Source organism: Phascolarctos cinereus, unplaced genomic scaffold (assembly GCF_003287225.1).
Source record: "Phascolarctos cinereus isolate Bilbo 61053 unplaced genomic scaffold, phaCin_HiC Scaffold_9;HRSCAF=440, whole genome shotgun sequence".
Lineage (NCBI taxonomy): Eukaryota > Metazoa > Chordata > Mammalia > Diprotodontia > Phascolarctidae > Phascolarctos > Phascolarctos cinereus.
In genome coordinates, this window is record NW_027556402.1 from 202,630,569 (window position 1) to 202,702,224 (window position 71,656).

Genomic DNA, 71,656 nt, shown 5'->3' on the forward strand with positions numbered 1-71,656 from the left:
AGAGGGGACTTTAGCAGAAGTCAGGTGGATGCCCTCTGATCCACCTAACTCCTAATTCTGATTCTACAGCCCATTCCCCAAAGGGATTCTCTGGTCTAGGACAGAGCCCTCCAGATGTGATGCATCTCAGTCTGAGGGTGACACATCTGAGGGGCAAAGATGCCCCGAGTATGGAAGGCCCCAAATCCTACTCTAGAGTCGTCTGATATTTCTCCTATGGCTGTTCTTCCATCCCTGCTCTGTATCCCTAAAGATAAACTGTTTGCTGAGGAGAATGTCCTAAGAAAGAAGGCATGGTGTGGCAAAAGACCTGGATTTAAAGTCAGAAGACCTGAGTTTGAATTCCAGTTCTGCTATTTATTAACCGGGTGACCTTGGGTAAGTCCCACCACTTCCTGGATTTGAGTTCCTCTGTAAAATTTCTAAATGATCCCTCCAAGCTCTAAAAAATTATTTGACACAGATTATGCACAGTAGGTCCACACCGCCCCCTGGTGGTCTGACTTGGTGCAAACACCCCTCTCATTCCCCTCTTCCTGACTTCCTGACATCAGAAAGGGGAAAATGTGTTATTTTCTAAGTGAACAAGTGGGGAAACTGAGACCCAGACTTGGGACGACCGCAGAAGGAAAATTGGGAAAAAAACTCCAGAATCTTAGCTTCTCCTCCCACAACTATGGCCGATGGTAAAAAGGGGAAACAGAGCCAAATCCATGTAAACGTCTGTGTTACAAACACCAGTGTCTCCTTAAAGCCTCTCCCACCCTACACCACACCCAAGCTCTTCAGTCCCAGTCATCTCCACCTGTCTGGCCACTGGGCTGGCTCTGGGCCATTTCTGAGGTAGGCTGGTGACAAGTACAGTTCTGTCCCTCAGACCCAGGACCAAGAGACTGCGACCCGCCTGGGATCCCACAAGCAGAAGGCTGGGCAAGGCAGGGGTGGCAGGGAGCCCAAGTGTTCTGAGCCCATTCCTCTTCTTATTTGAGGCATCTTCGACCCAGGCCAAGGCGTGGGTCTGGAGGGTGGTCTCAGGTGGAGAAACTGAGGCACGAAATGAGGTGTTGATTGCTCCTATGCAAAGGTCCCCCACACCAGGGGAGGGCAGGCTCTTTTGCCCTTGCCCTCAGAACAGCAGTTCCTGGGAGGACCTGGTCTGGTCATTTCTTAAAAGTTAGGGAACCTTTCCCCGGGCTAGGCCTGGAGAACAGACAAGAATACGGTGTGAATTTCGCTACCCCGATTCCTCTGAACTCATCTCCAGCATCGGCCCCAACCCCTTCTCTTGGCCTCGCCTCATCCCGTTTCTTCCATCAAACCCTCCCCTTTCGGGCCCACCTCCTTCTCCTAACCCCTGCCTCGCCCACCCCCCAACTTCTCCATCAAGTTTCCTCTAAACCCCACCTGCCCAACAGCCGGTCTAGAAGCTGGAGGACTTATAGAGGCAGAGGTCTGAGACAGCTGGGCAGCTCTCTACTCTCGGGGTGGGCCGGCCCTGGTCTGGAGGGGGCGTGGCAAAACAGTCCTACGGGTGAGGCTGGAAGAAGGACCTCCCTAGCCTGGAACAGCGCCAGAAGAGAATGAGCACTCACCTAGGGGACCGAGCGGGACTGGGCGGCACCATGACTAGGAGGCTGGGACCTCGCGGAGGCTGTTTGACTAGGACAGGGTTCCCAGGCAGAGGCCGGCTCGGGGGATCCTTCTTCAGCGGGGTCTAGGAGCAAGAGCATTAGAAGTGAGTAATGTGCATCGTCTCCTTCCTATCCCCTCCTCTGTAAAGCGATTGTACCCCTCACACTCGGCTCACCTTAGGGCCCCGGGCCGGGCTGACAGGAAGGGGTCTCTTGGGGGGCAACAGGCGGCGGGTTCCATCTTCTCGGTCCCCTCGATCCCCTGGGTCCCTTCGGGGGAAGCCAGGCCGCGGGGAGTGACTCAGGGGAGGAGGTGGGCGTGCAGGTCGGGAGTCTCGGGTTTTGGAAGGGCTGGGGCGCAGGGGCCGAACCACGTTGACTGGCTGGGAGGGGCCGGGTTTCGGGGAGAGAGGCTCCCTCACTCCCTGCGAAGACACCTTGGTTCAGAGGAGAATCCCATCTATACATCTTATGTCAGAGAGGTTCACGAGTCCCTCAACCACCTTTGCCCACCAAGGTCCCCCCCCCCGCCCCGGGCTCTTCCATTTCCTTTGACCTCCCCTCTCCCCAGATACTTCCTCCTACACCCAAAACTTTCCCCTCATCCTCCTCCCCTTACTCACCCCTGGGGCAGGGCGATTAGGCTGACGTTGGGGAAGATTCTGCAAAGTTAAGCCCGATTGGGCCCCACTCCTGGAACTTCTAGTGACCCTTGTGCGGTACCTGGAAAAAGGGAAGGACATAGGGTGAGTGGTATGTGGATTTGGGAATTCGAGAGTGCCACTTCCTATCTCCATGTCTTTACGTCAAAACCTCTGCCTCAGAATGCACTGATTCCTTCCAGACTCACTTCCTACAGGAAGGCAATCTTGATTCCTGCCAGTTGCTAGAACTCTTCCCCCAAAGAAATTACTTTATGTCTACTTTGAATATGTTTGGAATTTAATTTTATGTATACCTGGTGTTTCCCCCCAATCAAATGGAAGTTCCCTGAGGGCAGGTGCTAAATTTTGTGTTTCTATCCTGGCACCTAAAACATTGCCTGGCACACAGCAAGAATTTAATAAAATGCTTCTTGTCAAGTATTCTCTTTAGGTATGGTTTGGACTGGATGGCATCCTAAGGACCCTTGCAATTCTGAGATTCTGTGTGATAGGCTTAGGGAAGACTGGGGCTCTCGGTCAGACAGAGAATGTGCCCAGACCTAAAGACTCTGCCAGCCCCAAACAACTGAGCTCAAACTCTGTAAAATCCCCCTACTGGCCCTGCAACTTGTTAATGGGACAACCTTGGACAAGTCAACTTCCCATGTCTAGGCTTCACTTTGTCCATCTGGAAAATAATGGACTTGATCTTCCAAGTCCCTTCTCCTTCGAAATGCCATCATCCTATAATCCTGTGACTTTATTTGTTAACTTTTACCAAAGTTTCTTAGTAAATATGTATGTTTATGTGTGTAGAGCTACATATACATATCTGCACAAACTTTGAGCCCTTCCATGCCTGGGCACAGAAGATGGGAATGATGCATCCCTAGAGTTGATGAGCTGAGGGAGGGGGCTCAGGAAGAGTAGCAGCTGAGAAAGTAAGAGTGTGTGTGTGTGTGTGTGTGTGTGTGTGTGTGCGTGTGTGTGTTGTGTCTGTGTCTGTGTCTGTGTCTGTGTCTGTGTCTGTGGCTGCTGAGGCCAATTGTAGGATTACATCATTTCCTTCATATCCCATTTCCTACTCCTTTCTGTTATGAGGCATTAGAGCAGGGGTACATAGTAGGTGCTTAGCTTAGAGAAAACAGCTGTCAACAAATGTTTCATTGTCACCTGGATGACTTGTTCTATTTGGCGCTACAGGGTAGAAGTAAGAGCAAATGAGATAATATATGCAAAGTGTAAACCTCAAAGTGCTGTATGCATTTTATCTGTTGTTGTTAGCAGTGGATAAGAGTTGGAGAGAGGTCAAAGTAGGTTTGATATAAAGCAAAACTTCACAATCACAAAAGTTGTCCCAAAGTGGCTGATGGGCTGATCTAGGAGGTTGATGGCTCCCTCTCATTGGGAGTGTTCAAGCAGAGGCTAGATAATGTGAAGGGAATTATGATTTTCATATTAATGATATGATATGTGTAATGAATATAATAATAATTTCAATTTCTCAGGAGACTCTGGCTTGGGAGTCAGACTGACAATGCAGCTTGAAAAGATCAGTCGAACCCTTGATAATGCTCTCACAATTGCTACATTCCCATGCCTGCATATGTTACGTGAAGTAAATCAAAGATTGTAGAACCTGTTCCTGTCACAGAACTCTGGTCCTGCACCCCACTAAGTAAAAGCCCCCAAAGACTTGAAACAATACTGGTCCCATAGGACTCCAACTTGTATTGTAGACTCATGGGCTTGTCGTGGGAAACCACTCAGTCCCTGGAAATGATTGTTTGTAATCTACTTTTCCTCCTTCTCCACTCATGATGTGTGTGTGTGTGTGTGTGTGTGTAAGCTCTGTCTTTACCCAAGCATAGAGAGCATTCCTCACTCTGAGACTAATTAATTAAACCACTACTTGATTTCTGGCACTCCTGTCCTGTGCAGCTCCAGGTATTCACAGATTAGAGACTGGTCCTGTCCAGACTACATAGAAAATCCTATTAACAATAACCATTTATAGCGTATTGTAGATAAAATTACTTTCTGAGTACAGGCTAGGCCAAATGGTCACTGAGGTCACTTCCAGCTCTGAAATGATATAATTTTGCTTAACAAATGTTGGTGAGATGTATCTGAAGAGAGAGTTAATATAATTGAGTGGAAAGAGTGCTTGATTTGGAGTTGCAAGACTTGGCTTTCAGTCCTAACAGAGGACGCTCTTTAGACACAGGAACTCTGCCACATACTTTGGGCCAGTTACTTGACGTCTGTGGAATGAAAGGTGGCTGAGTTTCCTTCAAGTTCTAAATCTTGTAATCCTACGATCTGACAGTGGAAAAGAGGAGGAAATCTTGGATTTGGACCCAGGAGGCTTGCATTCTTGGTTCTGCCCCTGATGCCTCCTGTAGCCCTGGGCATGGCCCTCCCCATTTTCCAGATCTGATGTTACCTGAGGGCCTTTCCAGCTCATGTGTCCCAATCGTTATGTGACAGGAGGACAGAAGGCACATGAATGAGGGCTTTGGAGACAGGCTCACCGGTAGCTCTCTTGTCCTTTCCTCAGCCCTTGAAGGCCCTGGTGCAGCATGGAGTTTGGGAAACGGTAGTAGTAGAGAGCCAGTCCAGCACTGGGAAGCAGCAATAGCATGAATACAAGAAGCAGGGCCAGCAGAGTGGCATCGTGGTCTGGGGAGGGGAAGACAGGTGGTCAGTCCAAGGATAAGGATCCCCCTCTCTCCTCCCTCCTTGACCCCTGCCTGCACAACCCCTGCTTGACACTCACTGTCGTACTGCACAGGACCACTATCCACGCTGCCCCCAAGCCCTGGCTTCTCACAGGTTGGGGGGGCCCAGCCTGGGTCACAGTGGCAGTTCCTATTGCTGTTACAGACCTAGGGGGATAAGAGGAGAAGAGAAAGAATAAGGGCTTGGAATAAAATGACACCCTCCACCCAGGGTCTCTCAGTTCCCAAGACCCACACCCAGGGGTCACTCACCCCATGGCCATGGCATGTGTCTAGGCACCTCTGGAGGTCAGGGAAGGAGGCATTCTGGCATCTTCGATCATGACACACCTAGTGATGGTGGATGGGAATGATGGAAGCAGATGGTGTAGATGGGCCCAGGGCCCTGGGCAAGTCAGGGCAGGCTAAGGGGAAAGGAGTCCCAGGGTATCTGCTGGGGAGGAGGTTGGTCATCTTAAGAGTCCCAAAGACCTTCAGAAAGCCCCCCACTCGTGACCCTATGCTTCTAGGGAGTCCCTCCCAGCACCGTCCCTGGAGCTGGTGAGGCTGGCTCACCATGCCGTCTCCACACTTAGTACCAGGCAGCACAAGCCCAGGGTCTGGCAGGTCGGCAGAGGAATCAGTTCGGGGTACACGGTACATGAAAGCTCCTCGGCACGTCACCTCTCTGCCACCCAGGCGGATGGTGGTCTCCATGGAAACAGTGTGTGGCCCCCGGGGCTTATCTGCCCCACTCTGGCACTGAAGCTTCCCGCACTTGGCATCCCTGCAGGGGTGAGGGTGGGGGGGAGGTGTCAAGAGATCAGCCAGCCCAGAAGCCTTTCCAAGCACTGACCCAGATTTAGTAGATGATGAGATTTCTAGCACTTTCAAGTCTCTAACATATTTTTTCTTTTTAGATATCACTTCCTTGGGTCCTTACTACATCCCTGAGGGTTAGAGTCAACAAATGTTATCATCCTCATTTGACAGATGAAGAAACCGAGACTCAGAGAAGTTAAGTCACATGGCTATGGTCACATAGTGTCAGAGATAGGAGTCAGCTCAGAACTTCCTGAAACTAACTCTAGCACGCTATCTAAGATCCTTCCCCGCATCACTGGCCCTGACCCTTGTCCCCACTAACTCCCTGTCCCAGGTGTTCTTTGTACCATCTAATTCTTAATCCTCTCATTTCCCTAACGCTGTTCTGTTTCTTCCCCAGACTGTTCATCCCATTCATTCCTAGTCTCTTTGACATTTCATTCCCCTGACCCCCCCACTCCCCTGACACCTTGTCCTGAAGATCCTGGCCTGTCCTTTCTTCACCTCCCTCTGTCCCTACTCTCACCTCCGATCACATGGGACATAGTGACCTTCACTGTCTTGACCACAGTTCCCATAAGGATCCCCAGCTGAGTTCACGTCCTGGAAACAAGCATCAGGGGCTGGGTGGGCACCTGGGGATTGGGAGTAGTGTTAGTGAGGTGGGGAGGAAGGGAGCCAGGATCTAGGAGAAAGGGATGACCTCTGGGGTGGGGAAAGTGGAGTCATCTCCACCAGAAGTCCTTGGACCAACTTTTCCCATCCCTCCTGAAGTATGTGTCCATCTGACTGATGGTGGAAGGAGGTCTGAGGAGAGAGCTGTGCCCAAGGGAGAATTGGGACATAAGTGACTCAGATTTTGGGAAGGGGAAGAGCCCAAGGAGAAAGGGGTGTTGGCCTTGCCAGGCTAGGCTCTCACCAGGCCCCCAGAGCTGTTGGCATTGCCCCTCGTGGGTGGGACACATGCCATCTCGGCAGTAGGCAGTGCCCCCAGCACACGGGGAACCATCTAGGAGGTAGACATTGGCTGGACAATGAGGAGAGGCTCCAGTGCAGAACTCAGGCAGGTCACAGTCCCCAGCTCCTTCTCGGCACAATGTCCCAGCTGGTTTTAACTGTAGTAGGGTGGATGGAGAGATAAAGACAGAGGCACAGACTCACAGGGTACATGCAAAGATAGCAACACAGAGAGAGACAGGTGCAGACAGAGGAAAGCCAAGTACAAAACCAAAGGAAGAGGGAAGCAGAAACAAGCCAGGTCAGCAGAACCCGGGGCTGTCAGCCCTCTGGCTTTTGCCTGCCCTTCTATACCCTCTTTTCCCATGTTCGAGCCCATCCTACTCCTCACCTCTGATACAGCCCCCTCACTTCCCCTCTCCCTCCTCACTCCCCCCCACCTCCTCACCGAGCAATGGGCACAGCAGTCCCCCCTGGGCACACTGGGCTCCCGCCCGAAGTGTGCAGTTGTGGGCGTGACAGCAGGGGTCAGTGCACTCCTGGATCCCAAAAACAGACATAAAGAAGGAGTGAAGATATGGAGGGCCAAGATCAAGGTCCTGGCCTAATTCTGGGAAGTCAACAGACTGGGGACTTCATTAGGCAGGGAAGCTCCTAATTGGGAGAGGAGAATCCCCAGGAAGGACAAATAACCCTGGGAAACCTGGAGCCAACTTCCAGATCTCAAGTATTGGGGGGGGGAGCTGTTGGGGATACTGAAAGATCCATAGGGCACTAGAGATCCCTAGGGAGAAGCTGGGGATCCTACACTGAGGGTCACCAGGCACTGGAGACTTGCTGGGTCCTAGGGAATGAGAGTCCTAGGCTGAGCGTCTTTAGGGGTCTGAGTGGTTTGGGGAACACTGAGGATCACAGATTGGGTATTGGAGGAATCACTGGGAGTCCTGATGGGAGATATGATTGCCCAGAAACCAGGGAGATGTTCAAGTCGGGGGGGGGTCCTGAGAGGTGGACTTGGGGGTCAGGACTTGGGATAGGGGAGTTAGAGCCTAACCTCAGCGTCCCCACAATCGCACTCCTCGCCATCTTCCAAGAAGCCGTTCCCACAACGGCCTCCCAACACCAGCAACCGAGGGTCAGGAGGGTTGAAGAGGCACATTCCCCCTCCCTTTTGGAAGAAATGGAGCAGCTGCTGGCGGCTACAGGCACTGAACACGCGAGGAAACGGATGTCTGCAGAGGGTAGAAGAGTTATACATTGGGACACCCCAACCACACTGTCTCAGCAAAGACCAGCAGGGGGCACTGTGGTCACACAGACCAACTCACAGTCTGGGACGGAGCCCTGGAGGAAACAGACTCAGCCGCACACATCTTCAGACGTGGGCACGCATAGTCTTCAGCCTCGCCGCTGGCATAAAGCTCCTTAAGGTTTACCAAGTGCTGTACGCCCTGGCAGGCTCTCATCACCTCACACCTGGTCTGCTGCAACAGCCTGCTGTTTGATCTCCCTGCCTCAAGTTTCTCCCCCTCTAGTCCATCCTCTCCTGGGCTGTTAAAGTGATCTTCCTAAAGCACAGATCTAACCATGTCCCTCGGGTCACAACGTCCAGCGCCCCCCATCGCCTCTAGGATCGAGTACAAATATTCTCTGTTGGGCTATTTTAAAGCCTTTCACAACCTGCCCCATGCTACCTTTCCAGTCTTCTTACGCTTAACTCCTCTCTCCGTAGCTCATAATCCAGGACGCCGACCCTTGACGATCCTCCCAAGAAGCCAGCTCTAAGCATTTTCACTGGTTTCCTCCAATGCTTGGAACTCTCTCCCTCTTCATTTCCAGTCCTGGCTTCCCCGAATTTCCCCCAAATCCCTCCTTCTGCAAGAAGCCTTTCCCAGTTCTCCTTCATTTTAGTCCCTTTCCTATTCCTAGTTTCTCTTGCATACAACAGATTTGTACATAGTTATTTACATGTCTCCTCTGTTAACACTGTGAGTTCCTTGAGAACAGGGCGTGGCTTTTGCCTTTTTTTTTGTATTCCCAGCTTAGTGAAGTGCCTGGCCTGTAATAGGTGCTTAATAAATGCTTGTCCAGGGGCAGCTAGGTGGCTCAGTGGGTAGAGCACTGGCCCTGGATTCAGGAGGACCTGAGTTCAAATCCGGCTCAGAGACATAACACTTACTAGCTGTGTGACCCTGGGCAAGTCACTTAACCCCATTACCTAGCCAAATAAATAAATAAATGCTTATCCAATGACTGACTGATCCTTGCAACAAGCCAGTGAGAGAGATGTGATATGTTCTATAGACTCACTGAAATAAGCTTGTATTCAGACGCATCAGCATTAGGCAGGGGCCCAGGCAGACACTGGATGGCAGAGCTGGGAAGCTTCTTAGAACCCAGAATGTCAAAGCAGAGAAGGACTCTTGAAACCATATGGTCCAGTTCTTAAACTGGATCCATCAGGAGATTGTGAATTTTTTTTAAACAACTTAATTTCAATATAATTGGTTTCCTTTGTAATCCTATGCTGCTTATTCAATGCACTTAAAAAATATGATTCTGAGAAGGGGCCCATAGGCTTCACCAGACTGTCAAAGAGTCTACTGGACAAAAAATATTGAGAACCTCAGATCCAATCCTCTCCTTTTTTTCTTCTTCAATCCTCTCCTTTTACAGATATGGAAACTGAGGACCAGTGAAGGGAAATGATTTGCTTATCTCCTCTTAGGAAAGTAGTCCACACTAGAACTCAGATCTCTTGACATTCCCTCCCCACCAAGTCCTACCCAGGGTTGTTTCCACCCCACCTCACAGACACCTTCCCCCTAAGCCAGTCTTGCCATGCCCTGTCTCTGACCTTACTCACCCAGTGGCTGCTGCCATCACACAACCCCCCTCCTCAGGCAAGGCCTCTTCACAGCAGCCATCTGCGTCATGGCTCATCCCAAAGCTGTGGCCAATCTCATGGGCCATGGTGGCTGCTGCACCAATGGGCAGCTCTGAGTGGTCCTGGACAAGGTAGAAAGAGTCAGCCTAGACCCTTTCCCCTTTTTTCCCCTCTCCCCTTGATCCATCCATCCCTCACAGACCTACAGATGAAGGAAAGGAGCAGAAATGGGGGAGTGGAGAGGGGGGATAATAATTCTTCTATAGTGAGCAGCGAGCTTATCTCTATAAGAGTTTACATGATTCTCCAGGAAACGAAGTATCCTGGCATAGGGTTAGTGGGGCCACAAAGAGAAGCGGGAAGAGTTCTAAGGTTGATGGGAAGCTGGGAGAGTCAGTGAAGAGCTGGGGGGAGGGGGCTGTCTTGAGGGTTAGGGTCCTAGATCCAAGGGGAGATAGAGGAACCAGGTGAAGTCACACAGCCCCAGACAGTATATGCTTACCGCACTCACTCCCCCAGAGTTATCAGCACTACACATGCCCTCCAAGGGCGCCATGCCAATGGTGGTGCCCTGAAAAGTTCGGCCCCTGCTTACAGTAGACAGGAGAAAAAAGGAGAGAGTTAAAGTGAGTCTCTACCACCTCAGTTCTCAGCCCCACCCCCACCCCCAGGTCCCAGGCCAACAAACTCACGTGAGGAGCTGGGCTGTGTCATGGGGCCTCCGGGCCCGCAGCCCCCGGCGCCACTGCAGGAAGGCCCAGAGCGTGGCATTGGCATCTCCTGTGACTCGGCTCTGGTCTCGCTCTGTCCACACCTCCAGGCCGGTCAGCGCCACCTTGATGTTGAGGGACCTGTAAAACTGGGTGAGGTGGCGGCAAAGGGAAAAGGTTGATGCAGATGGGATGTAAACAAACAGGACGAGTCGCTGGAAAGAAGCCCAGTTCCGCACGCTTTGGGGGGGACCCATTCGGATCTAACTCCCTTCCAGGGCCCAACACCCTCACCCCAAGTTGGTCAACTCTCATAACCATCAGCACCTACGGCCCCCGCCCACCCCCTCCCTCCCCACCCACTCCGACCAAAGAGATGGGCTCAGTCTGGCCATCTTTCTCTTTCCCCTTTTACCTTGTCCACATAGTTGGCTATCTCCAGGAGTCGCTGCTTGGTGCGACCCAGATCCTTCTGCTGCCTCAAGTACTAGCGGAAATGGATAGGGACATTCAAAGTCGGGAAGGGGAAGTTCAGATGCTCTGGAACACCGCCCCGCCTCCTCCAGGCCTGCCCCAGCCTCCCTGTGATTCGGCCCACTCCTCCCAACCCCTCACCAAAGCGTGGTCTGCCACAATGAATAGTTCCAGGTACTTCAGGGTCCTCCTCGAGTCTCGTCTCGCCTAAGGAAAGGGGGGAGGAAGGCAGGGGAAGAACCTCAGTGCAGTGGAGGAGTCTGAGATGAGGAAAGGGCCTGAGATATGAGAGGGACCTAGAAAGAAGATTAGTGGGGGGTGGATGTGGAGTGCCACTTAAACAGGAGACCCCAAGAGACAGTGAGTGGGCCAATATCAGGCAGAGCCCAGTTGTGGGTGGGCGGGACCTGATCAGGAGTCAGGGCCTTCGAGAGTAGAATTTAGAGAGGGTGGGGTGGGAATTTAGCTAGAGGCCCTCACCCTGCGTGCACGATTTCGGCGGAGGATGCGTGCCAGGCCCAAGACCCAGCCAGCCCGTGACCACAGGTCCCATCCTCGCTGGGCAACTGCTCGGTCCGAAAGAGGCGGTGCGGGCCAGGCAGGCCAGACGCTGGAGTCCGTGGAGGCTGCACGTAGTAGCTGCTGTTGGCGCTGAGTACTATCAGCCCGCTGGAGGGGGGCAGGGTTGGCGAGGAAGTGAGAGGGGGCATCATCCAGCTAGGATCTCTTCTCCCCACAGAGGTCCTTCCTTCCACACCGATTCCCCTCCCAGGCACACCCCTTTACCTGATCCCCGAGCAGGAGCTGAGGGCAACCCAGGAGTCCGGGAATCCCTTCACGTGGCCATGGTAGTAGCAGTGATCCTGAGCAGAGGTAGAGGGTTGGGCGTTGGGTATTCACCGTTAGCCTCAGACTCCAGAAAACCTCCCCAACTTCACCCCATCCCAGAAGATCCCGTAACTTCCAGCCCTCTTCCCTCCCACTACCAACCCAGAGACCTGGCCTTACCGTATGGTTGGGACCAAGGTCACTGGCTGCCCATCTGGACCATAGTGAGTTTCCGTGTAACCTTGAGCCAGCAGCCAGCTAAGGAAGTTAGAGTAAGGAGAGGCTTAGCACCACCTTCTCTAGGAAGCCTTCCTTGGTTGACTCCCCTATTTCTTCCTTCCTAGCCTAACCTTCTTAAAAGCACATTCTCCCATTTCCTGGTATATGCTTGTGATAATTAGTTTTATTGAAGAAGTACTAGGTTCTACACCCCACCCCCCTTAATCTGGCTTCAGTGCCACTTCCCTCTAAGGCCCATCAGTACCCAGTGGGCCACTACCCCCAACTAACTCCCAGACTTCCCAATCTCTCCCAGACTCACCGATTTTTCTTTAGGGAGAGGAAAAGTTCCTTGCCTTCAGCCCTCACTGACAACAGGGCCTCATCTGGACTTCTGATCTAGGTGGGGAAAGGTCAGAAGAGGTGAGACTGGGGTAGGAACAGACAGACAGACATACAACCCCCCCCTCCATTGTGTATGTTATATGAGTCTGGTCATTTGCTTGACCAGTCTGAACTTCTTTTCTTATCTTTTCCTACCCAGAGATGAGATATACTTGGTTGGGGTAGGGGGTGGGGTATGGTAAGCTGTATGGAGAGGAGACCCATAACATCCAAGCACATGACCCACAGTATGACCCAAACATTTCTCTGCTCCAAGCTCCCCTTTCCTGATGTCCCATCCATCCAGAGTGGGAAGACTTTAGAGGAAGGTGGCGGTGTGTGATTTCTCTGAAGAGAGGAGAATGAGGGCTATGTATGTGCTGGGGTGGAGGGGTGAGTGTAGATCTGATGAAACAGGCTGTCTGGGAGGTTGGGATCCAAATATTCCAGATGCCTGTTCTTTCCTCCTCACTCTGAGCCTCTCTATCTATTCTATATCCCTTCCTGTAATTCTGCCTCTAACTTTCTCTGTGTATTAGTCTCTGGCTTTCTGGCCCTGTCTTTATCTCCCTCTATCTCTCCCTGGTTCTTCTGTCTCTGCTCTGCTCTTCCCCTTTTCATCCTGTCCCCAAGTCCCATTTCTTGCTGAGTTCCTTAGGCAAGCCATTTCTATTTTCTTTCCCTAGCCCTTCTGGCTCCTCCTGCATCCTTTCCCCACCATTAAGTAAACAAGATTTACTCATGGACCTCTGAAAGGGAAACTCAGCTTTCTTTGTCCCTTCAGTTGGGGTCACTTTGGCCAGTCTCCTGCCTCTCTCCCTCCTCTCTCCTCTGCCTCTCCCATGGATGTCTTTCTCTCAGTTTCTCTCTTCCCCCTTTGAAATGTGGGGGAAAGAAAGAGAGGAGAAGGAAAAGAGGGAGGCAGGGAACGTGTGTGTGTGTGTGTGTGTGTGTGTGAGAGAGAGAGAGAGAGAGAGAGAGAGAGAGAGAGAGAGAGACAGAGAGAGACAGAGAGAGAGAGAACTGTGTTCTCCAGAAAAACATTTCGAAAAGGCATGAGAAGATATATAATGAGTATTGGTAAGTGATACAGGCAATAAAAACAAAAGGATTAAAATGGTGGGGGGGAATTGGTTCTGATTTGTCATTGCTACCATAGGAAATCCCTGCTCCCAATGCTGATGGTCAACTCTTCTGTAACTTGGACCTAGAGAGCTGCCTGGCACCGAGAGGTTGGCTTGCCAAGGGTAACACAGCCAATATGTGTCAGAGGTGAGCCCTGAACGTGGACCTTCCTGACTCTGGGCTATGTCAAATTGCCTCTCTTGTGTCTGAGTCTTATGATTGGGTTCAAAAAGTCAGCTTCCAAACTGGGGATAGGGAAGCCTTAGCCAGACATCAATTCTGTGGAAAAAGATGGGAGGGAGGGAGGGCTTTAGTGAAATGTAAGTTCTATGAGTCAATACTGCTATGCACGCACAGGCGCGCGCGCACATACACACACACACACACACACACACACACACACACACACACACAGAGCTAATGCTGTCCTGGGCAGCATTAAGAGAGGAAGACCATGAAGAAGTCAATGATCTCTGTCCTACTCATAATATATCCACAGTACTTTGTTCAGTCCTGGGCACCATATATTTAGAAAAGTCTGACAAACACGCAGTACCTGAGAAAGGCAGCCATGGTGGTAAAGGTACTGGCCAGGTCAAAGCAAGAACAATTGAAGAGACTCAAGTCACTTAACTTGAAGAAAACTTCAAAGTGGGGGGGAGGGGAGTCAGATTGGGGAAGGTGCAATCTCTATCAACAAGTCTCTGAAAGATGCTTCATGAAGAAGAGGGATGGGCATTTAGACTTGTTCTGCTTGCTCCCCAGGGGGCCGAGCCGGGGGGTAGGGTGGGGGGGGGCAGGAGGTGGAAGCTGCCAAGAACCAGATTGAAGGAAGAATTTAACAATGATAACTGCCCCAGAGTGAAATGGGCTGCACCGGGCACTAGGGAACTCCCCATTACAGAAATCAGGGCTGTAGGATGTCTTGCAGAAAAGCATTGGTTGGTTGAATAAGCACATGTCAGTGATATTCTGGGTGCAATTTTTTCTGACTCTGTGATTCATTGTTCTTCTCTCCTCTGTTACTTTTTTCTCTGTCTGTTTTTTCTCTAACTGTATAAATATATCTTTCTCCTCTTTCCCTTGGCCTCTCTCTCTCTCTGCCTCTTTATGGGCATCTCTCTCCTCTTTCTGTCTCTTCTCTTCTGGCTTTATATCTCTCCATGTTCTTCCTCTGTCCTTCTGGGTCTATATTGCTTTACCTCTGTCTATGTCTCTCACCATCTTTCTGCGTTTTGTCTAGCTCTGATCACCCCCTCGTTTTCAGTTCTTCTTGCTCCTCTTCTCTCCTTTCCTCATGAGTCTAACTTCACTCCCTTCTGCCAAAGCTCCCTGTCCGTGAGCTTGGATTTCAGAGCCTGAGGGTAGAGGAAGGTCTCTTCTCTGGCTAAGCTGGGAGCCAGAACCCCGTCTCCTTCCCCAGGCTGCTCTGCCTGTGTGACACTGGGAGAGGCATTTGAATCCTCTGGTTCTAAGTTTCACCCTGACATCAGGGATTGGAATGTTTATACTCTCCATTTCATGCCATCATACCAGGCGCCCATCCCATACTTCCTAGGCAGGGTGGGAGAGGGTAGAAGGCCTGTCTCTGGTGAGTTCCAGTGCAGACCCTGGACCAGATCCTGGGGCCTCCTTTCTCAGCTTAGGGTGTTGAAGGACATGAGAGGAGAGGACAGTCCCAAGTCCAGCCCCCTTCTCCCCACCCCCTTTCCCAATGCCCAAAGGATGAGATCACCAGCCTGGCTAAGGCTTTTTTGGGAAACATGTACCCTGGAGTGGGGCGGGGAAGAGGAAAGTCCAAAAATGGTGCTACCCCTCATCCCTGCCCACTCTCTCTCTTCTTCTTCTGGCAATTTGCAAGTCTCTGTCCCTTCCTGTTGGTGTATTATGGTCTGTCTGTCCTTATTTCTCACTTTTTTGGTCTCTTGACTCGTTCTGTCCCAGTAGGTCTTTCTGTCTCTTTTCTCAGCCCCTTTTCTCCCCATCTCAGTCATTCCATTGGCTTCATTTCTGCCTCTCCCCTTTCCTAGGTCACACTTTCTTGTCTCCTAAGCCTAGTTCATGCCCAGTCTCTCAGTTCACATTTTTGTTACCCCCTCCTCCTCTGCCTTTTGTTCCATGGCGTCATCATTACCATCTGCACTTTGTCTGGGATGATCCTACCTGCCTCTGTCTGGCCCTTCATGGCCCCATTCTGGGCAGCCCTGGGCAAATTCCTTCTCTAGGACACAGCTCCATATCTATCCTGCTCTCCCCTGGGGGTGGGCACGTTCCTAAGGGGCAGCCTCTCCTCTCCTCTTTGTCTCCTTTCCCTTTCTCTACCCATCCTCTCTCCCAGACTGTCCAATTGCAAATCTCTGTCCCTTCCCTTTCCCTGTTTCTTCCCCTTGACTTTCCACCACTTGGTCTTCTCTCTCTTCCCCTCTCTGACTCCTTCTCCATCTTGGTCCCACTCCTGAATTTAGTGAGGAATTGGTTTTCACAGGGCTAAGTTCCATTAACGATAAGCAGAGTACTTGTATGGCATGGCCTCCCGTTTCATTATCTGCCTGGTACCCAGCCATCCTTGGCTTCCCATCACCTTTTGCTAGGTGTGTGGTTCTGACATGTACTCTAAGGGGCCACTGACAGAGAGAACAGTCGCATTACCCCAGGTAGTGAGACCCCCTCTAGAGGAAACTGAAATTAGAGAGGGGGAAAGGAAAGGAATAAACATCTATATAGTGTCTACTACATGACAGGCACTGTGCTAAGCACTTTATAAATACGATCTCATTTGTCCTCCTGACAGCCCTATGGGGTAGGTACTGTTATCATCCCCACTTTACAGCTGAGGAGCCTGAATACTACCTGCCTTTCCCATCTCAACCCCTACCCAAAGCTGGAAAGAGAGAGCATCACTCTTCTGACATTTAGAGATCACCCAGAGTCACAGAAAATCAAAGTTGAAAGGGGCCTTAGGGACCATCGTAGTCAACCCCGTCATTGAAACTGAGTCCTAGAGAGGAGAAAATACTTATTCAAGATCATGCAGTTAGAAAGGGCTTATCCAAGATCAGCCAGTAGAAGAGCCAGGATCTGAATAATGATGATGATGATGATGATGATAGCTAGTATTTATATGGTGCTCTAAAACTTCCAAAGCACTTTACAAATATTGCAATCCTCACAACAACACCAGGAGGTGAGTACTATTATTATCACCATTTTACAGATGAGGAAATTGAGGCAGATAGAGGTTAAGTGACTTGCCCGGGGTCACACAGCTAGTAAGTGTCTGAGGTCAGATTTGAACTGCAGGTCTAGCACTCTATCCACCAGATCACTGGCTGTCCTAGGGTGCTAAAGATCTAGGTTGCCATATTGGATCGTGGTGGAGGGTGCAGAGAGAGAAATATTTGACTCCCTAGAGACTAAGTTTTCCCCCTTGTAGAGGGATGAGCCCAGGTTAGCACTGTAATCAGGAGAACTGGAGAACTGTATAGGTCCCTAGGAAGGCAGAGGATCATAGGGGGTGGGGTGGGGGTGGGGGAGGAAGTTGTTGACTTGCTAAGAAGCCCAAGTTCCTGCTCCTTTCAAGGAGCCCTTGCACTCTAGGTCTGGTCCCTAAAAAGAGAGGGCAGGAAAGTTGCCTTGACTATTTGTCTCTCCACACTACCCTCTTCTCTCCCCTCTTTGAATTGATAGTCTGGTTCACTTCTTCTCTGGTCAGTAACAGTGGGGAGGAGATGCATCCTCATCATGAGAGGCAGATCTGAGACAAAGAGCGCTCAAGGAGACCCCCATTTGGTTTCCTAATTCTGTGTGTGAGTTGGGGTCAGGTCCCTCTCTGGGCCTCAGCTTCATCCTTTGTAAAATGCAGGGACTGAGCCAGCTGGTTTCTAAGGTCCAGTCTGGCTGTGATAGTCCATGAGGCTGGAGCCTCGGTAAAGAGTAAGAAGGAAGGCAGAAATCTGGTCCCTGTAAGCAGAGTAGGCGTTAATGTTGACAGACAAGCTGAGAAGGGAGGTCCCTGGGGATGGAAGGGCTGTGGGAACTGGCTAGGATGTGTGTAGAGAGATCCTCCTTGCATTGAAAGCAGGGCGGGACGATATTGGGAGCACAGAATAGGGGGTAAGGGGAGGGAGTTTGGGGGGAGCCAGGGTAAAATTCCTGGGAGTTTTGTTTGAGAGACTAAACATTCTCCTGCCCTAGAGGGGTATGTTGGGGTGGGGGGGTGCAGTGCAGCAGCCAGGGTCAGGGCTGGGCCGAGTTCCTGGAAGGGAAAGGAGGGGTGGTGGGTGGAAGAACCTGATCTGGCTGGGGGCTGGGGGGGGAGGCAGAGAAATGACTTCCATGTGTGTGCATCGGTGGCCCAGGATAACGAGATCCACATGTTTCTGGCTTGTTTGAATCCCTGCCCTTCTTGGCTCTAGCTCTCCTCCTGCTCAGCCTATAGAGACCAAGGTGTCGGTGACTCAGTTTCCCACCAGGGACCCTGCTCTGAGGTGGGGACAAATGACACTGAGCTAAACACCCCCAGGGGGAGATGAATAACTCTGAAGGAGGGACAAGTTTACAGTCCAGATGGGCACCCCCCTCCCCCCACACACATACACACAGCACTTTTGTCTGTAATGGTGCACGGTCTGGAGAACCAAGGAGATGGCAGAATTAGAGAAAATCCTGGGTAGTCAGATGGAAGACCTCAGGAAAACTGAGGAAGAAAGGGGGAAACTGAGACAGAGAAGGGGAAATAGAAGAAGAGGATGAGGAAAGCTAAGAGAAGCAAGGGTTTAGGAGCTCCCTAGGATACTGTGACAGAAGGTGAAGGACAGATGAGAGAAAAAGATATGAGAAGCAGAACAGAATCTGGGCCTTGCCCTCCCCACTGGGCATCACAGCATCTTGGCCTTGATGAATGCAGCATGCTGGGAACAGTGTAGAGACAGTCTTTTCAGGACTACATACGACAGCTGGAGCCCGGCAAGAGTGAAGGAAGTGATGGCTGTGGGCACAGTGCCCACCGAGGGCGAGAGAAGACAGCTGCTGCCCTCTTGGGCCCCCAAGAAATGTGGGCAGAAGTCATTCGAACCAGCTCCCTGTCTCCAAAATGGCTCCTTCGGGGAAAGGGGAGAACCCTGCTGTGGCACTGACCGTCTCTTCTGTGGTGATCTCCCGACGGCTCCGGCTGCCCAGCACCCAGTGGGGGGTGACTGGCTCTCCAAAGGGAAGTCCTGGGAGGGGGATACAGAGCAGAGGGTGAGGGGACATTCCTGAGAGATGACCAGGGCTTTGGGGAAAGTACAAAGGCCCATCTTGAAGCAAGAAGGATTGAGGTTTGATGCCAAGAAAGATTTCTGCACTGGAAGAAGGTGGCTGGGGAGAGGGGGAAGGGGGGGAGACCCAGAAAGAAAGGGAGTGTTGTATCATTCCTCTGTGTGTGTGTGTGTGTGTGTGTGTGTGTGATGAAAACAGGAGAAAGGTATAGAAAGAGGAGACAGAAAGAAATTAAGAAAAAAGGGGGGAAATACCGCGATCATTACCTATTGCCAGATTTTGTAAAAATGTGCTTAATTCATATTTGTTTCTTTGAATGAATGAATGAATGAATGAATGGAGTTTGAAAGAAGGGACAGTAGGCTCAGAGGCAGTGGGTGGCCTGCTTGAGCCCTCGGGGCTCTGGGATACTCCTCCCCACCCTTGGCTCTGGAGGAAGGCTAGCACAGGCCACTTGATGGACAGGAGAGGGAAGGAGAAGGAAGGGCCGAGGATCAACAAACATTCTTAGTCCCAATCTCTCCCTAAAGAGAAAACTGATCAACATTCCTGTTTCCAAGTCTTGGCCTGAGTCACAGAGATGTGGAGAGACACTATGAGGGAGAAAAATGCTGACTGAGACACTGGGGGAACAGGTACTGAACATCAGTCCCAGAAACAAGGAGATGCCAAGGAAGGAGGAGCTGATGAGACAGGGAGAGACAGAGGGAAAAGAGGAACAGAGATACTAGGAGACGGAGATACACACTCAGAGAAACAATCCCAGGCATGGGGGAATGAGAGAAGGAGACGGGGGAGGGTGAAGAGACTGAGAAAAGGAGAAGCTGAGAGAAAAGGAGAAGAGTCAGGGACAGACACACACAGAAAGAGAGACAGAGAGAGAGACAGAGAGAGAAGGAGAGACTGAGAAAGGGAGAAACTGAGAGAAAAGGAGAAGAGTCAGAGACAGAGGCAGACAGACAGACATACAGAAAGAGAGACAGAGATAGAGGAAGAGATTGAGAAAGGGAGAAATTGAGAGAAAAGGAGAGAGTCAGAGACAGAGACAGAGGCAGACAGACAGACAGACACACACACACACACACACACACACAGAAATTCACAAAGAAGGAAAGACAGAGACATGCAGAAATAAATATAGAGAGGTAAAGGGAGAAAAAGAGAAAAGTTGAAAGAGGCAGAAATGCCAAAAAGGACACAGAACCAGATAGGGACACCCCTGAAAGGGGAAGGGATTAGGAATGGAGGCCCAAAGGAAAGCATCCCTGACTGGGGATTTAGGCTATCCCCCTGCCTCCACACCACATTGTCCTTCCTCAGCCCCACCCAAGCCATCAAGTCCAGCCCTCCTCCACCATAAGCCTACCCATCCTCCCCAGGGGAAGCAGCTGCTGCTCCAGATGTGGGTGGGGGAGGAGTCTATATGGCTCTTAATTCCCTTTTGTGCCTCTCACTTCCCCTCCCCAAGTTGTTTATAGCCTAGGAGTCCATGTCATGATCTGAGAGAAAGAGGGGTTCAGGCCTAGACCCTCCCTCAGTTGGGGGGGGGGAAGGGGAAGAGAAGCAAGCTAAGAGGGCTCCTGGTGAGTCACAGGAGAAAGGAAGTTATTCACCAGGCCAAGACGCCTGGAATCTTCACCCTCTTTGGTTTCAGCCTCTCTAAATCCCACCAGCTAAACCTCTATTCATCTGAGGCCTCCCACTGACCCACAGAGCCTGAGGGGACCTCGAATGCCATGATGCCAGGCTGGCAGTCCAGTATCCAGCCTGAGACAAAGCTAGTAGAGCGGGGGGAGGGAAACAGAAGGGTATGGTAGAAAGACTCCCAAATTTGAGTCTTTGGCAGTATTTGACACTGTAGACCACGTTCTATTCTTATACACCCTCTTCTTTCTGGGTTTCCATGACACTGCCCTCTCTTGGCTCTCCTACATGTCTGACCACAATTCCTTAGTCTGCTTTGATGGCTAACTGTCCAGATCATAACTCCTTATCATGGCAGTGCCCTAAGACTCTGAGCCCTCTCCTCTCTGAGCTCTTACTTGGTGGCCCCATCACCAACCACTATTTCAATTATCATCTCTATGCAGACAACATTCACATCTATGTATCCGTTCTCCCTCTTGAGCTCCTGACTTTCATCACCAACTGCGTACTGGACATTTTGAACTGGATGTCCCAAAGGGATCTCCAACTCAACACAGCCAAAGCATTCACTCTTTTTTTTCCTTTTTCCTTTTATTTTTTTTTTTTTGGCTAGGCAATGGGGTTAAGTGACTTGCCCAGGGTCACACAGCTAGTAAGTTTCAAGTGTCTGAGACTGGATTTGAACTCAGGTCCCCCTAACTCCAGGGCCAGTGCTTTATCCACTGTGCCACCTAGCTGCCCCAATAGATCTGTACAAAATCCTGCATTTTTTTTTGTGAGGCAATTGGGATTAAATGACTTGCCTAGGGTCACACAGCTAGTAAGTGTCAAGTATCTGAGGTCACATTTGAACTCAGGTCCTCCTGACTCCGCCAGAGCTCTATCCACTGTGCCACCTAGTTGCCCCCAAAGCACTCACTCCTGAGGCAGCAAAGCATGCTGATGTCATTGTCTCCTGAGCCTCTAGCAATCTGTCCTCTGTCCCTCCAGGCACCTACAAGTGAGGTACAACATCTTCCATAGTGTCCCTATGACTACCAAGTCAAGAACCAAGTGTCTGGGTCCTGCAATAGAAGCAGGAGCAGACTCACTGAATTGTCCAGGAAAGTGTCCTAGTGACTAGAGCCTTCAGGATGCTGAACTAGGCCTAAAAATACCATATTGCCATGCCTAGAATCCTATCTGGTATATTAGACCATCTCTGGGTACTGAGCTCTAGAAGTGGCCTCCAGGAAGGATGGCATCTTGGCACCTACATGGTGACCTAAAGCTGGAAATGTCCATAGTTCCCAGAACCGCATTGCTTGGGCCACAGTCACTCAGATGGACTGACTTTCTTGAGGACTGGGGCAATCCTGGGAGGCTTTTTAGGAGGGAAAGTGGGGTTGAGAAAAGGGGCAGGAAAAAATGACTCTTGTCAGCCCTCAGTGGCTTGTTCAACCTTCTTCTCATCCCAGTTCTGTCACCCAGATGGCACCATCCCCCATAAATCTAGGAGGCTCCTGGAAAGTCCCCTACCTCCAGGAAGACTTCTCTGATTGCAAGGGTTGCTTCCCTCCCTCATGTCCAAGTAGAGTATTTGCCTCTTTATCTTCCCCTAGTTCTCTAGGGCACAAACCTCACAGCTCAAAACCGAGGGAAGGAGGGGAGATGCCCCACCCACCTTGGGCATGTGGGGTTGATTCAAACCAGGCTTCTTGGACAAAATAAACTCTGAGGTCGCCTCAGCTTATCTCCTCACATCAACGGCCTCATTCTCACACAGGAAACTCATAAAACTCCTGGGGCCGAGTCCAAGGCTCTGTGGCTGCTCCCTTCCCCCATAACTTCATCTCCTTAAAGGAGGAACTCAGAACAGGGCTCAGTCTGAAGCCCCTCCCCACCTACACCCCCAGTGTCTTTCAGCTCTCAGTATGTAGAGCAGAAAAGGAAATGGGGGGGGTGAGGATTGGCCTCAGCAAGACTGAGGCTCAGGTTTCCTGACCCCAGCTTCTCCTCAGCCTTCTCACTAAGCCCCCACCATTTCACTGAACCTTAGTGCCCTTAGAGAACCCCTATCCTTGTCATTGAGCCCAGCATCTCATTAAGTCCTTATCCACTTACCAAGCCCTTAGTCTCTTACTGAATCCCCACCCTCTCATTGACCCCTTATCCTCTCACGTAGATCCCTATTTCCCTCACTGATCCCTTGTTTCTACTCACTGAGCTATCATTTTAACCCCCAAAGGAGGGGCTATGATGGATAGGTGAATGGTGTAGGTGGAAGGGTAGGCCCTTTTTACTTTAGACTTAGACTATAACTAAGTCCTAACTGGTCCCTTGTATCTACTTTCTCCCCTCTGCAAAATACGCTGCACTAATTGGACTCAGTCACTCTCTAGCTCAAAATCATTCATTGGCTCCCCACTGCCCACCAAAGAAAGCAGAAAACCCTCATCCTGGGGGTCAAGAATCTCTACAGTCTCCTCTCTGCCTTTCTAGCCTTAATAAACACTGCTGTCCTTCATGCATTCTATGTTTCGAGCAAAGGAAATAACCCTTCATCTGCTGTTATGGTCCTACCCTCTTTTGTTTCAGTGCCTCTGCATCACCACCCCCCACACCATAATGAACTTCCCCCCTCACCCGAAATCTTGAATCTCCATCTGTTGAAATCTTTCACTTCCCCTAAGACTCTGCTCCCACCTCCTCTATGAAGGCAGCTCCAGGCACCCTCAGTGGTGGGTGTGTGTGTGTGTGTGTGGTGTGTGTGTGTGTGTGTGTGTGTGTTAGGGGGCAGAGGAGGAGAGGGAGTAAGGGTAAGTACACCCATTACATATGTCTTCAACAACAAGCATTTGGCACTGGAGAAACAAAAATGAAGCCATCCCTGATTTCCCCCCCACACACACACACACTTAGTCCTATCATATTCTACATCAGATCGTGCTAATTGGTTTCTAGCTCCTGTCGCTCTTATTTGGGTTTGTGTTCCTTGAAGGAAGAGCCTGTTTCTGATTTTGTATTCCAAGCCCTGAGCCCGTGGCTTTGCATGTGGTCCAGGGATGTGGATTTCACCAGCATAAGGGACCAAACTCATGCAGATCAGCTGCAAACTGTTCTCTGCATTATAGAGGCCGAGAGCTTCCCAGAGCTCAGAGCCATTAAGCAATTTGCCCCAGGTCACAGAGCCCAAAAGCATGGAAAGTGGGACTTGAATCCAGGTCTTTCTGACCTCAATTTCTTATCCATTATGTTTTTCACAATTAAAAAATGTCCAATTGAATCGGCTGAGGCTTCCCATCTCAGAGGTGTAAGGGGATGGGCCAAGCAGAAGATCCAGGAATGGGCACTGGGCATTTATAAAGAGGAATCAGGAGGAAGGGGAAGATGGAAAGATTTTGCTTGAGGAAGAGAAGGCTTAGTTGGGGTGAGGGGAACGTCTGCTGTCCCCCATCCAATCTGAAACAAGTAAAGGATGAGGCAGGGGAGAGGCCAGAGACTGGGAAGAACTCAATTCAATTCAACAAACATTTGAATCACAACAATGAGAATATAAAAATGGGAAATGCTGCAGCTCCCTTCTTAAAGAAGCTCCAATCAATCAAAAAGCTTTTATTAGATGCTTACTGTGTCTGTGCAAGGCATTGTGCTCGGCCCTGGGGGATACAAGGGCAAAAGCAGAGCTGTGCCTGCCCTCACCAGGGAGACAAGAGGACCAAAATGAGTCCATTTAGAAGGAACACAAAATGAATACAAGCCAATTGTGGGGGAGTGGGGAGAGGCTGCCGAGAGCTTCTAATCTGACAGGAGAGGGACCCAAGTATAATCCCAGGCAGAATGTGAGCAGGGCAAAGTGAGAATGTACCAGGAGAAAAGCCAAGCACAATAAGTAAGGAAGGAGACACAGCAGAGTCCAGGAAGAATGACAGAAGCAGAAGAGAAGCAGGTAGAACAAGATGGTTATAGGGACCTTACATCATTCCATTTACTGAGCACCTCTTCCATGCAGGAACCTGAGCTCCCACTCCTATCCTAAAGGCATTCTTGTTTTGATTATAATCTCTCCATGTTCAGCCCAAGAGGAGTCCCCAAGATCTCTGCTGCACTCTGCCCCCCTGGATAAAGAAGATTCAGGAAGCCCCCATACAGACAATACATGAGGCCTCAAGATGGACACAATGGTTATGCTGCTGCCTGGTAAGGAAAAGAGCCTCTCCACCTCTAACTCACTGTGGGACCTGTGATCCTGCCCCTCTGAGCCTCAGTTTTCCCCTCTATAAAATGGGTATATTGAACCCTGTATTCCCTGTATTCTCCTCTTGGAGATTGTATGAGAATCATGTGAGAGAATAGATGGAAAAGATGTGAGTGATTATTATTGTTATTATTATTTCATTATCATCTAACTCAGACTCAACACAATTGGAGCATGTAAAATGCATGGTGGATTAAAAAGAGCCCTAGACTGGGAGATCCAGAGCCCTGGATTCCAGTCCTACTTCTGCCCATAACAAATGAGTTGTGTAACCTTGGGCAGGGGCAGCCAGGTGGTAAAGTGGATAGAGTACCAGGACTGGAGGCAGGAAATTCAAATATGACCTAGCTGTGTGACCCTGGGCAAGTCACCTAATCCTGTTTGCCTCAGTTTCATCATCTGTAAAAGGAGCTGGAGAAGGAAATGGCAAACCACTCCGGTATCTTTGCCAAGTCACAAAGAGTAGGAAAGGACAGAAACAAGTGGGCAAGCCTCTTCTGTTCTCTTGGTCTCAATCTTCCTCTTTAAAATGGAGTTGAATTTGACTAGAACTTCTTAATCCAGGCTCACTAAGGGGTCCATGGATAGATTTCAGCCAGTCAGTCAATAAACATTTATTAAGCACTTACTGTGTGCCAGGAACTGTACTAAGAGCCAGGGTTACAAAAAAAAGGCAAAAAAGACAGTTCCTGTCCTCAAGGAGCTTACACCATGAACTTGGATGTGATTTTTATAATTTTAATAATAACAACAGCAACATTTTAATAATAATTTAAATTAATAATTAACCATGTATTTATTTCATAATGCTATACATTTTATTTTATGCCTTTAACAACATTATTCTGAAAAAGGGTCCATAGGCTTCACCATCCTGCCAAAGGGGTCTATGATGTATACTAAATAGTTAAGAACCTTTGGGTTAGAAGATTGCTAAGGTTCCTCTCAGCTCTGACATTCTGTGTTCTCTGATTCTATGTAGAGATGGACATTTTTATGACATTCACACATTCAGATTCGTCTTCAGATAAACAGGAACTGACACATTAAAATTCCCTAGGTAATACAAACCTGAAGAACCCTAGAGGCCTCACTACCTACTTTGAAACCACAATAGTCTCAATTTTACACACACTTCCCTCCTCTGCCCTCCGAAGTACATTGGGGGGAAAGGGGTGGGGTGCCAGGGAGGTGTGGGTAAGAGATACCAGGAAGGACTGAGCCCTTCTCCCACATGACTTTCCACCTCCAATGTCCACATCTGGCAGGAAGAGTCCGTCCCTCCCCTGATCCCTAGGGGCTTTTACTGAGCAGAGGAAAAAAGAAACATACAGAGAACCCAAGAGAGATGGGGAGACTCAGAGGGAGAAGAAGAAAACCTAAATAAAAATCCTAGAGGCCCATGGCAGAGAGACATCAGCCTCAACCAAGGAGAAATGACTAGCAAATTGAATGGAGGTAGGAGAAATGAGAATATAGACATCCAGGGCAATTCCAGTCACCTGAATCCCAATTCAGTGGGTCCCATTCCCATTCAGAAGAACTCAAACTTCCCTCCAAAAACCAAAGCCCAGAGAGAAAGAGAAGGCAGCAACTTCCCTGCAGCATTTTTCTGTCAGGAGGGGATTGAGGCCAGGCTCCAGAAATCCTGGGGGAGGAGGAGGGGAGTGTTGGGGATGTGGGAACTGTCTAAAATCGACCCCCTGAGCAATGACTTCATTCGATTCTCCTTGGGAAGTGACAGGAGGGAGGGAGGGAAGCCAGGAGAGGAAGGGGCATCCCCAGATCATTCCCAGGCTCCACCAAGGCCCTTGGGGCTCTCAGTCCTAACCCCTGACCCTCTCTCCCTCCCCCATCCGGTGGGGGGGGTGGAAATGAAGCTCTAGGAATGGGGGATGGGCTGACTATGGGGGAAGACCCTCAGGCCTGGACTTTCAGCACTAACCTCCTTACTCGTCTCTAGGCCTCCAGTCTTTCCTCTCCAATCCTGTCTGGACACGGCCAGAGTCATCTTCCTAATGCACAAATATGATCTTTTCTGTCCCCTGCTCAAAACTCTCATAGGGCAAACAGAATTATACATAAGATTTGTAATTTGTCCAAGGCCACACAAGAGAATAAGTGGCGGGGCTGAGATTCGAACCCAGGCCTCTGACTTCAAATCTAACCCATGTGATATGATACCCACACTGCCTCTGGCTCACACAGGAGTGGCACTTAAAGACATCTTGGGGATCATTTGCTGCAATCCCCTCTTCTTACTGAGGAGGTAGCTCAGTCCCAGAGAAGAGAAGGGAGTGACTCCCCCAAAATCACACAGATAGGATCACCAGGGGATCTACGTGCAAAACAGCTTCCATGGGACGCCATGCTGCCTCTGAGCCTCACTCTGCCTGGCTCTGCTACGGGATTAATGGGAGAAGACTTGGTCCTTGACCTTGGATAACACATAGCAAGGCCCCCCAAAAAGAAATAACAATGCAAGTTTTCACCACTAGACACATGGCCACAAGATTACATGGAGATCTCTTTCATCCAATCTCATTGCTTCAATTATCACCTTCATGCAACAAATAAAAATGAACATTTATTACATACTGCTACCTACAGAGCATTGTGCTGGGCACTGGACAGATTTGGGATATGGCACTTAACAAGAGTGGGGAGTTGTAGACCAGTGGTATCCAACTCAAATAGAACTTGTAGTTGCTAAACCTCACATAGGATTCCTACTTACTCATATTGACTTAGAAAAACACATATTAATATTATCTATGTTCTGTTGCATTTTTATTTATTTTGTTAACTATTTCTCAATTACATTTTAACCTAGTTCCTTTGTACTTGGGAGTGTTGCTAGCAGCATATTTGACACATTTGTTGCAGATAGCTCCCAAACTTCTATTTCTAGTCTCATGAGCTGTCTTATAAGCTCTAGTTCTCAATATTCAATTGGCTGCTGGATATCTCTAGTAGATATGGGTCTGGTAGACCTGTTAGACTCAAAGAGATCCCAAATTGAACCCATCAGCATCTCTCTTAGGTCTGCCCTTCCCCCAAATTTCTCTATTTTTGTTGAGAACACTAACATCCTCTTACTCACTCAGCCTCAACCCTTCAAAGGCATAATTCCTTCTTTCCCCATCAGCCTTCACTTCTCCTCTCCCCACCCCACCCCATCCAATTAGGAGCCAAGTCCTGTTCATTCTACTTTTACAATATTTTTTTTTAATCTGCCTCCTCTTCTCCACTCACAAATCTTCCTCCCTAGTTAAGTCTGCAATACCTCTTGCCTGGATGATTGCAATAATGTTCTAATTGGTTTCCTTGCCTCTCATGTCTACCATCTATTCTTCAAACATCTTTCAAAATGATCTCCCTAACATGCAGGTCTGACCAAAGTGGATTCTCTGCTTTAAAAAAAAAAAAAGATAACATACAAATATCTTAGCCTGGAATTCAAGGCTCTACACAATCTTACTTCAATCTATCTTTTAAAATATTTTTTAAAAATAAGTTGTAATGATGTTTTTTGGTTCTGTTTTTACATTGTGGTCATTTTTGTAAATGCTGTCCCCCTCCTCTTTCCTCTTGAAACTGAATCCTCTCTTGAAACAAAGAAAAACATTTAAGCAAAGACAACTGATAGAATAACCTCAACTGACAAACATTCTATCCCAGTAGTCTCCCTGAAATGAAAGAGTTATATTTCGTAATCTGCTCGTTGAGTGCATCATTGGTTTTTCGGTTACTAAGTCAAGCTTCCTTAGCGATTTTTTTCATTTACATTGTTGCATTTTTTGTATGTTGTTCTTTTTGTCCTCCTTACTTCCCTCTATATCAGCTCATAAAAATTTCCCCATATTTCTCTGAATTCTTCTATTTGACATTTCTTAAAGCTCAAAACCATTTCTTTGAATTCCTATGGTACACTTTTTTCAGCCATGTCCCAGTCAACAGGCAAACACTGTTTCCAGCCCTTTGTTTCCACAAAAGCGCTGAGCTGATTATTTGAGTATAAAAGGAAAATTTGCTTCTTTGACCTTGCTGGAGTATATGTCCAGTAGTGGAATCAAAGGGTATGAACATTTAGTCACTTTACATGGAACATTCTTTACTGTTATCCAGAAAAGTTGAAACAATTCACAGTTCTATCAATTGTATATTAGTAGGCCTGTCTTCCCCACAGACCCTCCAGCATTGATTGTCTGTGGAGGGTTTTTTTCTTTAAATAATATTTAACAATTTTCAGGGTGTGAAATGAAATCTCAGAACTGTTTTAATTTGAGTTAGCAATTTGGAGCATGTTTTATAAGGTCATTATAGTTTGCAATTCTTTTGAAAACTGTTTCTAATCTTTTGATCTCTCATCTACTGAGGAATGGCTCTTGGCCTGATAAATTTCCCTCTATATCAGGAATATCAGACTTTTATCAGTGACATTTGGTACAAAGATTTTTTTCCCACTCAATAGTTTCTCTTCTCAGTATATCTGCATTTATTTTCTTTTGAATCTATCTTACTAGTCTTATTTCACCCTATCCTATTCCCTTCAAACATTCTAACTTCTAATCAGCTAAAATCATTAGCTGTTCTGGATTTTGTCTTGCGCTCTCCTTTTGTGTGTTCCAAGACTATTCCACATGCTTAGAATAAGCTCCTTCCCATCTCTACCTATTGACATTATTCAGTTTCTTTGAAAGGCCCAGCTCAAAACTTCTGGGAAGCTTCCCTAATTTCCCCTTCTCTCTCTCCCTAGCCCCTAGCTAAAAATTCTCCCTCCTAAAATGTTCCAAAATACTTTGGGCCGTTCCAAAGTACTTATCGCATTCTAATCTGTATGATAATTATTGCTGTAGATACCTTGTCTCCTACCTCCAACCTCATTAGATAGAAAGCTCCCTGAGGGCAGGGACCATGCCTTAATTTGTATTTGTATCAAGAGTCCAGCAAGTAGGTACTTAAGAAATGACTGATAAATGAATGAACAAATAAAGAGAGAAACAGTGAGAGACAAAGTTGGAGTCAGATTCTAGAGGATGCTCAATGCTTGGTTAATAAAACTGGACTTTATTACCCTTACTCCAATCCTTCAAGGAATTCAAGTGAATCCTCATAGGGTTAAGATTTGATGAAAAAAAGATTATAGGACTTGGAATTGGAAGCGATATTAGAGATCTTCTAATCCAACCTCACTACTTTGCTCACTTCACTGGTACAGATCACAACCCAGTCATACCTTCTCAACTTGTGCTATGATTTTTGTCCATTTCCTCTCATAAATTCTTCATGGGGTGTCTGCCCAACAAGCTAGCGGCCTTTCTCTGGATCTTTTAAAATTCTGTGGGGTACCACTGTAACACTTAGGCTCTCCATCTGTTATCACTTACTATCTCCATAAGACTGGTCTCTCTCCTCCTCCACTCAGTGGTACTCTCAGGGGAATGTTTTGCACGACTTCCGGTATAAAAGTCACCTTTGGCAATATACTGCCACTCACTTATGCCCACCAGATGCCTCTCCCTGGCCTCTGAGTCACCTGCAATTTTAATTCTTTGAAGATTGTGCTATTCCATGATTTATAGTCACATAGCATCACCAGGAGAATATTGTTGAAAGGGTGAACTGATGTTGCCTGGAGCAGCTTAGGGTCACTGAAAGTACTCAGTAATTTCCCAAAACTGATTCATCCTGCCTTCCTACTCCATTTTGTGTCAATTATATTGTTCATCTGAAATACCTTTCCAAAGTACCATGTACTAATGGACTCAGTCATTATCCAACCTGCATGACATGATTTTGACAATAAGAATCCATTTGGTATTTCCTGTATGGATTGTTAAATTAATCTCTTTTGAGTGGTCATGGATCTAATTGAGGAGGCTTTCTAGGATACTAGGACTTGATATAATCTGCCCCAAATCATCTACCTGCAAACCAGATCATCTGGGGGACTTCACCATCTATAGGAAATCCTTCCATTTGGACTTTGCTTGACAAGATACTGACAGATGCCTTTGGTGATCATGTATTTCCCTGTTTTATGTTTTGCCATGGGTCGAAGTGAATAGAAGGTTGAACTGAGAGTGAGAAAGACTTTGAATCCTGTTTTGGACACTTACTAGCTGTGTGCCCATGTCACACCTCTCTCAGTCTCAGTTTCTTCATCTGTAAAATAAGGATTATAGTAACATCTACCTCACAGGATGGTTGTGAGGATCAAACGATATATATGGCACTTTGCAAATCTTAAAGGGTTACATAAACATTGGATAATTATTACTATCATTACTGTTATTATTAACAGTGGTACCCAGAAAGTCTTTGAACAAAGTATTCTCTGTTGCCTGTATCAGATGATTTTGACATATACATAAGAGACATCTTGTTCGAAATTTTCTTTTCTCTAGTGATTTATTCTCATCATTAATGACAGTGGAAAGACTATTGCATCCAATGAACTTTGTGGAAAAAAAGGAAATTGTATTCAAGAAGGTGTTGTAAAGGGTAGCTAAACCTAACCAAGTACACAGGAGGCAAAATCATTTTAAAAAGCAGCCAGGTATTGATTTTCAAGATAACTCAGAGGAGATTTCAAAACAAATGAGAAAATCACAGACAGTATTATTAATTACCCAAAGAAAATGAGCAAAAAGACATCAGCAACTATGGACATACGACAGCTTTTCCATTTCTATGAAATCTTTCTGAGAATGGTCCATGCACAAATCAAAATTATCATTGATAAAAATATGAGAAGGGAACTGGGTGATATTTTACAGATGATTTTTTTTACAATGGACCTCATTTTTTAAAAGTCATATAATTAACTGAGCCAGTTTGTTTAATGATGGTCAACTACCAAAAGGGGGGAAAAAGTATTTGACTCACTAGAGAAAAACCAGACTTAACGTACAGACCTTAGCAACCAGGTTTCTGTTTTTACCACTCCACTGAAACTGCTTTTTCTCAACTCACTCCTGAGCTACTAATTGACAAATGCAATTGGCCTTCTTCAGTCCTCTTACTGTTTATCTTCTCCCAGCTTTAAACACTGCTGACCACCACTTCCTGCTGAATATTTTCTATTCCCCTGGCTTCAGAAACAGCACATTCTCCTGGATTTCCTGACTAACTGCTCCCCTATCTCCTCAGCTGATTGCTTGTCCTTTTCTTTACCTTTACTCTGGGTGGGTTTTGCTCCATAGTTAGCATTCTTCTTTACTGTCTAAAGTCTCTCCCTGGGCTATCTCATTCTACTTCATACCTTCAATGATCATTTTTCTCTGTATTGATTCCCACATCTGTCTTCTGAACACCAGATCTGATTATTTAGCTCCACATGGAACATCTCTACCCAAATATCCCCCTAGCCTGGTATATCCCAAACTAAACATGTTATCTTTCTTCCCCAAAATTGTCATCCCCTAAACCTCCTCTTCCTTCTGCTATCACTATTTCTGTCTGGCATCATCATCATCTACCCAGTTTCCCAAGTTTGTAACCATGGTGTTACCTTAGACTCTTTCTTCTCCTTCACTTCTCCTATGCAATCAATTACCAAGGCCTTTTGAGTCCATTTCCACATCTCTCTCATCTACCTTCCCTGCCCCCCCATTTCCCCTGGTACCCCAATAAAGGACTTCATTACTTTGTCTCTGGGCCATTCTAATATCTTCCTAACAAGTAATCTTGCCACCAATCTATTTCCCAGAATATTCTCTTATCTCCACATCTAGTCACATCTTTCATTTACTGTTCTTTAACCTTAAGTGGGTCCTGGTAAAATTAATAATGTCTGGCATTTATCTGGCATTTTACATACATAATCTCATTGGAGCCAGAACACAACCCTTTAGGGTTAGATAATACAGGAATTAGTCTCCATTTTACACATGAAGCAACTAATGCTCTGTAAGGTTGAGTGGTTCTTCCTAACTGCAAGCCTACCCCTATTGTCACTACACCAGAAAGCCAAACAAGTACAACTTGACTTCCTTTGCTACATTCAAGAATCTCCACAGTCTGGTGGTATCCTATCTTTGCAGCTTTTGACATGTTTACTTTCCCTCCCAGTTTTCTGGGGCTAAGGCTCCTGTCTTATCTAACTTGTGTATCTCTAGGGGTAGTTCAATCAATATTTGTTCTATCCTGCAGAATTGTTCTGAGTCCTAAAGGCCCTCCCAACTCTGTCTGTCTTCGACTGCCCGGCGATCGAAGGTCCTTTCCCAGCTCAGACATTTCATGTTCTGTTTCTGAGGTCCTTTCCAGCTCCATTCTCTAAGTTGGCAGGGGAATCCCAGGCCCCGTCCCCAGAAGGTATTGATAGATTCTGCTTCCGACTAACTCGATTCACATACACAGATCTTAAATGTCTAAGATGGCAAATCTCAGCCTGAGTGACAGAGTCAGTCCCAGTGGCCAAGCCTCCGTCTCTCCTGGAGGCAACGGTTGGGGATTCACTTTGGTCCTGGAGCGCCCCTCTCCTTTCAACCCCACTGAGGTTCTCGCCCTTCTCCTGCCCTCCCAGGCCCCGGCCCCTATCCCCTCTGCCCCGCCGAATTCCCTTCCCCTACTTGGGATCCATTGGGGTCCCTCTCAAAGTGCAAAACTCCGCTCTAGCCCCAGCCACTGCTTACAGGACCAGGATGGTCTCCGGGCCCCCTTTTTCCTCCCCGGCTCTTGCATCCTCGATCCCTTCTGCCCGTAAGACCCTTCCTCACCTCTCGGCTCTCGGACCCGGGTCCCGGCCCCCAGCGGAAGGAGGAGGAGGAGGAGGAGGAGTCCCGGGGGCCAGCGGGCTGTCCCAGGGCCCGGCGAGCCCGAGGCCCCGTCCGAGCCCCAGCCCATGCCTGTCCAACTCCAACTCCTCGGCCCCCGCCTAAGTTGTCCCTACCCCCTTCGCTCCCCTCCAGCCGCCAGCCCCCGCCCCTTCTCCCTCTTCCCCCCCCTTTACATCCCGCCCCCCGGTCCAGGACTCCCGCCCCCTGCCCGCCTGCCCGCTAGCCCGCTGGGGCCCTTCCCTTTCTCCCCGCCCCTCCCTCCACCCCCACCACCCCCAGCCCAAAGCCCGCGACAGCCTCGAACCCCTAGCTGGCCCCGGCCCCTCTCCCTGTCCCTCCCTCTTTCTGCGGCTCTCCAACCCCGCCCCACCCAGTCTGGCCCGGTCCCCTGAATTAGGCCGAGCCCTGACCTACCCCAACAGCCCTCCTTTTTCACTGAGGTGGTGTGGGGAGGCGTGGTGGGAAGAGGGGGGCAAGAGGATTTATTCGTTACTGATATGGCTAGAAGCTAGAACTTAGGGTATCAAGACTTAAAGCAGAATAAGTTTCATGCAAAAGAGTTTTTCAGAATACAGGACATAGGAGTAAGGCCTGGATGGGACCTTGAATGTCAGGAGAAGGAAACTTAGAACACCTAAGTCCCTCCACGAAAGTCCTACTCCGAGGCCTCCTGTGTGGCATGAGTCAGATTTAGAGATGGAAGAGACCTTAGAGGCCATATAGTCCACCCCTTCTCCCATTTCACAGATGAGGAAACTGAGGCCAAGGAAATTTAAATGGCTTGCCCAAGACCATACAGGCAGTGAATGACCTCGAGCTGAACCCAGGTTGTCTGAATCCAGGACCAATATTCTTTACGCTGCACCACACTGTCTCTGGTGGTTGCTTTAGATGGTCCTACCACGATGGAAATACTTCAAAGGTGCTCCCAGTAACAGACTATGCCAGTCTCCATTCACTAAACTCCATGGGCTCCCCATTATCTCCAGGATCAAACATAAACTCCTCCCTATGCACACAGGTAAAGAGCAGCTAGGTATGGAAGTGGAGTCAGGAGGACCTGAGTCCAAATCTGACTTCAGATACTTATACACTGTGTGACCCAGGGCAAGTCACTTCAACCTGTTTGCCTCAGTTTCCTCATCTGTAAAATGAGCTAGAGAAGAAAATGGCAAACCACTCCAGTATCTTTGCCAAGAAAATCCCAAATGGGGTCATGGAGAGTTGGACATGACTGAACAACAATATGGCATGTAACTTTTCACAAATGGCTGCATCCTACTTTTCTTGGTCTAATACAAAGTATTCTCTTCCACTGTGGCCTAGCAAAACTGGCTTTTTTTTTTTTTTGGTTCTCACACAAGAAGCTCCATCTCCCAACTCCATGCCTTTGAACTGACTGTCCTCTGTGCCTAGAGAGTGCTCCCTGTCACCTTCTCTTAGAAGCTCTGTCTTCTTTCTAGATTCAGCTCATGAACAATGTTTTACATCAGGCCTCTCCTGGTTCCTCTCCTCCCTACTAGTTTCTTCCCCTCTACCAGTTACCTTGTTATCTGTTTTCATAGTGTCTTGCATTTGTACATGTTGTCTCTGCCTTATAATGGGAGTTCTTTGAGGGCAGGAATGATTTCATTTTGCCATCTCTAGAGCCTAGCAGAGGGACTGGCATATAGTACATACTTAAATGCTTGCTGATTGATTTCATATATCTGCTGAGGACCACTGTGAGTACAGAGATGCATATAGCCAGTAGAATGGTAGTTAGGCAAAGATCAATTTGGCCATGACAACACATGAAACAAAGAAAAGTACAAAAATGTTTCTTTGGCCTTTGCAGTCCTCTTCCTCTTTTGCAGAATGACAGAAAAGCAAGTGGGGGAGGAGAGGGAGAGCTAAGAATTACACAGTTTTTAGACCTTCTATAAGTATTAATTTGACTGTTGATATTTCCAAGTGTAAGATCTTGGTTCAATCTGCGGCAGTGATGAAAGCACCACCTGTGTCCCTCCGTGAGGTCTTCATTTTCTTGCCCAAAACTTCTAGTTAGAAGGTCTTCTAACATCCTTTCGCTGCAATATTTGTCCCCAATTGAAACACCAGAACCGATTAAACAAGTTTTAGAGGCTTTCTGCCAGGTCCTGGAAGCATGCCCCAAAAAGGAAAAAAAAAACCCCAACAACAACAAAGCTCTTTACATCTATAACCCATGGCATAGGACAGCACCCCCCCCCCTACACACACACATAAGGCTCCAGGCTCACATAGACAAAAGACCCAAGAGTATCATGTATACTCTTTGGCTAACTACCCTTATCCAGAACTTACTCTGGGAAAGTTTCCAATTACAATTCATAGGTTTCCATAGATGTGAGTCAAGGGGTTCCCAGCTCCTGTAAAAGCACTAATGGTAACATATACATATCAGGTAGAGAACAGTCTTTATTTCACCACAAAAAGACATGAAGAACTCAGAGAATACCATAAACAGATTTAGAAAGTCTTCCAATTAGTTCCTTTCAGTGGTTCCTTCTAAGGTTTCCACTGAGACAACACTGACATTTGGGTGATTCCCTAGCTGTCCCACAGGATCCTACATAGTTCTCTTAAGATGTATGCTGATCTGGTGATTTGGATTTCCCCAAGGAAAGCAAATACACTTAAGAATGCTAGATTGGCAACCTCCTTTGCATCAGACCTGCACTATCATTATAATAGTAAGGAATGGCAAAATCCATATTAATTCCCTCTGCCATGTTGTGGCTTTGCTTTCTTGTTGCACTAGCTAAGCGGACAATCCCCTCCCTCCCCCTGCCCCTTCCCGAAGCATGGTACCTAGGAACTCTTTACTTCTGTAGGAGCCCAAGGCCCTAATTTTCAAACTTTGCCTTCCTGGTGAGACAACCTTTAAGGACATCCCTGCCCAAGGAAGCTCCCTTTCCTGATCAATTTGAATTCAGTATCATGATGACTGGGAAATGTTGTTGAATTATTTTTCAGTCATGTCTGATTCTCCATGACCCCATTCGGGGTTTTCTTGGCAAAGATACTAGAGTAGTTAGTTTGCCATTTCATTCTCCAGCTCATTTTATAGATAAGGAAATTTAAGCAAACAGGGTCATACAGCTAGTAAGTGTCTGAGGCCAAATTTGAACTCAGGAAGAGGAATTTTCCTGACTTCAGGCCTGGCACTCTGTCCACTGTGCCACCTATCTGCCCAACTAGGAAATTTCTCCAACTTCTCACCAGGAAGGTAAGATACAGGAACACTGTCCAATAATTCCCTTCTCTTGGCAATTTGTATTTCAACATGTTTCCCTTTGCAGTCTTATGTGTTTCATGTATTTCATGCACTAAAGAATGTTATTTGGAATATGGATCTAATAGGTTCACTAGACCATCAAAAGGACCTATGACATTAAAAAAAAATGTTAAGAGTCCTTGGACTAGAAAAAGACAGGGAGCTCCTGACAGGCATGCCCCTTAGAGATAGAAGAGGATTACCCACATGGCCCCAGCAGTTGGGAGACAAGCAAGAGTTTAAAACCACAAGCTTTTTTTTTTAATGTAAGGGTTATTGTATGTTGATAAATGTAATTATTTTACTTTGTCCCAAGTAGCAGACCCACCACTCTGCCACTCAAAGTAGTTTATATCTTGTCCTAGCAGGGGAGAAATATGGTCAGACCCATGCTTTGATATCATCAATTTGGTGGTGGTGTGGAGGCTAGACTGGAAAGAGAAGAGACTGGAGGCAGGGAAACCAATCAGAAAGATGTTCTAGAAGTCCAGTCCACATGAGGAAAATTAGTTTAGTGGGGAACTGACTTGGCCAGGGTCACAAAACTAGCATCAGAGGCAGGTATCCAACCCAAGTCTTTTGACTTCAAATTTAATACTCTCATGACTATACTACTAGATTTTTTTTTATAAATGAACAAACAGCCTTAGAAAGAAAAATCCAAGATAGGACTGGGGAAAGGGAAGAAGTTACTGTGCCAAATGCTCCATTAAGTTTTCAATAGCAGAGATTACAAACGGTAGATAACATCCTAAGGAACGTGGTTCAATAGCTTCTGTGCAGAGAGAATGCAGCTGTGTACTAGGGGCAGCAAAAGCAGATTCAGGCTTCTCAGCTTCCTCCCACCTCCTTGGGGAGATGGATAAGCTATCCCAGCAGCCTAGCCTGCAGGATTTCACATAATTTCACCTGAAAGGAACCTCAGCAGACATCTAGGCCAACTGGTATGTGAAGAAGAATCTCCCTACAACATACCTGACAACCAATCAACAAACATTTATTAAGCACCTACTATGTGTCAGGCATCAAGATAAGCACTGGGGATACAAAGAGGCAAAAGGTAGTCTCTGCCTCAAGTAACTTACAATCTAATGGGACACACACACACACACACACACACACACACACACACACACACACACACACACACACCCAAGCTATGTGACTTATTCAGGAAGCTAGTGGATGGGATGTGGGATGACTCAACTCATCTCATTCCATTTCCAGTGCACATTCCCCTATTCCATGCTGCCTCCGTCCTGACTACAATAATTTAAACAGATTTATTGAGCAGAAAGTTGGCAATTCGACACTGGAATTCTGGAGAGAGTAAGAAGGGATATATAGATTTGGGAGTCATCAGTGTAGAGATTATAATCAAACTTATCAGAGCTGATTGTAGAGAGAGAAAAGAAGAAAAGATGGCCCAGTGCAGAGCTTTGAGGGATATCCGCAGTAGAAGAAAGGGATGATTGATGACTCAGAAAAGGAAAGTGAGCGAGACCAGTCCGACAAGTTGGGGTAGAACCAAGAGATTACCATTTCAGAGAAGCTCCAGGACAGAGTGCACAAGAAGGTAGCAGACAAGAGTGTCAAAAGCTGCCCCAGGGTCAAGAAGGATGAGGGCCTAGAAAAGACCCTTGGATTGAGAAATTAAGAGATCATTCCTAACCTCGGAGAGAGCAGTTTCATTGTGTTGGAGTCAGAAGCCAGATTGCCAAAGGTTGGGAAGAGAGTGGGAGGTATAGGAATGAAGGCAGCAAGGGCTGACAGCTCTCTCCAGGAATTTGTCTAAAAGAGAGGGATAGTCTGAGGGAATGACAGGGTTGAGGGGAGGATTTGGGAAGGCTGCAGAGACCTGGGCGTATTTGTGGGCAGCAGCAGAGAAGTCAGAGCTCATGGAGAGATAATCAAGTTGAAAAGGAAAGAGGGAGCCATGGAAGAAACAAGGGCCGACCTTGGCCAGGGGAGTACCACTTCTTCAGAGACAGAAGTAAATGCAGGATGTGACATGGAGTAAGGGACATGTGCAAAAGGCCTCTATTTTCTCAATAAAGTAGGAGACAAACCCCTCACCTGATGGGGTTTAAGAAGAGAAGAGAAAGTCAGGAACAGTTAGTGTAGAGTGTGGTATAGTGAGTAAAAGCAGAGAAAAAGAAAAGGATTGCTCAATAGCGGTAAGGGTCCAGTTGATATTAGATGACACATTTGTAGCGGACCCACTATGGCCTACCTCCCAGGGTCGGGTTAGGAAAGCATGTTGTGACCCTTGACAGGTCATAGAAATGGGGCTGATTGTTATTCCTGGCTCTGGCTTTCTAGACAAACCTGAACCTTCCCTCCCCTCTATGAGCCTCAGTTTCCCTTTCTGAAGAAGTGAGGGAAGATTGGTGGTTCTTTGGGTGGCAAAAAGAAGTCAATGGATGATGTGTGGAGGCAGCTCTGAGTTCCCAGGTGCCCAGATTCCCAGTCTAAGACAACTCACTGTGATCCAAGCTATCCCTCTGAGACAGCTCTACACTCTCCTTTGCTACAGTCCTCTCTCAGCAGGACAAAAATGGTTAACTTGGGTGGAGTCCTTCTCCCTAGATCACGCCCTAGCCAATCTCTCTAGCAGCTTCAGTCCTTGGCTGGGATTTTATTGGGGTGAGGCTGTGATGGGAAATTGGGGATCAGTGCAAGAAAGGCCAATGCAAGGAGGAAGGGTTCCAGTGAGGGAGGAGCAGTCTTGAGAGCCTCAAAAAACTGACTTCCAAGAATAGCCAAGGGTGGGGATGGAGGAGCTCAGGGCTATTTCATTTCTAGCAATACCAGATGTGTAGAGCAGGACAGGAGATCCTTTGAGATCCAGAATGGTCAAGGCTCTCAAGCTAGCAGAACAGAAGTAGGGGGATCAGGGGAAGCTCAGCTCTTCCACTGAGTCTCTGTGTGCCCTCAGGCAAGGCTCTTCTCTTTCTACCCCATTTTCCTCCTTTGTAAAATGAAGAATTTGGACAAAATGGTGTCTTCATCCTGGGATGATCTATGGTCAATGTTCTAAGAGCTCTTTAAGTTCTGACATTATAGGTTCTAAAAATCTCCCCTTCTTCTAACATTCTGCATTCCTAAGGTTCCTTCTACCTCTGTTCTGTGATTCTCTTCATAAGGAATCTATGACTGAGTTCTTGCTTGGGGTCTATTGGACTAGCTAATATGGGTCCCTTGTGCCCCCTGCTGTCCACATCTTCTCATTGCCAAAGCCATCCAATGGCTGCCCTCCAAACTGCACCTCCTCTCCAGAAAAATTGGTGTTGAGAAGAGTCCTTCCAGGGAAGCATCTGAGATGTGGGAAGCAGGAGATCTGGCCCTGGTGTTGGGACCCTTGCCTAGTACAACGAGGTGTAATGGTGATGATGAGGTCAGGGAGGGTATTGAGACTTGATTTTTTTGTGATGGTAACAGTGTGCCATGTCTGATACCTACCATTCAAGAGTAATTTAATTTCCCTGCCTCCTCATTCTCTGCCACAGATAGCAGTGCAGAAGCTTCAGTTATCTTTAAGACGGTTTGTTTGTTTGTTTCATTTTTGTTTTGCTCATGCCCGTCATCAGCAATGCAAGGTCAGCCCCAAGAATCCTACGGGATTGTGCTTCTTACTGTGCATTTTGGCACACAATGTAACAAACTCCATCAACTCCTGTTTGCTCCTCTGAGACCGGGGAGCTATGCCTTCATTTAGCTCTACCTTTGTATGTCTTCTGCTTTAGTTCATAGCCAGAATGTCAATATTGAGATGGTTCCATTCTCTAGGTTGTATATCAATTCACTGCTTGTTGGAATCCATAGAGAATCCAACTGGAGGACTGAACAAAACATTTCCAGGTAGCCTATCACATGCAGGACACACCCAAATACTCCAAGTCTCTGAAAAAAAAAAACCAAACTAACCACAGGGTACTCTAATTCTGCAGGAATCCGTAAGAGGAAAATGATCATTTTGTTCTTTTTTATTTTAGGCTGCAATTGAAGTCCATTTTTCAATGTGTTCATTTACAGGTGCTTTTGAGGCTTGTATGAAAGCTTATGTATCGATATGTTATATTACTGTGCTGTTTTGTTCATTCATTGTAGCTACTGTGAGCCAAATGGTATCCAGAAGTTGACCTAGAACATGCTGTTGTAGATCACGATTTTTTTTTTATTTTTGCCTTTAAGCACACCTAGATTTCTTGCCTTATTGGTTGATTGTTGTAGTCTGCACATTTACTTCTGGCCTAGAAGTGCCAAGTAATCAATTCCAAATGCTGAATCCCTTTTGGAAGCCTCATACATGTATGAGGTTTACCTGATCCTAATTTCTTCCTTTTGAAACTGAACCTGCTTATCCTAGTGAGGGATGAGTTCAAATCTCTTGTTAGAATTCCATAGGTATCACAGTGATCTCGGGTGAAATTTTGCCTGTCTTGTGTTGTCTGAGGGATTCATAGGCTTTTTGTGTGTCTTGTGTGTAATGGGATACCCAGATATGTTTTGCCTTAACCTCCAGATGAATTCTCTAAGTGTTTCAAAAATCCCAAGGGAAATTGGGTGACCTATGCTATTGCTGGGACCCAGAATTTTGCAAATGAAAGTAGTTTTGTTTCTCCCCTGAAAGGTTAGCAGGTAACTTCTAGTAGACTTCCACCCACCCCACCCCCATTCCTAATCCCTTGGGTGAGAGCCTCACCTGGTCTGAGAAGCTCTGTAGGAACCAGGCTTTCCTTCTAAGATAGGATGCTTGGTTTTCTTTTGGAGAATGTCTTTGCAAGCCCCAAGACAGACCTTTTATGAGTACTAAGCAAAAAAGTAATCTCTGATAAACTTTAAAAAACACTCGTTGCCTCTGAGCAAGTCACTTAACCCACAATTGCCTCACAAAACACCCCAAAACAAGCAAACAAATTTCTTTGTTTCTTGAATCTTCATAACTGTATTTGAGGGCAATTGTAATTTCCTTCTGCAAGTTTGAGACTGTATAAGATTTGTGCCACGTGGACTTTTGTGAGATCCTTCAGTAAAAGGCCCTGAGAAAGGGATCTGAAAAGGACAATAGATGAGCCTCCCTGGGAGTGCAGAGAACCATTTGGCATTGGGAATGTGAATGAGGAGTTCAAAAGCACGCCAGCCAAATTGCTGAGAAAAGCAGGTTTTTAATGAAGGGAAGAACTGGAATTGGAAAGGCAAAATTCCCGGGTGCCTAGTATTTCCATACACAGTGCCAAGATGGAAGATGCCACTTAAATCCTGATCCTGCTTCTTTCCTCTCCTCTCTCAGGCATCTTTCTACCAGAATCCTCTGTGACACTCTTCCCAGCAGTCCTAATTCCAATGCTCCAGGAGCTGATGGATACTTGGTGACATCTCCATGGCAACGCCTGGCTATACTCCCTCCTCATGTTTTCTTAGAGTCCTGCAAATGGAGTCTTTGCTTTGTCTTTATTATTCTATCTTGTATCATACTTATTTGTGTGTATCTGTCTTATCCACACCCACCCCCTTTAGATTGTAAGCTTCCAGAGTGGACGAACCAAGAGGCAGTGTAACATAGTAGAAAGAGCACTGAATTTGATCTGAGGTCATGGCTCCTCTGTTTCTCTACCTGCAAAAATAATTGGGTTGGAGTAGATGACCTCTGAGGCCTTTTCCAACTCTGACTTCCATGAACCTATGCCATTTTTTCATTGTCGAGTTCCCAGCACCAAGGAAGGACACTTCACATGGTAGGTGTGTGATTACTTTCTTGTTGAATCAAGCATGTGATGCTGTGGATCACCTAGGAACCAGGAATTTAGAGGGCTCAAGTCCAGTCTCTGACACATACTGGCTATGGGATTCTAAGCAAGTCGTTTAATGTCTTGGTGCCTTAGGCAATTTTCTAGACAATTAAGTGGCAGAGAAGGTACTGAAATGCATTGGTGGAAATGGTAGATGGTTTCCTTAGCCAGGTATTCCCTATGCTAATGAAATCACAAATGCAGTCCCCATCCTATTGACTGCCATAAAGTATAGATTGCTATTTACACTCACTCTGAGCCATCAGGGCCGGGCTGCAGAGGAGAGAGTGAGGCTGGCGACTTTGCATAGCCTTCCCTCACTGAAATCCAATTCACTCGCAAGTCATTTTCCTGATATCACAGTCCAAGGACAAACAATAACAATAAAGCATATAGATAGCACGAAAAATGTTCATGTCTACGTGACCTGTCTGACACAAACATGGGGGCTGCTGTCAGAATCTAACACTTTTTAACACTGAATTCAGATAACTGGGGAGATAGAACAGGAAGGAAACACGAGCGCAAATAACATACTTCTAACTGAAAAACAATAGAGAAAAAAACATTAGAAACCCAAAGAAAGGGCACTCTCACCAACACACACACACACAATTAACAACAAACTTCACCAAGATGAGCTTCAAAACCAAGAAGAAAACCTCTAACCTCATTTGTTGTTCAGTCAGGCCTGACCCTTGGTGAGTTTTCTTGGCAAAGATCCTGAGGCAGCTTGCCATTTCCTTCTCTGGGTCATTTTATAGATGAGGAAATTGAGGCAAACAGGGTTAAGTGACTTGGGATCACACAGCTAGTACATATCTGAGGCCTGATTTGAGTTCAGGAAGATGACTCCAGGTGGGGCACTCTGTGCACTGTGGCACCACCTAGCTCCCCGCCTAGGTGCAACATAACAGAAGTGAAAAATCAGTAGTCAGGAGTCTCTAACTCTATACCGCCTTGCTTGGGGATCTCAGCAGTTACCGTGGATCCAATTATCGTCTCCATGCAGGTGATTCTCAGCTCTATCTATGCAGCCCTAACCTCTCCCCTGAGCTCCAGTCTCTCTCACATCACCAACTTCTACTAGACATCTCCAACCAAACATAGGCATCTCCAGAGTAACATGTCCCTCACAGAACTCATCTTCTTTCCCCACAAACGTCCCCCTCTCCCAGATGTTCCTATGACTGTTGAGGGCAGCACCATGCTCATGGGCATCCTGATGTGATCCTCAGCACTCTTTCATACTCACACTCACTGCACATATCCAGTCCGTCACCTAGTCTTTTGTCTTGACCTTCGCCATATCTTTCATATACATTCCCTTCTCTCCACTCACGCAACCACCACCCTGGTGCAGGCTCTAATCAGCTCCTGCCTGGACTATTGAAACAGTCTCCTGGTTGGTCTCCTTGCCTTGAGACTCTCCCTACTCTGGTCCACTCAACTGCAAAAGCAATCTTCTCAAAGCCCAGGTATGACTGTGTCACTCCTATACTCAGTAAATACTAATGGCTCCCTATTACCTCCAGAGTCAAATATAAAACCCTGTTTGGTTTTTAAAGCTTTTCAGAAGCTGGCTTCTTCTTCCTTTTCCTATCTTCTTACTCTTTACTCCCCTCCACATACTCTATGTTGGAGGGACACTGGCCTCCTGGCTGTCCACACACATGACATTCCATCTGCAGATTCCATGCTATCCCCATTCCTGGAATCTCCCTCCTCACCTTTGTCCTACTTGCTTCCCTGACCTCCCCTTCCTTCTTTTAAAAGTTTTCCTGATGCATTTTGTTTTTATATTTCAAACACATCAAATGAGATGTCTCATAACAAAGTAAATCAGTTAATGAATAAAAACTAATACTACGGTGACTTCATCTGAAAGTGCATTCAACTTTTAACATCTGTAGCACTCACCCAGAGGCAGCTAAATGATACAGTGGATGGAGCACTGGGCCTGGAGTTAGGATAGATCTGAGTTCAAATCTAGCCTCAGACACGTACTAGCTGTGTGACCCTGGGCAAGTCATTTAACCTCTGGAGAAAGAAATGGCAAACCATTCCAGTATCTTTGCCAAGAAAACTCCATGGGCAATATGGTCCATGGGATCACAAAGAGTGACACACAACTGAACAGTGAAGCCCTCAACCACCTCTCTATTTTAATTTTTTTTTGAGGCAATTGGGGTTAAGTGACTTGCCCAAGGTCACAGAGCTAGTGAGTGTTGTGTGTCGAAGGCCAGATTTGAACTCAGGTCCTCCTGACTCCAGGGCCAGTGCTCTATCCTCTGCGCCACCTAGATACCCTGCTATTTTAAAAACTAACAAAAATTTATTTTCTCTCCTTCCCCATCCCATTGGGAAAAAAAGAAAAGTTCTTATAATAATTAGGCATAGTAAAACAAAACATATTCTCTCAATGTCTGGATGCAAATATATATGTATACATCTATATATACACACATACATGCATACTCATAACTACACAAATAATACACATAATCTATACTTATATACACACCTATATTGATACACATACATACACGTCTCCTCCTGCACCCTCAACCCATCACCCGTCTGTAATGAATACCATGTTTCAGTATCAGTCTTCTGGAATTATGAATAGTCATTGTATCAATCATAGTTCTTACAGTTTTCCAAGCTGTTTTTACAGTGTTATTATCATATAAATTTTTCTCTTTGTTCTATGCATTTTATTCTTCATTGATTGATAAAAGTCCTCAAAATTATTCATTTATATGATATTGATATTATAATATAAATTATTCTTATGGTTCTGCTAACTTCACTGTATCAGTTCATATAAGCTTTTCCATATTTTTTAATAATCTATTTCCTCTTTTTTTACAGCCCAATAGTATTCCATCGTATTTCTATACCATAATTTATTTCGGCCACTCCTCAATTGATAGGAATCCCATAAATTTCCATTTTTTTTTGCCACCACCAAAAGAGATGCTATAATTGTTTTTGTACAAATAGGAGCTTTTGCTATGTCTTTGATCCCTTTGGGGTATTGGCCTCTCAGTGGTGGAGCTGGTCAACGGCCCACTTTGTTTGGAACTTTGTGTGTATAATTCCAAATTGCTTTCCAGAATGGTTGTGCCAATCCACCAAGAATTGGACAGATCCACCAACAGGCAACAACTTTGCTACAGTGCCTCCAACATTTGTCATTTTTCTCTTTCCTCTTTGCCACTCTGATGTCATGAGGTAGAATCTCAAAATTGTTGTCATTTGTATTTGTCTATTAGTTATCATTTGGAGCACTTTTTTTCATATGACAATAGCCTGAGTTTCTTCTCTTGAAAGCTGCCTCTTCATATCCTTATACCATTTATAAATTAACAAATGACTCTTTTTTTTTTATAAATTTGACTCCTTTCCTTAGGTTTCTGAAAAATGAGACATTTGTCAGAGAAACTTCCTGCAAAGATTTTCCCAGTTGTTCTCCTTCTAGTCTTGGCTTTATTAGATTTGTTTGTGCAAAAACTTCTTCATTTTCTGCAATCAAAATGACATATTTTGTCATCTGTGATCCTTTCTATTCCCTATTTGGTCATGAACTTCCCTCCTACCCAAAGATCTGATGGGTAATTTTTTTCATGTTTCTCTAATTTGTTCATGATGTGATCTTTCATATCTAGGTCACATACCCAGTAAGAGTCTGCCTTTGAACAAAAGCTTTCTTCAAGACTCCACTTAAATCTTGCCTTCTACAGGAGGCCTTCTTCCCTGGCCCTGTTGCCTTCTTTCTGAAAATACCTTCCATCTACTCTTTATCTTTTTTTAAAATTAACTTATTTTGATTTATCAACAATCACTTCCATAAGCTTTTGAGTTTTAAATTTTTCTCCCCCTCCCTCCCCATGAAGGTGCACAATCTGATATAGGCTATACATATATATTCCTATTAAACATATTTTCACATTAGTGATGTTGTAAGAATTAGAACCAATAGGAGGAACCACCAGAAAGAGGAAACAAAACACAACAGAAGAAAAAAAATAGCAAATAATATGCTTCAATCTGCATTCGAACTCCATAGTTCTTTCTTTGGATGTGGATAGCATTCTCCATTATGAGGCCTTTGGAGATGCCTTAGATCCTTGTATTGCTGAGAAGGGTTAAGTCTATCAATATTAGTCATTGCACAACACAGCTGTTACTGTGTACAACATTTTCCTGGTTCTGTTCGCTTCACTCAGAATCAGACCATAAAAGCCTTTCCAGGTTTTTCTGAAGTCTGCCTGCTCATCATTTCTTATAGCACAATAGTACTTCTACTCTGTATTTCATATGCACATGATTTTGAGCATGTTGTCTTCCCCCTTACCCTCCCCCATTAGAATGGGAGTTCCTTTAGAGGAAGGACCATGTTTTTGCTTTTCTTTGTACCCTTCATACTTAGTACAGTTCCTGGAGTGAAGTGCAAGTTCGTGACAGGAAGGAAGCTTATCTTGGTGGAAGCATCCATCTGGCATCACCTTCTCAGCAGGTTCAAAGGAGAAGATGGGCCCCTTATTTGAACTGAAGTGAGATGAAAAAAAAACAATTAAGTCATAGAGAAGGGGAGGGAGGAAACCACAAGGCAGAACTGAGCTTGTAATGATGCTAAGAAGACAAAATGGACCACTGGGGTCAAGAAAAACAGAAATGACGCTCTTGAGCAGAGGTAACAGTGCCAAGGCTATATGATTCCAGCAAGCAAACTCACGGAAGGCACTCATCAGGGTTTAAACTCAAAAGGCAAAGATAGGACTGCACAAGGGATCAAGAAGGGACATCAACATGTAAGGCCCCTTAGACTGAGGAGAAGAGAAAGAGGAAAATAAGTTCATGGATTATGAGAACTGAAGAGGACTTCAGAAACCATCTAGTCTTATACTTGAGTTAAACAAATGAACTATTTTAAGTAGTGGTTGGGGCACATTTGCTGAGTTTGCATTCATGTGACAAAGCTTTGGGAAGGCAATTGTGGGAAGGTAACAGAGTGCTAGGCCATGGAAGATCCCAGATCTCCTTCGGCATTTCACTGGAGCTGAGAGATGCAGTGTAGTGAGGTATGGAAGTAGTAACCTCTAGTTTCCCCCACTTAACTCAGGAATTGAAAAGAGGAACCCCCAGGGGCAGCTAGGTGGCACAGTGGATAGAGCACTGGCCCTGAAGTCAGGAGTACCTGAGTTCAAATCTGGCCTCAGACCAAACACTTGACACTTACTAGCTGTGTGACCTTGGTCAAGTCACTTAACCCCAATTGCCTAAAAGCAAAAAAAAAAAGGGACCCCCTGTAGAGGATCTGATAGGCAAGCCAGGGTAGGTACAGAGCAGGAGTCTGAGGTCCCTGGAGGCTTTGGGTCAGTCCAGCACTCCTTGTCTGAGTCCATGGGGACAAGGGGTATCACCCAAGCTCATCCCAACTCTTTCCCAAGGTGTCTCACTATAGAAGCCCAATCTCAGAGAATAATTTCACCTGAGATGAGTCCTTTGAGCACTACCTTCCCTTCCTGAGCCCAGCTTAAGCCCAAGCCTTCTCAAAGCAATTGACCCAGCCAGAGAGTAACTTCAGATAGTCCAGCTCCAATGTGGAACTCATTGCCTGAGCCAAACTCATTGCTGAAGGTCTAACCCAATAAGATGATGAGGAATCCTTTTACTGGCCAGGGAGGCAGAGAAGCAGGGAGCTCAGTGGCTGGGCAAAAGGGAACGACCCTCACCCTCATAGCCCATGTGGCAAGGAGTACATTGTCTCTAGACTCCCACGAAGGAGGTGGAGAGATGCATGGCGTCCATTTCCCTCACCCTGCTCCCACTCCCCTCATGCGGGGAGCACAAGGACAGCTTGTGCAGAGGCTCCTGGCTGCCTTTTATCTCCTTTCCTGAGTAAGTGTCTGTTGTCGGTCCTTCATTCTAGAAGAGGACTGATGACATCAGAGAGGTCATGTCTTGGCTTGCAAGTGAATTGGATTTAAGTGAGGCAAAGTTGTGCAGAGTCGCCAGCCTCACTCTCTCCTCCAGAGCCATCCGGATCCAGGGGCAAGACATATGTTAGGATGACTGGCGATGACTCCCGTGTGGTGGGAGACCTTAGCCTAAAGACTTTCCCTAGTCTCAGTTCATCTGAGGTGATGTCCATTCAGTAATTAAAGCCTAGGTAAGAACTAAGGCAAAAGATGGCCTAGTTTGCCTTCATAAAAGAATCACAAAGAGAGGGGAAGACCCTTAGAATTTCTGGCCAGAACAGAAACAATTGCTATTTAAACTCACTCTGAGCCATCAAAACCTAACATTGAGCAAGTGAATCCTGAGTTTAGTGAGGTAGGCTTGATAGTGCAGAGCTGAGGCGGAATGTAAAAATACCAAGTCAGCAGTCTTACCAACTGCCTTATGTTCTGATGAAGTTTTAGCATCATCCTCCCAGCACACTATATGAGCAATTACACACTGAGCTATTGAAGCTCGCTCTGTTAATGTGAGGTTGAGAGTCTTTTACGTTTTCATTGTGTGTATGGGTAAAAGAGTAAATTATCTGACTCTTCTGATTCATATTGTACATCCAGTACCTTTTTTACTCCTCCCCATTTTTGGAGAGTCCCTAGATGTGAGTCACGCACATAGAGATGATAAATCCATGGCAGCTGATGAGATTACCAAGAGAGTCTAGAGGGAGAAAAGGGTCTGGGACAGAATATTGGGAAACACCCACAGTTAGGCAGAGTGATATACATGATCAGTCAGCAAAGGAGACTGAGAAGGCCTAGTCAGAGAGGTGGGAGGTGAACCAGGAGAGAGGAATGTCATGGAAACCCAGAAAGGAGAGGATATCCAGGAGGAGAGGGCAGCCAATAGTGGCACATGCAGCAGATAGGTTGAAAAGGCCGCAGACTGTGGAAAGACCACCAGATGTGGCAATTAAGAAATCACTGGTAACTTTAGAGAGAAAGGTTTAAGCTGAATGATGAGGTTGGAAGCCAGATTACAAAGTGCTGAGGGATTAGTGAGAAGAGAGAAAGTGGAGGAGCTGAGTGTAGAGAGCATCTTCAGGAGTTTGGCAGAAAAGGAGAGGAAAGATATAGGACAATAATTTTGGAGCTTTGTTAGGTCAGCTGGGTGGTACAGTGGATAGAGAGCCAGCACTGGTGCCAGGAGGACCTCAGTTCAAATCTAGCCTCAGACACTTACTAGCTGTGTGATCCTGGGCAAGTTGCTTGACCTGGTTTGCCTCAGTTTCCTCATTTGTAAAAAATGAGCTGGAGAAATAGTCAACCACTCTGGTATCTTTGCCAAGAAAACCCCAAATGAGGTCATGAAGAGTCAGACAAACAACAGCAAAGGGTCTAAAGTTTTTTTTAAAGATTGGAGAACTTGGGGATATTTGAAGACAGGAAGGAAGGAATTGGTCAGTAGGGAAAGGGTGGAAATTCAAGACTGAGCAGGGATGACTGAGGGAGCAATCTGCTGGAAAATGAAGATACTCGCCTGGCATAGCAGAAAAAGCTTTCATACAAGCTCAAGCATTTCTAAGAAAATGCTGGCAGAAAGGCACTGATCAGCTATCTCTGCTCACAAGGGAGGATGACTCATTTTTCCCCCTGGGAGCTCTGGTTGATGGCTTCAGAGTCATCAACCAAAAGATGGAATTGGATCTCAGAAATCCTACATCTCCATGGTTGTTTTTGATTGGAACCATCCTAATCTCACAGTAGCTGGCAGAGGACAGAACAGAGAAGGGAGAACATTGAAAACTTCCCAGCTGTGACCAGAGAGGACTGGGTACAGCAGGAGATCATTACCTCACCTTTTACCTAGGCATCCCACTAAACTTATTGCTGCATACAGGGCTGTGCTGACATGTATTTAACAACCAGCTCTCTGAAAAGCATGACACACCTTTAAGTTTATCTGCATTGTTAACTTTTCTCAATTGTTTTCTTAAGTCTAGGCAATCAACAAAACAATAAATCAAGCCCTGATCTGTAGCTTACCAATTTCTTAGGTGAAAATTTAACAATCATTTCTCTAGCTCTAGGAGCTGCCTCCTTTATGTCACTGGTACAAGTAGGTCTGTCCCTTTAGAACTCTGATCAATGTATTGACCATTCTGTCCAGAGGATAGAAAATTGAGCTTCTACCCACCTCCTGCCAGATAAACGATAGACTTAAAATACAGAATGAGTCATATTTTGGGTCATGGCCAATGTGGGAATTTGTTTTGTTTGACAAGAATATTAGTTACGCAGACTTCTTTCTTCCCTTCCTTCCTTTCTTTCTTAGTTCCTTCCTTTCCTCTCTCTCTCCCTCCTTCCTTCCTTCCTTTCTCCTTCTTTCTTTCCTTTCTTCTCTCTTTCCCTCTTCCTTTTTTCTCTCTTTCTTTCCCTCTCTCCTTCCTTTCTCCCTTCCTTCCACCCCCACCTTCCTTCCAACTTCCCTCCTTCCTTCTCTCTTTCTTTACTTCCCTCCCTCCCTCCTTCCTTCTTTCCTTCCTTCATTCCCTCCTTTCTTTCCTTCCTTCCTTCCTTTCTATCTTAATTCCTTCCTTTTCTCCCTCCTTCTTTCCTTCCTTTCTTCTCTTCCTCTTCCTTCCTTCCACCCTCCCTCCTTCCTTCCCTCTTTTTTTACCTCCTTCTCTCTCTCTTTTCTTCTTTCCTTCCTCCCTTCCTTGTTTTGAATTAAGAAGGAAGTGGGAGAGAGAGAGAATAAATGTTAATGTATAAACATTATAACATAATAATTAATATTAATTGGGGAGAGAGGGGAAGTTGGTGTGGCTTCATCACACTATGTTGTTATTCTATAGCCAGGCCACGCCCTGATTCCTAGAGGGGAAGAGGTTGGTAGTGTGGTAGAGAGCTGAGCTCTTTTTGGCATGCTGAAATAATGAAGTCTTTACTTTCCAGTGCTAATATTTAGTCAAGCAAAGGTACTTAAATCAGGCAGATGATAATAGTAGCCTCTCATTTGCTGTGTGACATGCAATTTCCCAAGTTTCACAGAAACACAAGGGATTTGAACCCAGGTCTTCTGAATCCAGAATAAGTGATTTTTCTTTTGTGCCATGTCCAGCCATCTTGGATTTCTGTGGTCAATGTCTTCCTATTCAGTCTTCCTCTAAAACTTTCCCTAAGCTTTTAGCTAACTTTGCTTTAAAAAACCTTCCAGAACCAGGAAAATTGGGAATCAATGCAAGAAGGTAGACTTCAGTTAACTCTAAGGAAAAACAACAGAATCACAGAATTTCAGAGCTGGGAACAGACCTTAGAACACAGAATATTAGAGCCTGGATAGCTTTGGAACACAGAGTGTCAGAAGTGGGAAAGCTCTACTTAGAACATAGAACACAGAATGTCAGAGCTGGGAGGGACCTTAGAGATCATGTAGTCCAAACCCCTCCTCATCTCATTTTATAGGTGAGAAAGCTGAGCGACAGAGAAGGGTAGTTTGCCTCAGCTCTTCAACTGCGTGTTGGACATCTCAAACTGGAGGTCCTGTAGACATCTTATACTCAACATGTCCAAAACGGAACTCATCATCTTTAAACCGCCCCCCTCAAAAAAGAACCATTTTCCTTTTCTTAAATTCCTTAATACTGGTGAGGGTGCCCGAACATCCTGGTTCCCCAGGCTTGCAACCTAGCTATCCTTCCTGACACCTCATTCTCTCTACCCCCCATATTCAATCTGTTGCCCAGCTCCATTGATTTTACCTTCGTCACATCTCTGTCATGTCATGCTGTCAACTTAGGTTGAACATGTAGTTCACCAAAATTCCCATATTTCTGGATAGGAAGAATACATAGGGCCTGGCAAGTGACTGGTGAACTGAAGGAGGGAGGATAAATGAAAGATGACTGAGAGGATGATTCCATGAAAAGAAACAAGGGAAAAGGATGGGAACTTGAGGTTTGGGGGAAGATGAGGAGTTAGGCTTGGGAATTGGTGAGTTTGAAGTATCAGGGAAACATCTGGTTATGATAGAGTCAGAGGTGGAGTCTTTTAGATGTTCAGCAGACAGATGGACATGTGATACTGGAGTTCAGGAGATAGAACTCTTACCTAGCCAAGGAAATACTCTAAGAGGAAATGAAAAGAGACCAGGAACCAAGAAAAAACCACATAATGGAACCCACTTCCCTGTTTGCTATTATGTAGGAGTCATTTAAAAGGATAGTGGCCATGGGAAGGAAACCAAGTGGCCTTGGGGGTCTGAGATACTATCCTTATGCTTCAAAGCCTTTAATGAACTTTTTATTCTCCCTGACAGCCAACATCATCCTTTTCCAGAGAAATGTGCTGAAGGTTCCTGAGGCCAAACATCCAATGGGATCCTTCACTTCCTCAATTCTCAACTCACCAAAACCCCTCTATCTTCATTTAAATAGGTCCTGAAATGTCTTCTTCAATAATGATCATAGATTCACCCCCTCATTTTACAGATGAGGAAACTGATGCTCAAAGAAGGGAAATTACTCATCCAAGGTCACATATTTAGCAAATTGGCAGACCTGGGCTTCAAAACCCACATCCTCTGACTCTCTAAATCAAATATTATTACTACTACACTCCCTCCATCCTCATTCTTTCTAAACAGGTGCCCCACCCTCAGTATGCACTGACCTGGTCAACTACACAGCATGTTTTTGGGTTTGTTTTTTTTTGTTTGTTTGTTTGTTTTTGGCAAGGCAATTGTGGTTACTTGCCCAGGGTCACACAGCTAGTAAGTGTTAAGTGTTGGAGGCTGGATTTGAACTCAGGTACTCCTGACTCCAGGGCTAGTGCTCTATCCACTGTGCCACCTAGCTGACCCACAGTATGTTAATATTAAGTATATCTCTGACTGATCTTTATATCACTATATATACTAAAATGAAACACTACCCCCACCCCCCAAGGCAGGATTGTTTCAAAAGCCAGGCTCTCTGATGTTGCTGCCACTAATCCCAGGCTTACAATTCCTTCCTGTGATTATAAACCTGGCCCTCATATCACTTATCACTTCTAGCTTTGCTAACAGTGCCATAGCCACTGAAAGGGGGGAAGCTAACAGAAGTAACCTGTAGGGGAGGGCGTTGAGCTTATCACAGCAGAGTTGTGTTGTTTGTATCTTGCCTGTGTACTTATGTATCTTGTCTCTTGTATGAAACTGTAAAATCCTGGAGAAGACAAGGCATTATCTCTTCCTTATCATGCTCATTATGGGGAGAACTGCACACAGTAATCACTACTAAATGTTTGTTGATGAATGAATCTGTTAACACTGTCGTTAGCAGGGAAGTTGTTAACACATGGACCAGTGGCTGTGGCAAAGCTGGGAGTTGCTATCTGGTTCAGCACTGAGGTAGTGGACAGTATTGAGTCATTTCACTTAACAGGTTGGAGGACTAGAACTTAACATGTAGTTAACTAGAGCAACACTGAAACTACCAACCTAATATCCCTTAATCTTATTTTGTGGCTGGCCCATTTCCTTTTCTGAACATTGATCTCTTAGATGAAATTTTTTGTGTTATTTCTCCCATGTGAGTCATCATTGACCACAGCCTATCTACAGCCTTCAGCCAGCTAATAAGTATTTTTAAGTGTCTGCTATGTGCCAGGCACTGTGCTAAGTACTGGAGATACAAAGAAAGGCAAAAAATAGTGCTTGTTCTCAAGGAACACACAGTCTAATTGGAGAGACATCATTTAAACAACTATGTGCAAACAAGACATATACAGGTTGAATTAGAAACAATCAACAGAAGGAAGGCACTATTTGCCCATCCCCAATCCTATAGCATTTCTCCTTTTTCCTCTATTGCTCAAAGATCACTGACAGTAGATAAGGAAGAACAACAAGGAAGCCTTCACAATGATTAAACTTTATTGCTGCAAAAATACCATAGAAATCTGGACAACACACACATACAAGAATCCAGAAGGCACAAAACACCAACGGGAATTCAAAGGACATATAGTTATTATACTACATTACAAATTCCCTAGGCAGATGTAGAAAACAGACAGAAGTGTTTTTGCTCACAGAGTTCCATGAAATTGAAGCATAGCAAAGGATGAAATTATAGCTTACCCACTTGGTAATTACTGAAATTCCTGTTTTCCTTTGGGATCTTGCTCAGATGCTGCCTCTTCCATGAAGGTGTCCTCAAGTGCTCCCAGCAAAAAGGCTCCTTTTCTCTTCAAATGTTCTTAGAATGCTTTGTCTTGACCTCAGTTTTATTCTATCACACTCTCCTTTGTATCTTGTTTTTGTAATTCATATGTCAAGGACTCTTCTGCTTTGACAGATGGAGGGCTTCCGTGCAATCATAAGCTGTATGTCTCATGTTTACTTCCACCCTGGGCACAGACCCCCAAGCATATCTCAAACTGACACCTTTCTAGTTTTACCCTGCGGATTTTCAGTTCCATGTTCAAGCATCAAGCTCCTACTAAACATTTGAACATCAAGTAATTCAGACTTGCGAAGAACAGAGAAGTGAGTTGTTTCTGAGCTCATTTAGCAAGAAAATGGTGCTGTTTCCCTTCTTGGGCAATGTAGATGTGAAATATTTATTATTAAAATATTATTTAATTTAACTAATTAAATTTAATCAATTAAATTAATTGTTCAATTAAATATTTCATGTCTCATATTAAATATTAATTAAGGACAATACTAAATCACTAATGATAAAGAAAATTCACATCAAAATTGCTCTGAGGCTTCTCCTTATACCCAGAAAATTGGCAAAGCTGTCAAAAGAGGGGAATAGTCAGTGTGGAAGGGACTGCAAGGAGACAGACACATTAATGCATTGTTGATGGAACTATGGTCCAGCCATTCTGGAAAGCAATTTGGAATTATGCTAAGAAAGTAATTAAAATGTCCATTGATCCAAAGATTTCTTCTAGGCTTGGCCAAAGGCAGAAAAGGACAATAACTAGCATTTATATATATTTGTCTTTAAAGACAAAGGGTGTATAACAGCAATAGCTTCCATTTGTATCATGGTTTAAGATTTGCAAAGTGCTATTCTCACAACTCTATGAAAAAAGTAGTAGTACAAGTATTATTATTTCCATTTTGCTATTGTTGTCATTGAGTTGTTCAGTTGTTGCTGACTCTTTGTGACCTGATGGACCATATGGTCCATGGGATTTTTTTAACAAAAATGCTGGAGTGGTTGGCCATTTCCTTCTCCAGTGAATTAAGGCAAACGGAGGTTAAGTGACTTACCCAGGGTCACACAGCTAGTGAGTATCTGAAGCCAGATTTAATTTGGGTCTTTCTAGCTCCAGGTCCAGCATTCTATCCACTGAGCCATCTAGCTGCCTCCTTATCTCCATTTTACAGATGAGCAAAGTGAGACTCAGAGAGAGGGAGCAACTTGGTATGGTCACATAGCAAGTGTCAGCATCAAGATTTAAGCCCATGTATCTCCCAACTCTAAGCATCCTCTTGGCTCTATGCCATTGCCTCTATCATTCTAGTGGTGGATACAAAAGAGGCTGGATGATTCTTTTAGGTGGGGAGAAAATGGTAGAAGGGATTCATGAACTGGGGAGGTAATTGACATGATGCCATCTGAGGGCCATTCCAACTCTGAGATCCAACAGAGGATCTTAAAAAATTTAAAAAAAAAGGAATAGGAATGTTGAACCCAGCATTTAGAAGATGGGAAGGGGGTGTGAAGAATTGTTGTCTTGAAGTATTTTCAGGGTGGTCATGTGAAAAATTCTTGGCTCTCGAGGGCAACATTGAGTAATGGATAGAAGTAGCAGTTTTCACCTCCATATAAGGAAAAAATTCTTGGCAATGACAGCTTTCCAAAAATGGAATGGACTGCCTTAGGAGGTAGTCAGCTCCCCAACCCTGAAATGTTTTGTGTAGGGTCTGAGTCACCACAAGAAGAGAGTCTTTTTCAGGTACAGGCTGGATTCCATGACCTCTGAGGTTCCTTCCACCTCTGTGATTCCATGGAAATGGCTAAGAGGACTTTGCAGGGCTGTAGAAGCCAGACTTCTGGGTTAAAGTGTGCCTAGCTGGAATCAGTGGCTCAAACTGTGTTCCTGGAATTTTCCTCCTTATACGGAGTTTGAACCTTCAAATCTCTTCACACGTTGGTAGGGAAATAAATTTTTGCCTAAGCTCACTAATTAGGTATGCATTGTACTGGTGATGTGGGGAGGGATTGGATTTAGCTGCTATCTCAGTTCCATCCCATTACAGGCAGCTATGTGGCACAGTGGACAGAGTGCTTCTTCTAGAATCTGGAAGACCTGATTTCAAATTCAGCCTTAGACACTAGTTCTGTGACCTTGGGCAAGTCACTTAACCTCTATCTGCCTCAATTTCCTCAATTACAAAATTGGATAACAGCTTCTAGCAAAGGATAATAACAGCTTCTAACTCACAGGGTTGTTGTGAGAATCAACTGAAATGATATTTGTAAAATGCACATAATGGGGTATTAATAAATGCTTGTTTCCATCCTTTCCAATCCTGAGATTTTTCTGAGTGGATTAATAATATGAGAGGCATAAGAGCCTCATGGTGTTATTTAGGGTGGAGACCTTGAGTGGTGGGGAGAGCGCTGTAATCATCTGATAATCCAGGGATCCTTGTGTTTGAGATTGGGAGCTCCCTAGCTCTTTCATGACACAAGTCAGGTGCCAAATAAAGATAAGGCACAGAATCCATCTCTTCCTCTAAAATCAATCCTCCACGCAGCTGCCAAAATGATTTCCCTAAGCCTCAGGTCTAATTAGATCTCTCCATTACTGGAAAACAAACACACACAAAAACTTAAGTGGTTCCCTATTTCCTCCAGGAAAAAATACAAACTCCCTGGCTTGGCATTTAAAACCATTCATCGTCTGGATGTATCCTTATTACTCCCCCAGCACAGGTTTATGTTTCAGACAAAATGGCATATTCACTGTTCCCAAAGATAGCATGCAGCCTCCTAGCTCTGCACACTCAAACCAATCATATCTCATGCTTGGAATTCATGCTTTCCTCATTTCCACCAATCAGAAACCATATCTTCCTGAAAACCACAGCTCAGATGCCACCTCATCTGCATAGCCTTCCCAGTTCCCTGCAGATGTCAGTGCTCTATACCTCCTAAAATATTCTTATACTATGCTGATCTGACTTGTGCATCCTTCACCCTGTCCTCTGTGTTCAAGAGAACCCAGTTGAATGTAAGCTCAAATGTAAACTTAAGGAAAGGGAATTTTTGCATTTTGTCTTCATGTATTTGTACTTAGTAGGAACTGTCAGAGGGGGAAATTATAATACTAATATTGTACTCTGCATCTTAGGCTCAAGACTGTCAGGAACAATTTAATTTAATTTAACATTAATTTGTATCTAAAGTAATTTCTAGGTTGGAGAGAGGAAAATGTCCAAAATGGCTGAGTATGACATGATGCTTAATCATTGCCCCAAGAAAATTTTAGGTAGAATTTGTAGAAAATTTTTGTAGAAATTATTTGTAGAACTCTTGAAAGAAAGGAGAAAAAGATATGTTAATGGGTTTGGGTTAATATTTCAATATTGGCTGAATAATCAAGTTTCTCTGGGAAGCATTTTCTTGGAGGAAACATTGGGGGAGATCTATATCTCTCTGGGCTCCTCTCCCAGATCTCTATTTTGAGAATCTAAACTGATTTAGAAGCTACAACAGTGCCTTTCTTTTGATGGAAAGGGCACTTCCCTTTGATTGGGAAGGAAGTGGTCTAATCTAGATAAGAGTTAATTTTGGTTATCACCATTAATTCATTTTCTAAGAAAGACACTAACTTTAGTTCTACCCACTTTCCTAAAGGAAAGGTCTGGGGAGGATTTTAAGATGGAGAAATGTTATTTCTTAATATTTCTTGAGAAACTAAAAAGGAAGGTTTTAATACATTTTGAAAGAGATTAATGCATATTTGTTGAAACAAAATTTAATTAGATCACAGAATACCAAATTTGGAAAAGACCTTAAGAGGTCATAATGGTCCTGAGTAGCAATCCTTTCTACAATATCCCCAACAAGTGGTCATCCAGCCTCTGTTTAGGAACTCACTACCTTAAGCCTGTTCTTTGGGATAGTGACTCAAGGCTATTCCCTGAGACAGTGAGTTCCCCATCACTTTTGGACAGCTCCTAACTTTGTCACTACCTGTTGTGACCCTGGGCAAATTCCTTCACTTCTTCAGGACTCATTTTCATCATCTGTATGTGACATTTATGGTTGGTTTGGTTTGGTTCATACTGCCTCCTTTCATTATCACATAGCTTAAAATCCAGTCAAAGGTGCAGAGTAAGTAACTTGATCAGTCACATATTTATTACACGCATAATTTATATGAGCCAGGCACTGTGCACAATCTTAGACAGACACCAGGTGGCGGTCAAGATCTGTATTGTTGCCCTTACAGATGTTAGCTGTGTTTCCCCCACCCCGCCCCGACTTTTCATTTCCGGTGCATATTTTTTTTTTGTAGTTGTGTATCCCCTGTGCAAATTACTGCTTCCTAAATGCTAATCTAGGATATGAAAATATAAAAAATCCTACAATAATCTTGGCTCCATCCCCTCCCCACCAATGGCTTGTTTTCTCAGTGAACCTTCCTACCTAGTTAATTGAGACTGCAGCTCTGACATTCTTTGTTCTAGATTCTAAGTTCCCTTCCAGTTCTTAGTACCTAAAGCACAGACTGAACCTGGTCCAGGTTCTGCTGCATCTAAAACCTTTCCTATTGTTCTTTTTGCTTGCATTTGTGCACAGTAAGTGCTTAATAAGTGTTTGTTACTTGCCTTATCTTCTGTTTTCTGAAAATAAGAGCTGCCCCACTGGGAACCCAACGGGAACTGGCTAGTTGGGCAACACAGCTCGCTCTTTCTTTCTTTCTTTCTTTCTTTCTTTCTTTCTTTCTTTCTTTCTTTCTCTCTCTCTCTCTTTCTCTCTCTCTCTCTCTTTCTCTCTCTCTTTCTCTCTTTCTTTCTTTCCTTCTCTCTTCCTTCCTTCCTTCCTTCCTTCCTTCCTTCCTTCCTTCCTTCCTTCCTCTCTCTCTCTGTCTCTCTCCGTCTCTGTCTCTGTCTCTCTCTCTGTCTTTCTGTCTGTCTGTCTCTCTTTTCCTCTGTCCACATAGGGTATCATACCCTTATCTGCGGGTGTTCTGCCCAAAGCAATGTAAATTTTCATCCTGAAACCTTTTTTTTCTTAAGGACCACACCTAAAACCCAAATCACTCTGGCTCTCATTGATTGGCCAACAATAGGTCCCAGGCTAAACCCCATTTAGTCATTCTTTGGGCCCTGATCGTCTCAAAGTGAATGTAAATAGCAATTGCTTCTGTTTGGGCCAGAACCCTGAGAGTCTTTCCCTCACAGATTGATTTTGTTTTGACTAGGTAAAGAGGCCATTCTCTGAGTCATTTCTTACCTAGCCTTAATCACTGAATCACTCAGTCAAACTGAGATCTGTCAAAAATCTTAGCTTAAAAAGGCCAAGATCTCACACTGCATCCAGGGCTCTCTCCAATCATCTTGATCTATGTCTTGCCACTGGACCCAGATGACTCCAGAGGGAAAAGTGAGGTTGGTGACTTTGCACAGCCCTCCCTCACTTAAATCTAATTCACTTGCATGTCATGCCATCACCTCCCTGAGTCATGGTCCTCTTTGAGAATGAAGGATAAACAACAACCTGTTTCCTGAATGCCTTTTTCTCGTTTTGATAGTTCATTCTCTCAAATCCAAAGTCACTTGGTTTCTCAGGAAAAAGCTATGAAGGTGAATGGGATGTCCCAGTGAAGACTTCTCAGTGTAATTAAGGTAATGAGTTCAGAAGGTAGTGTGAGAAATGAACTCTCAGAAGTGAAGGCTCCTCAAAGGGTCAAATAATTCTTGATTATGACTTTCAAAATCCTCCCCCACTCAGACCCTGTTTTTAAGCACTTAACAGAAAGAATAAGCCTTTCCTCACCCCCAACCTGAGCCGTTTGCCCTTGGCAACCGGCCTCTTTCCTTGTCTTTGAATTTCGTACTTAGAATGTAAGCCCCACCTCCCGGTTAAGGGGATAGGAAGAAACTTTCCAGCTTGGAATGTAAGCCCCACCTCCCAGTTAGAATGTAAGCCCACCCCCAATTAAGGGAGTAAGGGATAGTGGTGGGTGGAGACTTGTTTGCATAGTGGGTGGAGACTTTGTGTGGTGGGTGGAGAATTGCTTTTATAAGGCGGCCCCTCTTACGGGGGTCTCTCTCTCCACGTGTATTGGAGGAGCAGATAGCCATCTCGGGAGATTGTAATAAAGGTAACCTTTGCTTTCCAACTTGAGAAGTCTCTGAGTTTAATTTGGGTTGGGGTTGCTGTCCCACACTGCTTTGGAGATTCCACCGAGACTTTTCGCCCATCTGTGAGGCAGACTACCTCCTGGATCCTGGGGGTCAGGGCGCCCTTGGAGATTTCTTCGGTACCCCTCAGACCAGATTTAGGGAGCCTCCCTCCATTTGGGTAAGGTCTCAAAGAGAGACGCTTAAGGAGGAAAGCACAGGTAGGCAGCTATAAGATTGTGTGAAGGCAGTGAATAGAGTGAAATAGAGTGAAGAATCAGATCAATTACGTGAGTCGTATGCATACAGCCCGACAAAAGCAGCTCTCAAATGTCCCCTTTATTCGGTAGGTCCCTGACCTGGAGGGAAGGTGACGACCCTCAGCTAAATTAACTAATTGCTAAGTCTCTGACTTGGGGCTGGGGGCGACCCCACCCAACTAAATTCTGGGGACACTGAGAAAGCATTCGGGTGACTGTAAGGGGGGAGGATGACCTTCTTCATTGAGTCACTGACACGGAGAGAAGAGCAATCTCTCAGCCAAATTCATTTGTGCAATTGCATATAGGTAAGAAAAGTATGGCAAACCGCAGTCTGAAGTAGTAAACCAGAAGCTGTCATTTGATATTCCAGAAGATAGTCTTTTAGGGAGTAGACTCTAAGATTGGAACAAACTACCACAATAAAAAGGGAAAGATAAATTTTTTTTTGGATTAAATATGATATGAGGACTCTGTAGCAATTTGTTGTATGTCTGTTTTGTGTTTCTGTTTGTGTTGGTGGTGTGAATGAGAGTGAATAGAGGGTTTGAGAGTAAAAGGTTTGGAAACTTTTGGAATAAAAAAAATAATTTTTTTTTGGAGGGGGGGTAAGACCAGTGAATTGTTCAGAATGCACAGTGAGGTTGTAAAAGCAGTCCAGGAAGAGAGAGGGAGGGCCCTACTCAATTATCTATGGAGGGTTACATCCTGTTCAAAGTGCTGAAGCCTGAAATCTTCAGGAGAGAGGTTCCATCTGATGAGCCTCTAAGAAGCAGAGGGGACTTTTTTCTTAGTTCCCTTAAGGAAGTAGGAAAGAAAAGGAGGATTTAGAGCAGGAATTGTCACCACGTGTCTTTTCGAGGGAGTATATAAATTTGTGGAGGATATTTCCTTTTAAAGGGCCAAGAGTATTGGATTTAAAACAAAAATGTTTTTAATTGTTTGTTATTAATGATTATAAATTCGGATCTGATTGGATTTAAGTTTACTGTTAAAAAATGGTTGTTATGAGATGTGGTATTATTAGTTAATGTAATTGTTGAAAGTAGTAAGAATAATAAGATTTATAATTTTCTACTTGTGATAATCTGGAAATGCAACTGATGTTATCTGAAGTTTATTGTTTAAGTTATTAGTATGTTTCTAAATTGTACTGTATTTCTAAAACTCTTAGGTTGTAAAATTTGAGGAACCACTGTGAGGTAGAAATGGTGTTTAGGTAACTCTTGAATGGGTCTTTTAGTGATAAAGATGAGATAATTTAAAACTGTTAAATACCAAGTGAGGTATATTTGATTATAAGACTGATAGGAGATTTTCATTTAAAATCTTGACTATTATAAAAATATATATATGGTGGTTTAAAGTTATAGTTTCAACATATTAATGATGAGATGAATTATTCTCTCTTCAAAGTGATTGGGAGTGCATACATCTAAATTGATAATGGGTTATTTCAAAGTTTATTACAATTTTGTGAATAATTTTATAATATATGCCCTGTGATACAAACATTTTATTGTAAAAAAAAACTTATTGATATGTATTTGGAATTAATGAGGTATTCTCTCATATTAGGACCTCAATTAGAAATTGGAAAAAATATATATATATATATATATATATGTGTGTGTGTGTGTGTGTCTGTGTGCACGCGTGTGCGCGCGTGTGTGTGTGTGTGTGTGTGTGTGTGTGTTGTGTGTGTGTGTGTGTGTGTGTGTATGTATACATATTTGTTTTTCAACCCAGGCCTTCTTTAGGCCAACTATTGGGTTTGTTGAGGGATGGGCCATGTGGGCCAGACTCAAGGCAGGGACTAGTAGGCCTGGGGGAAATCCAGGCTACCAGCCACCAAATTCCTGATTGGGAGCGTCATTGTGGTTGAATCAGGATGTGGCCCGAGGATATCGGACCAGTAAAAAAACAATGATGGGCTAGCATAGATAATAAAGAAAAGCCAGTCTAGTGGGGTGGGAGTGGCCCAGGAGACTGACCTGGTGAAAGAATTCAGAAAGAAAGAAAGATCTTTATTGGGTCTGTTCTAAGTTTTTAATATACTGCTTACATATTTCTGAATGTAATGTAATCTAGTAAGTAATTGTATTAGTTACGTTGTTGGAAGGGCAATCTATTTTATAACCCAGAATGTTAAATTAAGAATTGTGCCATCAGAGGGGTAGCTAGGTGGCACAGTGGATAGAGCACCGGCCCTGGATTCAGGAGAACCTGAGTTCAAATTTGGCCTCAGACACATAACACTTTCTAGCTGTGTGACCCTGGGAAAGTCACTTAACCCCATTGCCTAGCCAAAAAAAAAAAAGGAATGAATCGGGGCTGTTAGGACATTCTATATGGTCCTGTTTTGTAGCATTTCCTTTTAAGCACTGTAATTTAAGAAATGAGAGCCTCCAAGTTTTGTCTCTGTTTAAAGGGAAGTTTTAGCTGGAATTATCTGGCTTTCACTTATGAAGCTTTAAATCGTTAACTAAGCTATTTGGAGCTATTGTTTAAGCCAAGCACTGGTAAAAGTATTTTGTGTGTGTGAAAAGAAACTTGATAATTATGCAAAAAAACAAAAACAACAACAACCTGATTTTGTCAAATCTCATAATTCTCATACAGACACCTTTTGACTAGAGAATTTAGGTAACTAGGAATTTTATGGTAATTAGAAAATTGTAAGCTGTTTTTGAGAAAGGGAGATACTATTACAAAAAAAGTTTTGAAATCTTTGATACTCTTTTTAGAGAACCTACTAAATTTCTATTTGCAAGAAAATTATGTCCAAACCTACTATGAACTTAGAGTTTCGTTCCTGGGTTTGTTGTATTCTTGGACTGGACTTAACTGGGTGCTTTTAGAGAAACAGTTTCAATGGGAGCAGTGTCAGAGATCTAAAGCTAGTGATTAATACTAAAGCATCTAAATTTCTGTAATCCATTATTTAAAGGAATTATGAGAGCAGTAGTATTTGTCTGTGATCAGTCTCTTACTGTTACCAATGTGAGATTAAATTCTTATTATCTAGGATATGTGATTTTGTGGGACAGAAATTTACTATTGTTTTGAGCTTTGATTACCAGGATAATTGTCTGAGTTGTCATGAAGCCAATAGTAGAATGGCATGTGCTGCAGGCTGAGAACTGATAAAGGTGGATGTCTGTGCCTGGGAAGAGTTTTGAGGATGACCTTGGACACAGCCTAGGTAGGATCTTCCTGACTCTATTTCCCAATTGTGCTATTTCCTTTCTGAAAAGGAAAATTCCCACCTGATTAATCCTAAGCCCTGCTTTTAACATCCAGTGACTGCAAGATTGGCTATCAGATATGACTCATGACTGGAATCAAATAGAGCTATGGAAGTTCTTTCCTTCTGATATGATATATGACTTTGTCCCTCTGGAACATCTCTGAGTTATCATAATACGATGCAAGTATGAATAGCTTACAATTTTAATTTACATTCATGGACAAATAATAATAATATAGGGATAACATCCTCCTGAAGAGAAAATGTTTAGACAAAATAATAAGACAAAGGTGTAATGTGATAGATGTCTAATTAAATAGGATAGCAAATTTTGAGAAAAGCAACAGGATTAGACTGATTCCTCTAAGAATTATATACAGATGTATATGATTGGCTTCCAAAATGTATCTGTCATGGAAATCCAAGCTTTAAGTATGTTTAGGTAAGAGATCACAGATTTGGATTTTTACACCAAGCCAGAGAAGTAGAGCTCCCTTTTTGAACTGCCTATAAATTAAACCTATTGTACATGAACAAGGAACTTAATGTTAGTTAACATTGGTAATACTGATTGTATTGATTTGTATGGTTCATGTCTAAGGTTTTCTTTGTTATCTTGATTACATGTAAATCTCTCTTCTCAAAACTAGTCTATTGTGAGCTCTCTGATTAGTTTAATCTGTACCTGACTTAATGTAATTATGCGACTTTGTGAATTACGAGAAAACTTTGTTGTATAGTTTGGACCTAGTCCTGTGTGACTGGGAAAACTGAACCATCTCTATGTGCCTTTAACTAAAGACTTATGAGGGATTCTGTGATAACTAGGAATTCAGTTTCCTTAATAATACTCTGGAATTTGTGTTATTTAAGAACTTTTACACCAATTTAGTAAGGTTTTATGAATAAGAGTGGAAATGCATGCAAGCTATTTAGGGCTCATTTTAGAGATATTCCTTAGGCCATGTGAGATTATGTAACATCTTAGGTTACTATAGAACTGAAACTAGTGTTCCTGTGTGTGTTCCCATATGAGTTAGGCTTCTTTACAATTAGGTCAGGGGTTTGTGAGAATGTTATTTTGTATTTGGATTTTATCATACCTGTTTAAAGTTTTGTTACAATTAAGAATGTTGAAAGGAGAATGGCTTGTGGTTTATTTTGTAAATGTCATCAGAGAAATATGGCGTGACTGAAATTTAAGATCTTATATGTACTGTGTTAAAATGGATTATTTAATATATCTATGTATGTACTGGAGCCTGTGGATTAATGTAAAGTATGAGACACTGGGTTCTGATGTGAATTTCTTGAACATGACAATTGGCATAATTTCAATTTTGAGTTTAAAAAAAAGAAATGAAATGAATGATCAGGGTTATAAGGATTAGAAACAGTAATTTAAAATTGTGCTAAGATCACTTTTGTAGGAGAATGGACAGAAAGGTGGTTCCTACAAGAAGATAAGAAGAAGATGCTGAGATGCTGTGCTGAAGATGGCTGGAACAATACCAAGGACCAGAGGACTTCATTGATGAATGTTCCCTGCCAGACAGCTGTATAAGAAAAGACTTTTTGAATCTTAAAGGGACAATTGCATTATTATTGTTACCTTTTGGGTCTCTGTATCTGTATTATGAAGGGGCTGCCCCTTTGATTTGTCAATGCCTATATTTACTTAAAGGGGTGATAGCTGGAGAGAGGAAAGAGAGCTGAGAAGAATTTGAATTCAGATTTAATGTGAAAGGTGCTATCATAAGAATGGTAATTTCTATATGTGATTATATGGAAATGCAATTGATGTTAAGTTTATTGTTAGTATTACAAAAGTTATTACTGTTTCTAAATTGTATTGTGTTTCTAAAACACTTAGATTGTAACATTTGAAGGGAGTTATCCTACTCCTGCTGTGTCTCCCCTTTATGCAGGACTCTTTGTCCCATTTTGGTTAAGATAGAAGGGAAAGAAATCAGGCTGATGGTTCTGAAGAGTCAGGGTTGAGTGACAGTTTGAGACCACCCTGATGGTTACTAAGATTTGGTGGGATGTGAGGTCTTCAGATAGTATAGAACAAGAGGAGGGATTGAATGGGATGTCCCAGTGAAGACTTAGTGTAATTAAGGTAATGAGTTCAGAAGGTAGTGTGAGAAATGAACTCTCAGAAGTGAAGTTTCCTCAAAGGGTCAAATAATTCTTGATTACGACTTTCAAAATCCTCCCTCACTCAGACCCTGTTTTTAAGCACTTAACAGAAAGAATAAGCCTTGCCTCACCCCCAACCTGAGCTGTTTGCCCTTGGAGTCAGGCCTCTTTCCTTGTCTTTGAATTTCACACTTAGAATGTAAGCCCCACCTCCCGGTTAAGGGGATAGGAAGAAACTTTCCAGCTTGGAATGTAAGCCCCACCTCCCAGTTAGAATGTAAGCCCACCCCCAGTTAAGGGGGTAAGGGATAGTGGGTGGAGACTTCGCGTGGCGGATCTCTCTCTCTCTCCCCCCCCCCCCCCGCATGTATCGGAGGAGCAGATAGCCATCTCGGGAGACTGCAATAAAGGTAACCTTTGCTTTCCACCTTGAGAAGTCTCTGAGTTTAATTTGGGTTGGGGTTGCTGTCCCACACAAAGGCAATCTTTGCTTCCCCACTACCAATAACCCTTTGACTTGTTCAAAGAAGCTGGGGCATGATCAGGACTGCATAATCCTGCATATGGGGCCAGACACCAGGCCCGGAGATGGTGGATGATTTGCCACACTCTCCTTAACGAACACACTCATCCTTGAAGATAAAATGCTCTGTTCTCTCATAGCACAAGCCATTCTTCAATAAGTGTGGTATTGCTCACCCATACATCTCTGCTGTGATAAGATTCTATCTGGAGTGTTGGGTTCAGTTCTAGGTACTACATTTTGGAGGAACATTGAAAATTGGAGCTTGTCCAGAGGAGGGCAACCAGAATGAGAATATGGGAAGACAGTACCATGTGAGGATCTGCTAAAGAAGCTAGAGTGTTTAGCCTAGGGTCAATGAGAATTCACTTCAAGTGTTTGAAGGTTATAAGGTAGGAAATGGATTAGACTTTTTCTACATAGGTCCAGATGAAAGAATTAGAATCATCAAGGGAAGAAGATTATCAAGTGAAGTCATGTACGGAAAATGTTGTATAAATTGTAAAGATTATAAATGTTAGCCATTGTTGGAAGGGCAATTATGCATAGAGAAACAGTTCTCAAACTTTTTGGTCTCAGGATCCCTTTACATTCCTACAAATTTCAAAGGACCCCCAAAGAGCTTTTGTTTATGTGACTTATATCTATTGATATTTACCATATTATAAATTAAAACTGTTCAATTTTTAAAATATTTTACTTCATTAATCATAACAAGAAGTCCATTATGTATTAGCACAAATGATATTTTATGAAAAATATCTATATTTTGTAAAGCAAAAAAGTGAGGAGTGGCATTCTTTTATATATTTTTTACAAATCTCTTTAATGTCTGGCTTAATAGAAGATAGCTAGATTCTCCTATCGACTTTTGCATTCAACTTTTTTTTGTGTTTTGTTTTGGTTGAAGTATGTGAAGCAAATCCAACCTCGCACAGATAAGTAGCTGGAAAAGGGAAGCATATTTAATAGTCAATAACACCTTGGTATTATTATGGATATAGTTTTGACCTTGTGAACCCTCTGAAAAAGTCTTAAGGATTTCCTGGTGTGAGCACACCACACTTTGAGAACATCTAGTGTGGTGGAAAGTGTATTGAGCCCAAAGTCGGGAGATCTGGATTTAAATGGTTACCAGGGCTAGTGCAAATGTTTGCTTTGGCTCTGCCTACCAATGCTGCTATTGCCACTCTCTGTACTCCTCCTTGTTGTTACTATCACCAACTTGGGAGGTCTGCTGCTCAGGACACACTGCAGCCAGCCTCAATGCAGAAACCAAAGTCAGTTTTTATCATTCCCATGACTTTCTAGGACATTCACTGGGGACATTCTTTTCTCCTACTCTCTGGACTCTATCATACTTTACAGACAGAGCTAGGCTGAGTTGCAAAGCTGGCACCAGAGTTGGCCAAGAAAAATGTCAAGAGGATTTCCCTTTCCATTGACCATGTCTAGAGCCATATTGCCTAGAATGCAGATATCAATGTGTAGACCCACAGAGAAGCTACCTCCCAACACCACTGATGACAGAAACAGGGCCTTGCCATCCAGTTAAGGATGTTGGACCTGGATGTGCTGAGGGGTGAAGGCATACCTGTGACAACTAGCATGGTATTGATTTTTGGTCCAAATAAGAAATCAAGGCATCCTATCCTGTACCCAGCAACCTGAGCTTCAATTCAGAGTACTTGATTCCATTCGGCTGACAGCATAAAAGAAATTTGCTAGTATTCCTGTTTACTGGAAAGCTGGAGACAATGTTGTGGTGCTTCCTAAGTATTCCTTGGAAAGAAAGCTACTTCCTAAAGGAATGTCCACCAACCTGCTCACTTTAGGCAAGAAATCCCTAAACTACATTTCCCACTCTTAAGTTACTTCATCAATACAATGCTGGAAGAAAGCTTTGGACAGAAGGGATGTCTTCTGTCTTCTTAGAAGGCTTCTCATAACAATTGCTTTCTGATGTAATTAAAGCTCTACAAAGAACCTGTTAAACGAAAAGAGCAGTAAAAGCAGCCTGTGCTTCCTTTCTTGGTGCCTTTATCAGCATCCTCCCCATGTGGTTGAACCACCTTGGTGTTCTGCTGACTGTCTCTGGAATGGCCTATTTAGGATGTAAATTCTTGCTAGGCCCGTAGCAAGCACCGTCATTGGCCAAATAGTACTTTTGGCTTTGGGGAGAGGTTACTTAGGAGTTTTGCAGCAGTATAATTTCTTTAACTATGTCGAACAAATCATCTCTTTTTCTAATTACCCATGTGTGGGGGTGGGGGAGAGAGGACAATTGAACATGCCAAGTTTTGAGCTTCACCTGGAATCTTGGGCTTCCTAAGTTTGTGACCAATCATTTGTAATGCAGATGTTTCAGACAGTGGTTTTTCTTAGTATTGAGTTCTGAACACAGTTAGGAAAAACGTGGAAATTATATATCCTTTTGGCAGTTAGCTGGTAGGTAGAAGACAGCCTTAAAATATTTCATTATGTTGGGCAGAGAGCTTTCTAAGAATGGTACAATTATGGCTGAGGCCTCACAGTGACTGGCAATGAAGTATAGAATGGTAGAAGAGGGTTATGAGTGCTTTTTTTGAAAATTAAACTTTTTTTCAATGAACACAAATTGATTTTTCTCTTCTATTCACTCCTCCCACATTGGAAAAAAAAAGGAAAAGGAAAAAACCCTTTGTAACAACTGAGGAAAGGGACCTGGGGGTGAAATATTGCTCATGTTAGGGTTTTTTGATATATTAATTAATTTTGCAGTACTTTCGCCTCCTTTCTTTCCCTTTTAAAATTCTTTCTTATAAGGGATTCCGTATCATACCTAACTGTGTTTGTGTCTCTCCCTGTTAGCACTATACTTCATCTACACTTTATTTCCTCCAATGCCAGAAGTCTTTGCTCCTACTAACCACTGCTCCTAGTCTTTCCTTCTGGGCAGAAAGAAAAAGTCTAATCTCTCTCCCATATAAGAGACCTTCAAACATTTGAAGACAGCTTTCATGTCCCATCAGTCATCTCTGATCCAGTAAAGGAAGTGAAGGCAGGACATCTTAAGCATAGGTAGGGGTATTAGCAAAGGCACAGAGAGCCAGGTGAATGTAGAACACATCTGGGGACAGAGAGTCTACCAGTTTGTCTGGATGATTAGACTACTTGGAGCAATAGAAGATAAAATATTAAAGATAGAATGGCACCAGTTTGTAAAGGGCCTTGAAAGCAAGACATTTGATATCTACTCAGGAGGCAATAAAGAACCACTGACGATTTTCATTTTGACTCAGCAGGAATTTATTAGGTGCCTACTTTAGGCAAGGTAGAACTTTAAAAGGACCAAATTTATACCAAAGAAAGATTACCAAGGCAACGGTATAAATAATGATTAGAAAGGAGAAATGAGAGAAGGTAGAAAAAAAGTCAAGAAGCTATTGTAAGGGTCTAGATGGGTAGCAACAAGGGCCTGTACCTCATTGGTACAGGTGGTAGCAAAGGACGTAGAGAGAAAGGTGAAGATGGAAGAGATATTGGGGAGATAGCAATTGCCCAGACATAGAGAGGTGATGAAGAGAGAAGAGTCAATAATAACCACAAGGTTTTGAACATGGGAGCTTGGTGAATGGCAGTGCCACTGTGAGAAATAGTGAAATCTCAAGTAGGAGACATATCTGGACCTTCTCCAGACAACCCCAGCCCAGTTTCTTCAATGTCCTCTTCCCTCTATCCTCTATTTTCCTCCTCCCCAGCTTGCTGAGGCAAAGTGAGTCCCAGGTGATATATACAGGTCCCAGAATATTTTGGTATGACATTAAAACAAGATAAGCTAAGGAGAAAATTCCCTGTGGATGTTAGAGGGATGACTATCACCCTTATGTTGAGTTTGAGAGGAGCTGGGAGAATGCAGCAGAATTCCATCATGGAACTGGTCAGTCTCCGATGGTTTGGGGCCCTTCTTACAAATGAATTGGACCTCCTGGTCACAAGTCAAATCATTCCAGGACATCAGAGAGGACTTCACTAAAGTTACACAACGCTCATTTTCACCTCTGTCATTGGGTTCCCCCTTTATCCAGAACCTGATGAGAAAAGAGCACATAGCATACATTCTTCCTTTTTTTGCCTTTGGTCTCAGAACCAGGTCCAAGACGGGGAAGTAGCAGCCTAGATCCCAGGAGAACCTAGGTCTTTTGACCTCAAATTTTGTTCCCATTTAAGAACCATGTCTACTGAGGCTACAGTGAGAGCAGAAGATACCTCAAAAGAAATTTATCTTTGAGTCCACCAAACCTGCCAAAATCTACCCTGAGCTGGGATTACAATTCTCAGGCCTCCATGTTAAACACAAATACATACACGTATGTATACAGACACACACACACACACACACACACACACACACATACATAAAAAACAAGCTATAGACTGTCAGAAATGAAAAGCACTTTAAAACATTGAGTATAGAACTTCAGAGCTAAGAGGGATCATCTATTCAAAAACCTTAATTTTTGCAAATGAGGAAACAAAGGCCCAGAGATAGGATACTTGGCCAAGATCACAGACCCAGTGAGGGCTCTAGTTCTAGGCCTAATGCCCTTGTTTCCTGACTCACAGGTTGGAGCCCTGCCTTCTGAAAGCCTACAATACACTGGACAGGACAAGATGGGGTCACTTTTTCTCTGACCCTGCCTCCAGGGTCCAGGCATCTACCAGGGGCCATGAAAAAAGGAAAGGGCCAGG

At 44.7% G+C, this 71,656-nt stretch overlaps 2 protein-coding genes and 1 long non-coding RNA gene across 3 annotated transcripts in view; 1 reads left to right on the forward strand and 2 right to left on the reverse strand.

Moving 5' to 3' along the window:
* Nucleotides 1-336: 336 nt before the first annotated feature.
* ADAM33 (ADAM metallopeptidase domain 33) lies at nucleotides 337-33,447 on the reverse strand. The gene is given in 26 exon segments (XM_021005409.2): nucleotides 337-1,200; nucleotides 1,593-1,714; nucleotides 1,808-2,056; nucleotides 2,255-2,354; nucleotides 4,810-4,957; nucleotides 5,055-5,163; nucleotides 5,269-5,346; nucleotides 5,572-5,782; nucleotides 6,347-6,455; nucleotides 6,740-6,935; nucleotides 7,226-7,249; nucleotides 7,251-7,316; nucleotides 7,832-8,009; nucleotides 9,644-9,786; nucleotides 10,167-10,251; nucleotides 10,357-10,523; nucleotides 10,790-10,861; nucleotides 10,990-11,055; nucleotides 11,329-11,372; nucleotides 11,375-11,517; nucleotides 11,635-11,711; nucleotides 11,857-11,870; nucleotides 11,873-11,934; nucleotides 12,218-12,294; nucleotides 18,541-18,620; nucleotides 33,271-33,447. Coding segments are annotated over 26 exon segments (2,787 nt in total). The 5' UTR covers nucleotides 33,398-33,447; the 3' UTR covers nucleotides 337-1,160.
* On the forward strand, nucleotides 25,747-32,219 carry LOC144455155 (uncharacterized). Its single transcript, XR_013483864.1, has 2 exons — nucleotides 25,747-26,005; nucleotides 26,511-32,219. It is a non-coding gene; the product is annotated as an uncharacterized LOC144455155 (long non-coding RNA).
* A 36,742-nt stretch (nucleotides 33,448-70,189) lies between the features above and the next one.
* The window catches only part of LOC110220958 (C-type lectin domain family 4 member K), a 10,404-nt gene continuing 8,937 nt past the window's right edge, over nucleotides 70,190-71,656 (reverse strand). The window contains exon 6 of the mRNA XM_021005268.2: nucleotides 70,190-70,995. Coding sequence (XP_020860927.1) covers nucleotides 70,743-70,995 — 253 coding nt within the window. The 3' untranslated portion in view covers nucleotides 70,190-70,742. The remainder of the gene's footprint in view (nucleotides 70,996-71,656) is intronic.